General features: G+C 36.8%; 3 protein-coding genes across 8 annotated transcripts in view; 1 reads left to right on the top strand and 2 right to left on the bottom strand.

Moving 5' to 3' along the window:
- The first annotated feature begins 1,797 nt into the window (after nt 1-1,797).
- On the top strand, nt 1,798-3,881 carry LOC145805388 (uncharacterized). Its single transcript, XM_082900646.1, has 3 exons — nt 1,798-1,854; nt 2,239-2,394; nt 2,703-3,881. The coding sequence occupies exons 1-3, from the start codon at nt 1,798-1,800 to the stop codon at nt 3,879-3,881; spliced, it is 1,392 nt and encodes a 463-aa protein (XP_082756772.1).
- A 24,282-nt stretch (nt 3,882-28,163) lies between these two features.
- On the bottom strand, nt 28,164-51,048 carry LOC114313947 (ubiquitin C-terminal hydrolase 12). 6 transcript variants are annotated; one of them, XM_082922930.1, is made up of 22 exons: nt 50,703-51,048; nt 50,437-50,594; nt 41,772-41,977; nt 41,601-41,681; nt 41,375-41,494; nt 39,095-39,217; nt 34,219-34,296; nt 33,984-34,072; nt 33,776-33,884; nt 33,595-33,663; nt 33,339-33,449; nt 32,968-33,023; nt 32,647-32,819; nt 32,445-32,545; nt 32,293-32,364; nt 31,997-32,062; nt 31,287-31,352; nt 30,838-30,924; nt 30,532-30,648; nt 30,321-30,395; nt 30,093-30,179; nt 28,164-29,152 (listed from the first exon to the last, which is right to left on the bottom strand). In XM_082922930.1, the coding sequence occupies exons 1-22, from the start codon at nt 50,819-50,821 to the stop codon at nt 28,328-28,330; spliced, it is 2,988 nt and encodes a 995-aa protein (XP_082779056.1). In that variant the 5' UTR covers nt 50,822-51,048; the 3' UTR covers nt 28,164-28,327. The 6 variants fall into 6 exon arrangements, with proteins under 6 accessions (XP_082779056.1, XP_082779069.1, XP_028116202.2 ...); XM_082922943.1 differs by having other exon boundaries at nt 28,164-29,867; XM_028260401.2 differs by having other exon boundaries at nt 32,445-32,546; nt 32,660-32,819; nt 50,703-51,027.
- A 15,523-nt stretch (nt 51,049-66,571) lies between these two features.
- Nucleotides 66,572-72,089, bottom strand: part of LOC145823424 (MATH domain and coiled-coil domain-containing protein At3g58250-like) — a 7,153-nt gene continuing 1,635 nt past the window's right edge. The window contains exon 4 of the mRNA XM_082922960.1: nt 66,572-67,926. Within this exon, the coding sequence (XP_082779086.1) occupies nt 67,112-67,926 (815 nt within the window). The 3' untranslated portion in view covers nt 66,572-67,111. The remainder of the gene's footprint in view (nt 67,927-72,089) is intronic.

The following is a 72,089-nucleotide window of genomic DNA, read 5'->3' on the forward strand; positions in this document are numbered from 1 at the left end:
TGTGAAATTCCATGTGAAATTAAGTTTAATTAAGTGAATCCTATGATTATAAACGCATATCTGTCTAATAAGAGAAACATTTGTTACAATTATAATGTTTGGATCAGAAATTGGAAGCCTAAGAAGCTTAATTCTCTGAAATTGACTTTATATTTGAGATCAGCATAATTTTTAGACCATAGTATGCCTTTCTGTAAAATTTTGATTTGGAACGATTAAACTGATTAAGTTTTGTCTTTATTCAACCTTTATATATATGTATAGCTATAAGTGTCTCTTTAAACTTGGGACTTAGAAGCTTTCTCATCAAAATATCTCCTGAGAAAGAAGAGTAAAGAGAATAGGAACAAAGAGGGAAGATCTACAAAGAAGAGGATTGAGAAATTGAGAGGGTTTAGAGGAATTTAAGCCCAAAGTATGTGTAATTCATCTTAAATAGCCTCCTTCTTAAACATGTGTAAAAAATCCCCTTTCCTTTGTGAAGATTAGGGTTTGTGATTGAAATTTGGTGCGTGATAATCACTTAATTGGAAGATGTACTTGTTATTTGCTTGTTTTGAGAATTGGTTTGAGTTGTGTAATGAGGATTTATATTCTAACCTTTGATTTTTCATGTTGAACCTACATATTTGTATATATATATATTGTTTATAAGTTGTGTACAACCACAAACATAAGGGTATGGAATTGTTTGTGTTGTTGATCCATATTTTTGCAATAAACTACTCTATTTTGAGCCTTATAAATGCTTACCAAAGTTGGGTTGTGCTTGAATTTCGGACTGCCCAAAACAGGGGCCACGGCCACGCGTGCGGAGGTCATGGCCGCATGTGCGGAAAAGAGGAAAAAAATAGGAATTGCATTTTGCATTTTGCTGCTCGTGCGGGGAAGGAGTACCGCACGTGCGGCCCACCCTTCCGCACGTGCGGAGGGGGCTTCCGCACGTGCGGACCCGTGCCGAAAAATGTTGTCTGCTCCGTTTTCCCTGTTTGACCCTCTGATCTTATTAAATAATTATTTGATGCTCTTAAAATGTTTGTAAATTCGTTGAAGCAAAACGAATCAGAAAATGATTAAAAGGGAAAATGAACTAATTCTTGTACTGTGTATGTATGTAGGGTACATCCCGGAAGCAACTGCCACTCCACCACAGCACTGTGAGTAGTAGTACTGTAGTAGTACGCTTTACTTATCGCTAATAATTACTATTAGCACTCTGTTAATCGCAAATTACCTATGTTAACTTATATAAACGATTGAAAGAATGTGTGTACCTCTGTATGACTCTGAAACTCTATATGACTCTGAAACTAGTCTGCTCTGATGATATCTGGGCCTATGGCCAATTTGGGATAATCTGTGAGGCCTATGGCCAATCTGTGAAATCTGTTAGGCCTAAGGCCGTTCTGTATATCTCTGGGCTTGAAGCCGCTTTGAATAAAACCTAGGCCTGAGGCCGTTCTGAAAGTATTTACCGAATGAAATTAATCCTATGCCCTCTGCACCTATATGCGTTATAATTCAAGTTTATTAAATGATTTGTTTAAGTACTATTATTCACTAAGCTTGGCTCACTCCGTGTTATGTCTGTTTCTGTAGGCAATCAAACTGGAGGTCAGTCTTAACCCATGACGCTCGTTCTCTTTTGTCAACCTCAGTGTGTCCAGGCTCTTAGATGAAGCCCACTCATTTTTGTGGAGTCTTGCTAAGCTTTTGGCTTTGTACTCTAATTTTCTGCCTAAGGTTGAAATGTATATAACCCCTTTCTTCACTAACGTTTTTGTTGTACGCCCAATCATGGGGCTGGGTCTGTGTATGTATATGTACGTAACTGGTTCTCAGATGTATGTCACTGTATGTTTATCTACCCGATGCAATGTTTATGATCCTGGCATAGTAGTGATAGCTCAATGGATATTGTTTTATGTTATTAAATGCTTCCGTTCAGGCCCCATATGTTATGCATATTGAATTTAATGTCCGTGTCTGAAGTGGTCACGCTCAAACTTTTAGGGGCGGGTTTGGGGTGTGACAAGTGGTATCAGAGCATGAGTTGCTATCTCACACACCAATCCATTGAGCCTTAGGATGTCTAGAAAAGACTTAGGCATCATGCATAATATTTTGAATGCATATGGAAAGATTGATGGCAACGTTAAATGTAATCTGCTAATGCTAATGATTATGACCATGTCTATTGTATATTTCTTGTGTATGTTGTAATTTATTGTCATGTAGAATATGGTGAGAACAAGAACGGAAGATCCGGAAGATGCTACTTCTGCACGGTTGGACAGAATGGAAAGAATGATCATGGAAATGGTGGAGACTTTACGACAACAGCAACAGCAGCAACAACCACAACCGCCACCGCCACCGGTACCTCCGCCTATGGTACAAGATTTTCATGCTGAGGACCGAACTATCACACTCATGAGGGAATTTAAGATGATGAATCTGCCATCATTCAAAGGGGGATAGAGCCAATGAAAGCTGAAGCATGGGTGTTGGGGATAGAAAAGTTGTTTGAAGTTTTTCCTTGTACCGAAGCCCAAAAAGTGCAACTGGCTGCCTTCACTCTGGAAGACGAGGCACAGAGGTGGTGGATGCTTACGAGAACTGTACACCAGGGGTTAACATGGGACAGATTCTTGGAGCTGTTTTACGACAAGTATTTTCCTCAAAGTATGTGAGACAAGAAGGTGACTGAATTTGAGACTCTTAGGCAAGGAAACAAAACCGTCGCGAAATATGAAGCCCAATTTGCAGAACTAGCTCGGTTTGCACCTCATATGGTGGATACGGACTATAAGAAAGCACGGAAATTTGAGGGCGGACTACGGAATGCCATCCTTGACCGAGTCAACATGTTGAAGTTACCCATCTATGTTGATGTGTTGGAAAGAGCTGTTATAGCAGAGGGAAACCTTGCTGCTCAGAATCGGATTTCTGAATGGAAAGGAAAGAGGCAGAACATTCAATCATCAAAGGGGTCAACCACTCCACCTAGCAAGAAACAAAATTTGGGGACTTCTAGTACTTCCACTTTTACTCCAGACTCGACTCCTGTTTGTTCAAAATGTGGAAAGAAGCACTGTGGGACTTGTTATCGGTTGTCTAGAGCATGTTTTCGCTGTGGCAAAACGGGTCATTTGGTAAGGGATTGCCCTCAGAGGAATCAACAAAATGGCAATAGGGCTACTACAAGTTCAGCAGGGTCTACACCAGCTCCCAACACCAAATCAGCTGCTAAGCATGTTAACAATAAAGACACCACAAGACAAGGCAGGGTGTTTGCATTGGTTCTGGGAGATGTGCAAAATGCTGCAACAGTGGTGTCAGGTATATTTATCGTTCACGGTCATTCTGCTCATGTATTGTTTGATTCTGGCTCTACCCATTCCTTTGTGTCAAAACTATTTGCTCAAAATCTAGATAAATCTGAGGAAGTATTATCTTATATGCTATGTGTGTCCTCACCTTTGGGGGATTCTATGATCTGTACTTCTGTATATTTTGCTTGTGAACTCCTAATTGGGGATATCCGGGTATATGCCAACTTATTGCCTCTTGACACGACTCACTTCGATATTATTCTGGGTATGGATTGGCTGAGTGAATATGGTGCAACTATTGATTGTTTGACCAAGCAAATCAGTTTCCATCCTCCAGGACACTCAGAATCTACCTTTCAGGGATGTGGAGTGTCTTTTCCACCTTATTTGATTTCTGCAGCAAAGGCTTGTAAATTAATTCAGAAAGGGTGTCAGGGGTATTTATGCAGTGTTTTAGAAGGGCAAGTGATGAATGGGAGTACTGACATGATTCCAGTTGTCTGTGAATTTCCGGATGTTTTCCGGAAGAATTACCGGGGGAGTTAGTAGATCGTGAAATCGAGTTTACAATTGAAGTGGCGCCGGGAACTCAACCCATTTCTAAGACTCTGTATAGGATGTCACCAGCTAAAATGAAGGAATTAAAGATTCAGTTGCAAGATTTACTGGATAAGGGTTCATTCGCCCCGAGTGTCTCTCCATGGGGTGCACCAGTTCTGTTTGTGAAAAAGAAAGATTGAACACTTCGATTATATATAGATTATAGGGAACTTAATAAAGTGACAATCAAGAATAAGTACCCATTACCCAGGATCGATGATTTGTTTGACCAGTTATAAGGGGCACAAATCTTTTCAAAAATTGATTTACGGTATGGATACCACCAATTAAAGGTCAAAGCTGATGATGTTGAGAAGATAGCTTTTTGAACCCGATATGGTCATTACGAATTTCTGGTTATGCCCTTTGGAGTTACTAACGCACCAGCAGCGTTTATGGATTTGATAAATCGTGTCTTCACGCCCTATTTAGATGAGTTTGTGGTGGTGTTTATTGATGACATCCTCATTTACTCGAAAGATGTAGAAGCTCATGAGAATCATCTTCGTTTAATCCTTCAAACACTCCAAGAGAAGAAATTGTATGCAAAATTGAAGAAATGCGAATTATGGCTATATGAAGTAGCATTCCTAGGGCATGTGATAACGAAGGAAGGTGTGTCTGTGGATCCGCACAAGATTGAGGCAATTATAAATTGGCCGACTCCTACCAATGTAACTGAAGTACGTAGTTTCTTAGGATTAGCTGGCTATTACAAGAGGTTTGTTCAAGATTTCTCCAGAATCGTTGTACCCCTCACTCAATTGACTCAAAAAGGAGTTGTGTTTGAATGGTCAGAACAACGGGAATCTGCTTTCCGGGAATTAAAAATGAAGTTGACTACAGCTCCGGTTCTTGCCTTACCATCTGGTACCGAGGGATTTGTGATCTACAGCGATGCTTCCCATAAGGGATTAGGTTGTGTGCTTATGCAAAATGGAAGGGTTATCGCTTATGCTTCACGTCAGCTTAAACCCCATGAGAAGAACTACCCCACACACAACCTTGAGTTAGCCGCGGTAGTTTTTGCTTTGAAGATATGGCGACATTATTTGTATGGTACTGCTTGTGAAATCTATACCGATCATAAAAGTCTCAAATACCTTTTCACCCAAAAGGAGTTGAATATGTGACAGCGACGGTGGTTGGAACTTATTAAAGACTATGATTTGCAAATCCATTACCATCCTGGTAAAGCCAACACGGTTGCAGACGCACTTAGTCAGAAGAATATGGAAAATTTGGCAAATTTGGTTACGGGGCAAAAGGAGTTAGTGATTGAATTGGATAAAATAAAGGTAGACCTTGTGGTGCAGGGACAGGAAGCCATAGTAGCAGCAGTGATGGCCCAAGCTACATCAGAGGGAAGATGAAACCTTGAGAAAGATCTTTGATGGGTTAGAGACAAAACCGAAACCGGGATTCCATGTGGAGAATTCAGTGCTCAAATTTCAAGGCAGACTATGTGTTCCCAATGTATTAGAAGTTAAGCAGAAATTGATGGAAGAAGCTCATGCCTCGAGATTTTCATTACATCCTGGAAGTACTAAAATGTATCGGGATTTAAAACAAAATTTTTGGTGGCCAAGCATGAAAAAGGAAATTGCGGATTTCCTCTCCAGATGTTTGCAATGACAGCAAGTAAAGGTAGAGCATCAGAGACCGGTAGGGTTAGTGCAACCCCTTCCAATCCCAGAATGGAAGTGAGAACATCTGACTATGGATTTTGTCGTAGGGATACCACGGACTCCTCGGGGTATGAATTCTGTATGGGTCATTGTAGACCGATTAACCAAGTTTGCCCATTTCCTACCTGTGAAGACTTAGTATAATGCGGATAAACTTGCTATGATCTATGTGAACGAAATAGCAAGATTCCACGGTATTCCAGTTACAATAGTATTAGATAGAGATCCAAAGTTTGTATCTAGATTCTGGCAGAGTCTACAGGGAGCAATGGGTACAGAATTAAAGTTTAGCATGGCTTTCCACCCTCAGACAGACGGACAATCCGAGAGAACGATACAGACATTAGAAGATATGCTCCGAATGTGTATTTTGGACTTTCAGGAAAGTTGGGAAACTCATCTACCATTGGTAGAGTTCGTGTACAATAATAGTTACCATTCAAGTATTGGGATGACACCTTATGAGCTCTGTATGGGAGGCCATGTCGCTCCCCTGTGTGTTGGGCCGAAGTTGGAGACAGATCATTGCTAGGCCTCGAAATTGTTCAGTTGACAACTGAAAAGATTAAAACTATTCGGGAAAGATTAAAGACTGCTCAAAGTAGACAGAAGAGTTATGCAGATAACCGACGAAGGGATTTGGAATTTGAAGTAGGTAATCATGTTTTCGTGAAAGTAACTCCAATGAAAGGACATCCGAGGTTTGGGAAAAAGGGTAAGTTAACGCCCCGATATGTTGGTCCATTTCAAATTCTGGAGAAAGTAGGTTCGGTGGCTTACCGAGTTGTCCTTCCACCTAGTATGAGTCAAGTACATAATGTATTCCATATATCTATGCTTCGCTGGTATCTTCTGGATCCGTCCCATGTCATTGATTACCATCAAATCGTTCTAGATGATAAGTTGATGTATGAGGAAAGACCAATTCGGATTTTGGATTGGCAAGTGAAACAACTACGGAATCGAGAAATCCCTATGGTGAAAATTGAGTTGCAAGAACATTATGGGACCGAGGCTACTTGGGAAAGAGAAGAGGAAATGCAATACCAGTATTCGTATCTGTTCCTATCCTAAGGTAAAACAAGTTTGAGGGACCAAACTTATTTAAGGGGGGGAGAGTGTAATAACCCGACCCTCGTACATGTTTTCTGGTATACTTTCAGTCCCCTATTCTGTGCATTTATATGCTTATTGTGAAATTCCATGTAAAATTAAGTTTAATTAAGTGAATCCTATGATTATAGATACATATCTGTCTAATAAGAGAAATATCTGTTACAATTATAATGTTTGGATCAGAAATTGAAAGCCTTAGATGCTTAATTCTCTGAAATTGACTTTATATTTGAGATCAGCATAATTTTTAGACCATAGTATGCTTTTTTGTAAAATTTTGATTTGGAACGATTAAATTGATTAAGTTTTGTCTTTATTCAACCTTTATATATATGTATAGCTATATGTGTCTCTTTAAACTTGGGACTTAGAAGCTTTGTCATCAAAATATCTCCTGAAAAAGAAGAGTAAAGAGAATAGGAACAAAGAGGGAAGATCTACAAAGAAGAGGATTGAGAAATTGAGAGGGTTTAGAGGAATTTAAGCTCAAGGTATGTGTAATTCATCTTAAATAGCCTCCTTCTTAAACATGTGTAAAAAATCCCCTTTCCTTTGTGAAGATTAGGGTTTGTGATTGAAATTTGGTGGGTGATAATCACTTAATTGGAAGATGTACTTGTTATTTGCTTGTTTTGAGAATTGGTTTGAGTTGTATAATGAGGATTTACATTATAACCTTTGATTTTTCATGTTGAACCTACATATTTGTATATATATATATTGTTTATAAGTTGTGTACAACCACAAACATAAGGGTATGGAATTGTTTATGTGTTGTTGATCCATATTTTTGCAATAAACTACTCTATTTTGAGCCTTATAAATGCTTATTGTAGACCGCCCTGAGGGCTCCTGGCGCTCCGCGCTGCGAGGGCGTGAAATTCTGGTTTGCTCTCTAGCTACTACAGTTCGGACTCAATGTCACGGTTCTTAATCTGATCTCGCAAAGTGCAATGCAAGACTGATAAATCACCAAAGAGTCCAAATCCGGCAAATCGTTTTGGAAAACTGATTTTTATAAAGAAGTGCCAAACATGGACTGCTTTGCCAGATACAGAGTCGCCACCTAAATATTTTATTTTGAGAGAATTTAGGAAACCCTGACTCCTGCCTAAGGCCACGTGTCTATCATCACCAAAGTTGCCTCGGCTCGGGAACTTCGGTACGAGAGGGGAAGGTCATGCAATGAGCACCCCCGCTTGCCCGATCAAAGATTGGCCTGTACTAAGCATGATATTTTGTTTTTGAAAACACATGTGCTCTTATTCCGGTTAATAAACCTAGAATTACTATGTGATGCACACAACATACAAGTATAGACTAGATCGCTTAAGTTAGAACAAAACATTGCATATCCGTTTGTTTGAAAATAGTTTGAAGTTTGCTACTCGCAAGTAGGCTAAATCGAGGATCTTAATGAATTGTTTTAATTCAAGTAATCCAACCTTCACCCACAGGCATTCAGGCAGTTATATCAAATAAGCAGTTAGCCTCATGGCAAGCATGCTTTCATGGCAATCAATAACACACATGTAGTATGCTAAAGCGTAAATACTCACAGTGTACTCTGAGCCAAAACAAAGAACTAGTTAGAAATCATGCATGATCCTAGTTCATGTTAGGATGGCTAATACAACACATGCGGAAATGACTAAGATAGGCTCGGCTATTCTAAGATGTCATGTGAAATGCAACTTGATAACATGCTATTTGAACATGTATTCAAGTAAATGTATTGAAATACAATGCAATTAGTATGATGCGCCAAGCCCGGTGCATGCACTACAGATGAATGGATGCACGCATGCGAAGCATAAGTATGCTAATCGAAATATGTCCTAAAACTAACCATCGTAAGCGGTTAAGTAAAAGGGAGAAAGAAATTGAGGTTGGAAGACATGCATCACACACACACACGCTTATTACAACAGTAGGCCCTCTCGATGGAGGGACCAAATAAGAAGCTAACTAGCTAATCTAAGCTAATTAAACTAATTATTACACAACGAAACTAGCTAACTAACAAGCTAACTAATTAAGCTATTACAAAACAAATAAGCAGCTAAACGCATTAACTACTTAATTACAAAACCAAAGCATAAACTAGCTAAGTAAAGCAGTAAAGCAGGAGCTTCAGAGGGACAAGAATGCATGCATGCCCGGTCACCTCGTTCAGAAATCCAATGCGATGCCCCGATTTGCCTATGTTTGCAACTGTTCTCAGAACCTTGCACTAAGCTCTAGAAAGCTTCCAACTCACCTTAGAGACCTGTGGGAGGGCTGCCGACTTGTTGTTGAGGAAGGAGACCACCTGCCATTTTCTGTGCTGAAAAACCAGAAAAAGTGGTCAGCCAGCTAGTAATGCTGGTCGGCCGACCACTTTTTGTTGTTGGATTCCACTTTTCTGCAACATAGAGCAAGAAAGGGCATGACAATGTATTTGCAAGATATGTGTGCACAACCACCCTCCCTATCGTTTCATGAGCTCAAGGGAGTGTGGTTCTCGACCCTCGAGCCAACAATCACGCATCTCGATGCATGATGGCCGAGAAGCCAAATTGCACAATTCAATATAAAATGAATGCACACATAAACACATAAGGCCTAAAACTCTATCATGTATGATCAAGAGCGTCGGCGACCGAGAATTGAGGCACGTTTCATCACTGTAAGTACAAAACGTCCCTCGTTCCTCGTGTTTGAACTAACACCTATTCCAAACGCAATGCAACACACAACATGGCATGCACAATGCTATGTAACATGGAGTATGCAAAAATGCAATGCAACACAAGCATGCAAAAATGCAATATGACTTAAGCATGCAAACATGCAATGCAATATGAACAACCTAACAAGGCTAATGGCATGCACAATGCTAATGCATGCAACAACTAGCATACACAATGCAATGAATAACATAAGATTCTAAACACAATGTAATGCATGCATGCGCAATACAATGCAACAAGGGCAACTTATCAATGCTAGGGACATGCATATTCAATGTAAAACAAGATAAGCACGCAAACAACATGCAAGTAAACATGCTAAATGGACTTAAACCAAAAGGGGTAGACCTCAGTCATGCCTAAATCAATGGCCAACATGATGAAACTAAGGCATGAAGATCAAGACAAGCATGCACATGCATTGGCCTATTAACTAGGCCCAAGAGCACAACTCTCAAGAGTGCTCAAGAAGTGATAGACATGAAAGTGTAATAACACTATATGCTCGGAAATAAGGTATGAAATGATGCCAAATCACTCAATCAACACAAGCATGGCATGCTAGGGTTCTTAAGCATTAAAGCTAGTGAAGAGGACTACAAAGGAGACACGCAATACATGAAAAATATGCATGAACCAACCATGGACAGAGTTTAATTAGGTCTAAACAAAGACCAAAACATGCTGAGACAGAGGCTCAAAGACCTAGGCATGCAAGCATACAATCTAAGCCATAAACAAGGCAACAACGCTCAACACTCAAAGGCACTTAAAGAGTGAATGAAGTGGGAACATGGCAATGTTACATGCTCTGAAATGTCATGTTAAGTGGTGTCAAATCATGTACACAACACAAATGAAGCATGCTATGGTGCTCAAAGCTTGAAGCTAGAAAGAGCACTTGCACTACAACTATGCAAAACATGAAACATGTGACCAAGCCAACCCAAAATAGTCCTAGAACATCTTAAAATGAGTCTAAAACATGTATGGAAGGAAGCCAAAACAAGCTAGCATGAAGGGCATAAGGCATGGAATATCCAAGGTAAATAAGGTGGATTACACTACACCTATCAAGACTAAGCATGAGATGGCTTCGCCAACAAAAATCAGAGTTATATCATGGCAAAATAACCCCAAATAAACACTGAAATGATAGCTCGCAAGCTTAGGCATGAAGGCATACGCAATGCCTCATGTTATGGCATAAAGGGGCAAACCCTCCAACGCATTGAATAAGTGACAAATGCAAGTGCATGATCATGAAACATAGACTGAAATCACATTATGAATTATGCCAAATCATTCAAATAGCCCAAGTAATGCATGCTAGTGGACTTGATACACAAAGCTAACAAGCTAGAATGCACTATAGCTATACAAAGCAAGGTATGCATGACTAAAACAACCAAAATCAGAGCTAAAGCTTGTTAAAACATGGACAAAAGCTTCTTGAAGTTAAGCCAAAAGCATGCTAGAATGATATGTTAAAGCATGAGACACACTAGGCTAATTCATGGAATTGCACTACAAGTACATGGAGCATGCAAAGGCTAACCAAGCCAAACCCTAACAGAGGTATGACATGGCAAAACATCACTAAAAACATGCTGAAATGGACTCAAATCAAGCTAGAATGACATGCTACTTCATGAAACATACAAAGCTAGTTTATGATTTACACTACAAGTGCATTACGCATGCATGGAGTGACAAAACCAAGTAAAAATAGTGGTATGCCACAAAAAAATAACCCCAAATACATGCTAAGATATGGCCAACATAAACTTAACAAATATGCTCACACATGAGGCATTCGAGACAAGTATTGAAGACAAAAGGAGAGGGGATGACCCTCTCCCATTTAGGACCTCAAAACACCATCCTCACCACTGAAATTCCTTTGGATTTCAGTGGTGAGAAGGCCAAAATAAGGTGGTCCCAAAAGCTCACAAAGAAGGCACAAAAGCAAGGCCAAACAAGGCCTAAGAGGGGGTAAACAACCCCAAATACAAAAGTGACCTTAAACAAAGATCTTAAGCACCAAAATTCAAAACTTTTTGTAGTTAAGAGTTAAGCTTAAAACAGCATGCAAATAGGTTCAAAAGCTTAAGCAAGAATGGGGGTTTAAGAGGTTAGTTTCTCATCCTTAAAGACCAGCTTCAAAACCAAAACTCCAGCAGCTTTTTCCAACCAAAACCAGTCCAAAAGCTTAAAAAACAACCTCAAGGGACCTCAGCTCCAAGAGTATGGTGTTTGAGTGTGTGTTTGTGTGTTAAAGTGAGGTAAAACTACACTTTTGAGGCACAAAATGAAGAACAAAAGCAATATAGAGACAAAGCTATATGTATAACTCAAACCACAAATTTCTGAACCTAGAGGAGGAAGGAGGTGGTTCTCTCTTATAGAGAACCAAAAGCTCAAGCTTCTTGAAGAAGCTAAGGTTCAAGGCCATCCCTTCAAACACATGTATGGAGGATGGTTTCAGTGCCATCCAGCTGTGCCAGCTGGAGGAAAATATCTCCAAAAAGGTGACAAAAGAAGCCGACCACTTGAAGTGGTCGGCCAGCTACCATTTTAAGTGGTCTCCCAGAAACAAAACTAGTTGGCCATGGTGAGAGAGGGTCTAGAGCATGAAAACAATGCAAAGGTGTGGTGACCGACCAAAAAAGATGGCCCAAAGACCAAGGAGATCAGTTGTCAAACCAGAAAACTGGATGGCAGGAAGAAAAGTGGTCTCCGAGGGAAAATACTGGTCTCCCACCCTTGTACCACCTTCCAAATAAGGAAAACAAGGTTTGTACCAAAAACAAACTAAAACGGATGCAAGACGAGAGATCGAGAGGCAAAGTGCGCAGCCGAGAGACCCGAAAACTAGTCCACGAGCACCAAAAGTGGTCTAAAACCACAAAAGTGGTCTCCCAGACCACAGTGTCCCTCTAGGCAGAGGAAACAAAGTGTGGTTCAAAAATCACGCCAAACGGAGAATGTTAAACGGTCCCGAGACAAGGCGCGTGGCCGAAGGCTCCGAAAATCGGAAACTAGTCTCCAAACGGAAAAAGTGGTCTATGACCGCAAAAAGTGGTCTACAATCACAAAGAGATGGTCTACAAGACCTCTCCCTCCCTCCAGGGAAGAGAAAACAAGGTTCGGTCCGCAAACCGAGCCAAAACACAAAGAGTTCAAAGACCCGGAGGCAAGGCTTTCAGTCGAAACTCCGAAAACTCGAAACGAGCACAACATGCATAATCATCGAGTGCTCAATCGATGACGTCTGAGTCTTAAGCTCAGTCAAAAATGGGTTTTCTAGACTTACCAAAGTTGGGTTGTGCTTGAATTTCGGACTGCCCAAAACAGGGGCCACGGCCGCACGTGCGGAAGCACCACCGCACTGCAGAGGTCATGGCCGCACGTGCGAAAAAGAGGAAAAAAATAGAAATTGCATTCTACATTTTGCCGCTCGTGCAGGGAAGGAGTACCGCACGTGCGACCCACCCTTCCGCACGTGCAGAGGGGGCTGCCGCACCTGCGGCCCGTGCCGGAAAATGTTGTCTGCTCTGTTTTCCCTGTTTGACCCTCTGATATTATTAAAATAATTATTTGATGCTCTTAAAATGTTTGTAAATTTGTTGAAGCAAAATGAATCAGAAAATGATTAAAAGGGAAAATGAACTAATTCTTGAACTGTGTGTGTATGTAGGGCACATCCCGGAAGCAACTGCTACTCCACCACAGCACTGTGAGTAGTAGTACTGTAGTAGTACGCTTTATTTATCGCTAATAATTACAATTAGCACTTTGTTAACCGCAAAGTACCTGTGTTAACTTATATGAACGATTGAAAGAATGTGTGTACCTCTGTATGACTTTGAAACTCTGTATGACTCTAAAACTAGTCTGCTCTAATGATATCTGGCCCTATGGCCAATCTGGGAAATCTGTGAGGCCTATGGCCAATCTGTGAAATCTGTTAGGCCTAAGGCCATTCTGTATATCTCTGGGCTTGAAGCCGCTCTGAATAAAACCTAGGCCTCAGGCCGTTCTGAAAATATTTACCGAATGAAATTAATCCTATGCCCTCTGCACCTATATGCGTTATAATTCAAGTTTATTTAATGATTTGTTTAAGTACTATTATTCACTAAGCTTGGCTCACTCCGTGTTATGTTTGTTTCTGTAGACAATCAAACTGGAGGTCAGTCTTAACCCATGACGCTCGTTCTCTTTTGTCAACCTCAGTGTGTCCAGGCACTTAGAAAAAGCCCACTCTTTTTTGTGGAGTCTTGCTAAGCTTTTGGCTTTGTACTCTAATTGTCTGCCTAAGGTTGAAATGTACATAACCCCTTTCTTCACTAACATTTTTGTTATACGCCCAATCACGGGGCTGGGTCTGTGTATGTATATGTACGTAACTGGTTCTTAGATGTATGTCACTGTATGTTTATCTACCTGATGCAATGTTTATGATCCTGGCATAGTAGTGATAGCTCAATGGATATTATTTTATGCTATTAAATGCTTTCATTCAAGCCCCATATGTTATGCATATTGAATTCAATGTCCGTGTCTGAAGTGATCACGCTCAAACTTTTAGGGGCGGGTTTGGGGTGTGACAAGTGGTATCAGAGCACGAGTTGCTATCTCACACACCAATCCATTGAGCCTTAGGATGTCTAGAAAAGACTTAGGCATCATGCATAATATTCTGAACGCATATGGAAAGATTGATGACAACGTTAAATGTAATCTGCTAATGCTAATGATTATGACCATGTCTATTGTATATTTCTTGTGTATGTTGTAATTGATTGTCATGTAGAATATGGTAAGAACAAGAATGGAATATCCGGAAGATGCTACTTCTGCACGGTTGGACAGAATGGAAAGAATGATCATGGAAATGGTGGAGACTTTACGACAACAGCAACAGCAGCAACAACCACAACCGCCACCGCCACCGCCACCGCCACCGGTACCTCCGCCTATGGTACAAGATTTTCATGCTGAGGACCGAACTATCACACTCATGAGGGAATTTAAGATGATGAATCTGCCATCATTCAAAGGGGGATAGAGCCAATGAAAGCTGAAGCGTGGGTGTTGGGGATAGAAAAGTTGTTTGAAGTTTTTCCTTGTACCGAAGCCCAAAAAGTGCAACTGGCTGCCTTCACTCTGGAAGACGAGGCACGGAGGTGGTGGATGCTTACGAGAACTGTACACCAGGGGTTAACATGGGACAGATTCTTGGAGCTGTTTTACGACAAGTATTTTCCTCAAAGTAGGCGAGACAAGAAGGTGACTGAATTTGAGACTCTTAGGTAAGGAAACAAAACCGTCGCGAAATATGAAGCCCAATTTGCAGAACTAGCTCGGTTTGCACCTCATATGGTGGATACGGACTATAAGAAAGCACGGAAATTTGAGGGCGGACTACGGAATGCCATCCTTGACCGAGTCAACATGTTGAAGTTACCCACCTATGTTGATGTGTTGGAAAGAGCTGTTATAGCAGAGGGAAACCTTGCTGCTCAGAATCGGATTTCTGAATGGAAAGGAAAGAGGCAGAACATTCAATCATCAAAGGGGTCAACCACTCCACCTAGCAAGAAACAAAATTCGGGGACTTCTAGTACTTCCACTCTTACTCCAAACTCGACTCCTGTTTGTTCAGAATGCGGAAAGAAGCACCATGGGACTTGTTATCGGTTGTTTGGAGCATGTTTTCGCTGTGGCAAAACGGGTCATTTGGTAAGGGATTTCCCTCAGAGGAATCAACAAAATGGCAATAGGGCTACTACAAGTTCAGCAGGGTCTACACCAGCTCCCAACACCAAATCAGCTGCTAAGCATGTTAACAATAAAGACACCGCAAGACAAGGCAGGGTGTTTGCATTGGTTCCGGGAGATGTGAAAAATGCTGCAACAGTGGTGTCAGGTATATTTATCGTTCACGGTCATTTTGCTCATGTATTGTTTGATTCTGGCTCTACCCATTCCTTTGTGTCAAAACTATTTGCTCAAAATCTAGATAAATCTGAGGTAGTATTATCTTATATGCTATGTGTGTCCTCACCTTTAGGGGATTCTATGATCTGTACTTCTGTATATTTTGCTTGTGAACTCCTAATTGGGGATATCCGGGTATATGCCAACTTATTGCCTCTTGACATGACTCACTTCGATATTATTCTGGGTATGGACTAGCTGAGTGAATATGGTGCAACTATTGACTGTTTGACTAAGCAAATCAGTTTCCATCCTCCGGGACACTCAGAATCTACCTTTCAGGGTTGTGGGGTGACTTCTCCACCTTATTTGATTTCTGCAGCAAAGGCTTGTAAATTAATTCAGAAAGGGTGTCAGGGGTATTTATGCAGTGTTTTGGAAGGGCAAGTGATGAATGGGAGTACTGACATGATTCCAGTTGTCTGTGAATTTCTGGATGTTTTTACGGAAGAATTACCTGGGGAGTTAGTCGACCGTGAAATCGAGTTTACAATTGAAGTGGCGCCAGGAACTCAACCCATTTTGAAGACTCCGTATAGGATGTCACCAGCTGAAATGAAGGAATTAAAGGTTCAGTTGCAAGATTTACTGGATAAGGGGTTCATTCGCCCGAGTGTCTCTCCATGGGGTGCACCAGTTCTGTTTGTGAAAAAGAAAGACGGAACACTTCGATTATGTATAGATTATAGGGAACTTAATAAAGTGACAATCAAGAATAAGTACCCATTACCCAGGATCGATGATTTGTTTGACCAGTTACAAGGGGCACAAATCTTTTTGTAAATTGATTTACGGTATGGATACCACTAATTAAAGGTCAAAGCTGATGATGTTGAGAAGACAGCTTTTTGAACCCGATATGGTCATTACGAATTTCTGGTTATGCCCTTTGGAGTTACTAACGCACCAGCAACGTTTATGGATTTGACACTTTTTTGGGTAAAAAATCAAAAAATAAAATCAGTATAAATATTTCACCTCATATTTTAACCCACTCTGAGTGTTTTCTTTACCCTATTCGCTCCGTCCAGCTTTTTTTTCAGCCATGAAAAATTCAGACCGACTTGCTCAAAGTCCTCGATCGAAATGGTAGCCCGGTGCAGTGCGTGCTCATTCATGTTAGAGACCCTAATGGTTGACATTGATTCAATGAATGAGGCGAACGATTCAAGTAGAATTGTTTGCAGTTTGGAACCCATAATGGAGAATTTGGTGAAAGTATCGTTGTGAAGGTTGTGGATCCTTTCATGTACCAAGAATGCCTCTGAAGAAACCCTGTATGACAAAAATTGGACTTTGCTATCAAGCGCTGCATCGTTGAAGAGAATATTGTGTCGTTTGATATTGTTTGAGGCTTGGACAGTCGAAGCATGAACACCGGCTCGAATAATTGCAAAAGTGTCACCCACTGGGGTTACCTAGCTTAAGCCGCTTGATTTGCTTCCTTATTAACAAGATGAGCGACATCTTGCCGAATTGGTTCGAGGGGGCTAACTTCTCCTTCAGAAATGGCAGTAATGTCTACTTCTACATTTCCTAAGTTATTGCCCTGGGATGGATTTTGAGATGACTCCTCATTCCTTCGTTGAGTTTCTTGCTTTTTAAGTTCAACATGACCAATCTCCTTTTTTAAGTCATGTGGCTGGCCGGTTAAATCAGCTTCAAATACAGTAGTATCATTCACCAAAAAACCTTTACTGGGATCATGGAGTTCACTATGTGGCATGAAAGAAGTAAAATCCTAATCACTTCTCGGCTATTGAACTCGTGTTGTGTTTCTGTAGAATGAAAAGCATCGCAATTAGCGCTAGACCAATAATTCTAATACATGACGTCAAGGGCCATAGGTTGGTAGGAATTGATATACCTAACCAAGCTTAGTGAGTCACGAAATATAAATAGGAATAAAATGAGAAACGAAATCAAACACACAAAAATATAAAGATTTATGTGGTTCACCCCAGATTAGGGGGCTACTTCCACAATCATTGTGGCTTCATTATGATCTGAAAGCATTACAATACAAGACACAGAAGTTTAGGTGCCGTTTAGCAACGTTTACATTTTATAGAAAACATTAAATTGTTTGTTTATTTTGAGTAAAAATGACAAAAACAAAAATCACGTTTGGTAATTTTGTTTTGAAAACAAGTGAAATGAGGTGGCTACTACAGGTGGTTGTTGGCCACGAAAGGTAGTCGCGGAGATGGTTTCCACCGGTGAGAGGCGGTTAGCAGTGGTCGGAGGTGGTTGCTGAGGAGATGTAGTGACTGAAACTGATTGTCAATGGTTGGAAATAGTGGCTAGTTGGCTGCCAAAGATAGTAGTTGAAAGTAATTTTCAAGAAAATGTGGTGGCCGGAGGTGGTTACCATCGGTTGGAGGTGGTTGGTGGAGGAGGCTATTGGTGATGGTAGTCAGTAGTGATGATGAGCAATGAGTGGTAATCGAAAAGAGTGGAAAAAAGAAGAAATGAAAAATAAAAATAAATTATATAAAAAAAAGAAAGAGAAACTGACTTTTTTGTGTTCATAAACTGTTTATAACTTTTTAAAAACCAAAACCAAACGAGTTTTTGTTTACAGTTTTCAAAAATTTTATAGATATAAATATAAACATTACCAAACAGGCCTAATATAAAAGTTTGCATGAAATCTCATCAGTTTAACACCCTCAATGTGCTATGCATGATCAATTAAAGTTGCATTCTAAACAACTTTTCATGTATTTTGTTCAATCAATAACTTATGTTTCCAACAGCACCCTTAAGGGAATGGCAAGAGCAACGATCTTGTGATTGTAATACAGTGAATTATGTTTAAAAGAACATACTTTAAACTTTCAAGTTTCCAAAGGCACATAAATAAATATGGACTTAAACATCCCAATGCCAAATATATAGTGTCTCCTCACCAAATTTGCCCCAGTCCAAGACCCATTCCCAGAGAGAGAGAGAGAGAGAGAGATGTCATCTAGTGAAAACAATGCAGTTGCATCATTGACAAAATTATATTTCATTGAACTAACTAATACACTCCAAAAACAAATATACAATGCCCCTCCCCTCCCATCCTAAAATAGTTTCCCATACCCAACTTCTCCAATAAAAAAAATAAAAAAAATAGGGCAATTCAATGCACAAGGCCCCACAAAAGTAGAGACCACAATTCAAAACATCATTTGAAAGTCAATTTCTCTTCAGTATAAACCATACTGGCCCAAATTGTAGTCAAAAAATTAAGCATAAAGCTACTAAAGCAATGGCTTTAAGTCCCAATCATAAAGAAGGGCCATATTTTATACACAGTCTTGTTTTGTTAGTCCATGGTCCAAAATGTTAGTCCCATCCTATCAAGTAAAAAAGTGTGTAATTTTTCAAAATTATCCCTTGTAAGTGAACTATAAATATATTTTAAAATGAGAGTAAAAAGTTTTTGTTAGAATTAGAGTTTTTAAATTTGATTTAAGTGCAATAATTTTATGTTACCTTAGAAGTTACAAGTCTAAAAGGGCCTCACAAAATGGGAAACAGAGGGAGTACATTATTAGCCAAGGCATGGGACCAAAAAATGTAATAAACCCTAGAAGATATATATAAACTTAAAAACATTTAAGTTGCATCTGTTTGGTAATTGAGAGAGAAAATAAAATAAATAATTATGTAAGTTATGAGTAAAAAAGAAAAGAAAAGAAAAAATTGATTGTGATTTTCTCTCTCAATAAGCGAGAGAAGAAAAAAAAAATTAATTTCTCTCCTATCTTATTTGATTAAATTTTTATCGATTGATTGAGTTATATAAAATAAAATTACCAAATTAACATTTTATAATAGTTCGTCTTTTTATTTTTTCTATATCCAAAAGGATATTTTTGTTTTGATAACTCAAAATATAAACACTTTATTGACTTTTTTGGGTAACATCACCTCTTTATGTGCACATTTTTTCATAGGAAAATGATTGGTGGCCCTAAAAAATTTGCCCCTAATGCCCCTAATTTCCATTTTTGGAAACTGTTTTCTTTTTTTCTTTCTTTTTTCCTTTTTTTTTTTTTTTTTTTTTACCAAAAGTGGAATTTCGGGGCATTCGAGCCCCGAAATTTAGGGCCCTCAAGCAGCGCTGTTTTTCATAATAAACAGAAAAATCATCCTATTGTGTATGTGCACCCCTACCATATGTAACTTTAAATTAGCATATCAAAAAATATCATAATCAAGTCACAAACGTTTACAACATCAACCACAAAATTATGGACATTTTGTTATGTCAATTTGTGATGAGATTACGCATTTTATAATTAATGTTACAACATTTTGTGACAAAGTTAGGATGATATAGAGACCAAACAAGTGATATCTCCAAATCCAAACAGGCTGGTATAGATATTGTTACCCAAAAGACAACCTAAGAGGGGAGGTCAATTAGGTTTTTACAATTAAAATTAATAATACCCTAATAAAAATTATGACTAACACAATAGATAAATATAATTAATGAAATAAAAATAATTAAAACAAGTATGTTAACAACTATGTCAGTTAATGATATTAGCACAGTAAAAATGTGAAATATAGTGATGGCAATTTAAAATAAAATAAAGAGATAAGGGAGAGAGAGGCAAACAAATTTATAGTGGTTCGGCTTCAACTCGGCCTGCGTCCACTCCTCAAGCTTCACTTGAGATTTTCCACTATCTTCTAGTTTCATAGGGGTGCTAGCAACCTCTTTACAAATGGAGCAATCCTCCACGGATTTTACGCAGACTTCACAAGTCCAAACCCTTACAAATCTTAGGTGATTCACAATCACTCTCAAGATTTCAAGAACACAGTGTTTGCAACACTTTTACAAGATGAAATGGTATTTTTGCTTTCAAAGAAAGTTTACAATAAATATCTCTCAAAGATAGATATATAAAATAAAGTTTTGATTTTTCTGTAAATCTCACACAGGAAAAATGGGCTTAAAGCTATAAGGCTCAGTGTATGATTTCTGGGAATAAATGTGAGTGATTATAGATCAAAGAATATTTTTAGATTTTTTGTAACTTGTTTACATTAGAGGCTTTGGTATATATAATGAAAATTATAGCCGTTTATAGTCGTTGTATTCATTTGAATTTATAGCCGTTCATAGTCGTTGTAGTCATTTGAATTTATAGCCGTTGTACTTCCATCATTACCAATTTGAATATCTTCCACTCCATCATTACAAATTTGAATATCTTCCACTTGAACCTTTTGAACCTTTTGGCCTTTTGAACCTTTATAGCTGTTTATAGCCGTTGTACTTCCATCATTACTAATTTGAATATCTTCCACTTGAACCTTTTGGCTTGCTGCTGTGCTAGGCTGTTTGAACCTTTGTTTTGAGCTGTTTAAATTCCTGATTTAATTAAATATTAAATACATTCTAACAACACTTAGGATAAAGGTTTAGGTGAGAAATAATAGGACAAAATAAATTTTGATTCTATTTTTCTTTTTTAAATAAATTAAAATATAATTAAATAAATCATCAAAATAAATTTTGGATTCTATTTTTCTCTTTCAAATAAATTAAAACATAATTAAATAAATCATCAAAATAAATAAGTCTAACAATCTTTCCATTTTTTATGATGGCACACAATGATGTTTTGATTTGATTTGGGTGTAACAAGGGCTCCCCTCAAGTCAGGCTCCCTAAATTCATTTCTAAATACATAGGTTAGCACATGTGTAATAAATAAGCTTTAATTAGAGACATGATATGAGACTAAGATATCAAACTATAAATGCATAATTATCAGATTAGTTTTCAAATAATACTATAATACATAACATCATAACAAAATAATACCATAATACATAACATCATATAATTTCTCCCCCTGTGACATTATCAAAACGAAATCATGGGTCTGAATCTAGAGGAGGAGGAGGAGAAAATGACAGTGATAAATGGCATCAAAAATATATATATATATAGCAAATATATATATATATATATATATCGATCAACGGTCAATCAACATATATATATATATATATATATTACATATACAACTCTCTCGCGTTGCTCTCGTTTTTTGCAAAACGCGGTTGCCACGCGGCCTCGCTTTTGCTTCATTGGCCGACAAAAGCAACTCTCCTCGATTGCCGCTCGTCTCGGCTATCTCGCCCTCCTTGTCTTCTTCTCTTCAGCCTTCTTCTAAATCACACACTCTTCCATTTTCTTCTTCACAATTCTCTTATATCTCTTCTTCACCACTCTCGTCTGTTTCTTCTTCCTCATCGAGAGACAAAAAAAAACTGAACGGAGGAGGCCAAACCTCAGTCTGTTCTTTTTTATTTCTCTACAACTCATTTCGTTTACAACTCTCACCTCTAAACCATGGCTTCCTTATCCCATCCCCTCACTCTATTTTCGGACCTGAACGATCCCATATGCTCTGTTGGACCGAGTGCCTCGGCTCCTACTCTTCCCAACCTTCCTATGATGTCGATTGAGCAAATAATGGCAGCTCAATCAGACATTGAAGCCAATCATTTCACACTAACGTCCTGTATGGAGACGGTGACTGCAGTCACAAAATTAGTGCATCGACTGCAGAACAGAACGAGTGAGCTCCAATAGGTCAACGCCCAACTCTCTCTGCTCCAGCGCATGTTAAAGGATGCGTGAGCAGAAATAGGTGCACTAAAGGCCAAAAATAAAGAGCTTAAACGGAAGACCACCTCCATGCCCCGATTTGGAGCAACGTCGTTCTTGGCCTTTGATAGTCAGCGGGGAGTCGTCACTCTGGACGAAAGCACGAGGGCAAGGGCGTCAAGGGTCGCTCAAGGTGATAAAAAGAAGAAGAAAATGGTGGAAGAGGCGAGTAAGTGCGGTCGACATATGGCTGGAAAAAAATGAAGGGTGGTTTTTTTTTTTTTTTTTTTGAAATATGTTTAGTTTGATCGGTGTATGGCAGTAAAAAAAATGAAGGATGTTTTTTTTATGTCAATAATTGTATTTTGATTTGTTTTTGTTTTTATGTTTAAGTACTAAAAAATGAAATTAAAAAGTAGAAAAAAATAAAAAAATTAAGCCCAAACAAAAAATAATAATGAAAAAAATAAAAATAAAAGAAATGAAGCCTAATAGCAAAAAAATAAAAATAAAGTAAAATAAAATAAAATAATAATAGCAGAAATTAAACTTAATGAGATGTTGGTGTTGCTGGAATGGTAATGCAAATAAAATACCATGAGGGTTTAAAAAAAATCAATTAATGCAAAGTTAATTTTACCTCAAGATGCAGAACCCAAAAAAAAATTACACAGTTTAAAACTAATCAAGTTTAAATTTTTCCCCTTGTTTCATCTGGCAAAATCAATAGGAGATATGAACAATGAAAGCTCATAACTGAAATGTTCTCCTCAATAATATCAAATAGGATGCCAAATGTTACCAATAAGGATGCCAAAATGATACCAACATGCAATTTACCAAGGATACCAATATGCAATTTAGAAGATTTAACAATCATAGCTCAAGTATTATGTAGAATACCAAATATTGCTCATAATAGGTTAAACGCAATATAATCTCATGGAGCTAATGTAAATCCAAAAAATGAAACATGTTCAAGGTATGGCAATTCATATGCCAAGAAAAATCATGAATTTCAATATATAGCACACATTTTAAGTATAGGCATGATTTTTAGGCAAGAGCATCATCAAAGAGTATACATTGCAAATTATATGAAGCATAATCAATCTTTTTTATATCAAAGTAATAACAACATTAGCTCAAAAGAAATAAGATAGAATTTTTACCTCAAAAGCTTAAGAGAGTATATGAGACATACGTTAGGTTCAAGAAATGAAAGCTTTTCAATCTTCAATTTTCTTTCATGAGGAGTTCATCTCAAAAGGGTTTAACAAGTGTGTTAGCAAAATGATTTCTCCCCCTAAGTTGGTGCTACCCTTTTTTAATGTGATTTGTGTAAATATAGCATTCATAGAACAAACACTATTACTCAATAAAAACACAATACAAATCACTTCTTATCACAAACTCAAAAAGTAAAAAATAATTCAATGATCAAACAAGAGTTTGGAATGCTATTTTTCAGAATTTTCAAGTTGTAGCACATACCATAATATGCATAAGAAAATAGTGTTATGCCCTTTGTTTTATTAAAAAATGATACAACAATCTATTTTAATCACATAACATTATCAAGAGGCATTTTTATCAATTCAATCCACATACTCAAGTGTGATAAAACATTTTACTTAATGTGGAACACAACATGAATGTTATAAACAATTAATTCAACAATTTATCAATCAAACGCATTTCATGAGATGTATGCCAATAAAATCCATATGCAATAGTTGTAAAGGTCTAGTTGTGGAAATATGAGATTTTGATTTAAATGATGTTTTAGTTTGTTTTCCTTGTTGACAAGCACTACAAAGATGATCTTTTTCAAATTTAATTTTTGGAAGTCCAATGACCAAATCCTTTCTCAAAAGTTTAGCAATTAAATCCATATGAGCATGACCAAGTCTTCTATGCCATAACCAACTATTTTCATTATTAACATAAAAACATTTAACATCACTAGCATAGAGATCATTAAGATGAAAAACATAAACATTATCATGACCATTACCAACGAATAAAACTTTATGATCATTTGTGATTTCAATTGTGCAATGTGATTTATCAAAAATAACTCGATTACCTTTATCACATAATTGGCTAATACTAAGTAGGTTATGCTCCATCAACAAGTAAAACATTTTCAATAGAAGGGTTAGGAGAAATACTGATGCTACCAATACCAATGATTTTTCCTTTCTTGTTGTCTCCAAAAATAACAAGGCCTCCATCTTTGGATGACAGTGTAGTAAAGAAGGATTTATCTCCGATCATGTGTCTGGAACATCCACTATTAAGGTACCACTTCCCTTCTTTAGCTTTGGACTTAAGGCAAACCTACAAGATGACAATCAAGTGTTGGTTTTTGGTACCCATAGTTTTTTGGGTCCTTCTTGGTTAGTTTTGTTAGATTCCTTAATAATCCAAATCTTTTTAATTCCCTTGTTCATATTCTTTTTGAATGGACAATAAGATATATAATGGTCTTTCTTTCTACAATAATAACAAGTAATATGAAGGTGTGTCATAAGAGGTGCCTTTTTAAAAATTGTATTAAAATTCTTTTGTTTCTTAATAGGGTCATATCCAATACCCGCTTTATCAAAAACACATCTTTGATTTCCAAGAAGCATGTTGAGATTATCTCTACATTTTACAAAATTTTCAAGTGTTTTTGTTAAATCATCAATATTGTTTTTTAAAGTAGTTTTCTCATTAGAGATAGTATCAAAATCATTTTTCAAAATAATTTTTTCTTTCTTTAATTCTTCTACATTAATAGATAAAGATGCAACAGATTTCTTCAACACATTATTTTTGGCACAAACTTTTCTAAAGTCATTTGATAGTTCATGGAATGCACTTTCAAGTTCTTCATAAAGAGTAGTTATCTCATCTTGAGTAGAGTCTTCATCTTCAAGAGCCATGAGACATAAGTTGGCTACTTCATTTTCAATTTCATCACTTGAGCTTTCATCTTCACTTTCTCCCCAAGCTGCTACCATGGCCTTTTTGTTTTTTTTTTTTATGTAGTTTTTTTCCGTGATTCTTCAATTTTGGACAATCCATCTTCATATGTCTAGGATTTTTGCACTCATAGCAAATAATAGGCTCTTTCTTGTTATCTTTGTCGTACTCGTTCTTGAAAGGTTTTCTTCCTCCATAATTGTTTTTCTTGAAGTGCTTTTTGAGATTTCTACTAAACATGGCATAGCCTTCATCCTCACTGGAGTTTTCATGTTCTTCTTCATTTGATGAGGCTTTGAATGCAATTCCACTTTTCTTTTTCTTTTCAACATCCTCATGTCCTTTCATGGTGATCTCATGAGTCATAAGGGAACCCATAAGCTCATCCAATCCAAGTGTGGAGAGGACTTTGGCTTCTATAATTGTGGTGGCCTTTGCTTCCCAATTCTTTGGTAAACACCTAAGAATTTTTCTTACCAACTCACTGTTAGTATAAGTTTTGCCAAGAGATTTCAAAGAGTTTACAATTTCAGTAAATCTAATAAACATATTTGACATAGATTCATCAGAGTTTATTTTAAACAATTCATAACTATGAACAAGCATATGAATACGAGATTCCTTTACTTGGTTTGTACCTTCATAAGTTACTTCAAGTTTGTCCCAAATTTCTTTTGCCGAATCACAACTTGAAATTCTATTATACTTCTTAGAGTCTAATCCACAAACAATGGTGAGTTTGGCTTTAGCATTGGCTTGCAATAATTTATGATCCTTCTCACCACATTCATCTTCAGTTTTAGGTACACTAATATTGTCTACTAATTTGGTAAGAATTTTTGGACCTTTGGTGACAATAATTCACATAGCATAATCAGAGGCTTGTAGGTATAGAGTCATCTTATCTTTCCAATTACTATAATTGTTTCTGACAAATAATGGTGGCCTATTGGTGGCTTGTCCTTCAATAGTGCTAGTGCTAGTGCTAGTGCTAGTGCTAGTGCTAGCTGAGGTTGCCATGGATCTAAACTCTTAGATGGTTAAATCTAAAGCAAGAGTCTAAGCTTTGATACCAATTGTTACCCAAAAAATAACCTAAAAGGGGAGGTGAATTAGGTTTTTACAATTAAAATTAATAATACCCTAATAAAAATTTTGACTAGCACAATAGATAAATATAATTAATGAAATAAAAATAATTAAAACAAGTGTCTTAACAACTATGTCAGTTAATGATTTTAACACAGTAAAAATGTGAAATACAGCTATGACAATTTAAAATAAAGTAAAGAGATAAGGGAGAGAGAGACAAACAAATTTAGAGTGGTTCGGTTTCAACTCGGCCTACGTCCACTCCTCAAACTTCACTTGAAATTTTTCACTATCTTCTAACTTCACAGGGGTTCTAGCAACCTCTTCATAAATTGAGCAATCCTCCACGGATTTTACACAGACTTCACAAGTCCAAACCCTTGCAAATCTTAGGTGATTCACAATCACTCTCAAGATTTCAAGAAAACGGTGTTTGCAACACTTTTACAAGATAAAATGGTATTTTTGCTTTTAAAGAAAACTAACAATAAATATCTCTCAAATATAGATATATAAAATGAAGTTTTGATTTTTCTGTAAATCTCACACAGGAAAGATGGGCTTAAAGCTATAAGGCTCAGTGTATGATTTCTGAGAATAGATGTGAGTGATTATGATCAAAGAATATTTTCAGGTTTTTTGTAACTTGTTTACACTAGAGGTTTTGGTATATATAATGAAAATTATAGCCGTTGTATTCATTTGAATTTATAGTCGTTTATAGCCGTTGTAGTCATTCGAATTTATAGCCATTGTACTTCCATCATTATTAATTTGAATATCTTCCACTCCATCATTACAAATTTGAATATCTTCCACTTGAACCTTTTGAACCTTTTGGCCTTTTAAACCTTTATAGCCGTTTATAACCGTTGTACTTCCATCATTACTAATTTGAATATCTTTCACTTGAACCTTTTGGCCCTTTTGGCTTACTACTGTGCTAAGCTGTTTGAACTTTTGTTTTGGGCTGTTTGAACTCCTGATTTAATCAAATATTAAATACATTCTAACAACATTTAGGATAAAGGTTTAGGTGAGAAATAATAGGACAAAATAAATTTTGATTCTATTTTTCTTTTTCAAATAAATTAAAATATAATTAAATAAATCATCAAAATAAATTTTGGATTCTATTTTTCTCTTTCAAATAAATTAAAATATAATTAAATAAATTATCAAAATAAATAAGTCTAACAGATATTAGATACCATATACCATAAAAATGCATACATTTCTTTACAGTAGTGTGGTTATGAATTTGATCCCTCACTGCCATTGCCCACCATCCTGTGTGTTCACCACTCTTGTCGCTCCCCATCCCGCCACCCCTTCTTTGGAACTCAAGAGTAATAAACAATACAAATAGTTTGGACTCGACTCGTGTTCGAATCATTAAAACTTTATTCAAGCTCAGTTCATTAAATAAACAAGTCAAATTTGAACACATTGTCAAACTCGTTAAAATTTTCAAACCAAACTTGAATAGTTAATTACTCATTTGGTTTGTTAAAACTATATAAAAATACTAAACTACTCGAGTTTAGCTCGACAAAACTCGTTTGAGATCAGTTCGAAAGTTTAATGTACCAAGTTTGAACAAATTTTAAAATTCATTAAAATTTTCGAACCAAACTTAAACAGTTAACTATTCGACTCGTTTATGACCCTCAGCTATCACAAACCGATCCCCCCCACACCCACCTACAGCGAAACATGCTTTGTGCAAGTGTTTGTTAGTGGTTCAAGTGACAAGTGTAACAATTCAAACAATTTGTATTCTCATCCCATGCCCAAGTTGCACTTGGGCCAAGCACAGATTGCAGTTGCACCTGTCCACAAATTACACTTGTAGCGCATGGGACACTAGCAACAAGCAAGTTTCGCAGCAGCGGGGATTGGGATATCGACCAAACCTGCTCAAATCTATCAATTTGCCCTTACTCCTAGACAGTTCTACAATAAACAAAATGACTCCAGCAGTACACAATTTTTAAGGCAAAAAATAAAGCTTAAAATTTTAAATACAACCAGACCAAAAGTCATGTGCAATACACAACTAAAAATATTTACAATCCAGGACCATAGAACACAGTACTATGCAAAATAATATAGAGGACTTCTTAGTAGAATGCAAATATTTATGCTAATGTTCTATACAACATCCTTGAGTACAGAATCATCAACTCCTAGTGATTTGGGCAAGTCCCTGGACGCAACCTCCACATCTGCCTTAGCCTTGACAAGCGATTCTTCAAGTTCACAAACCTTAGCTCGAGCCACTTTTAGAGCGCTTTCACACAAATCAACAACGGTAAGTGACTCCGTGTGTTTGTTCACCCTCTTTGCTTCGTCCAGCCTCTGCTTCAGCCATGACAAGTCCAACCCAACTTGCTCAAAGTCCTCGATTGAAATTGCAGCCAAGCGTAGTGCTTCCTCGTCATGGACCGTAGTGTTTGACGTCGACTCAATGAACGAAGCAAACGATTCAAGTAGCATTGTTTGCAAAATGTGACCTTTCATCGAGAATTTGGTGAAAGTGTCATTGTGAAGGTCACGGATTCTTTCGAGTAACAGTGATGCCTCCGAAGAAACCTCGCACGACAAAAATCTGACTTTGCCAATATTGCATCCTCTAGCATTGTCTGAGGCTTGGCCACTTGAAGCATGTCCACCAGCTTGAGTAATGGTAGAAGCGGCACCAACTGGGGTTGCTTCGCTCGAGCCCTGAGTGCCCAAAATAGGTTCGGCGGTCTGCTGAGAAGGAGAGGTCCCGGAGAAGCTTGTGTAAAGAGTGGATTCAGAATGGACTCGCTCTGCTTCCTTATCGACAGAAGGAGCCTCTGTCAAAACAAGACCTTGCCAAACTGACTCAACAGAGCTAACTTCTTCTCCAGAAATGGCGGTAGTGCCAACTTCAACATTTCCTGAGTAATTGTCCTGGGATGGATGCTGAGACTCCTCTCGACAACCACTCTCCTTTGAATCATGTGACAGAAAGGCAATATCAGTTTCAACTATAATAGTATCATCCAGCAAATAACCTCTATTGGGATCACACAGTTCACCAAGAGGTATGAAATACGGGGATCTAAAGCTAACAAAATTGACTTATTTTTGTATTTTCTAAACTTCAATAAATAAATAAATAAATAAAGTAAGAACAATATGGTACAAAGATTAAAAACTGAAACAAATACAAAATGGAATAACAAGTGGAATTATTTTTTTTTTTTTTTGGTGGTATTTACGCCGTTCAAATAGTGCGGAGACATAAGTATTTGGATAATAAAAGAAATATAATTTTTTATATATAATTATTTATAAAAAACGTCACATATGTTTGCTTTTGAATTCACAATATAGTATTAAGTTGTAATTGTAGAGAAGACATAGATGTGAAAATCATTTAGTCAAACTCCTAATATTTTAGTGAATTAGGCAAACAATCTTTAATCATTGGTCAAATATTTTATTCCCAGAAAATGACTGAATGCATAAACCCAAATGTATAGGGGTTGGACTTCTTTAATGTTGGGATCTCAAATGAGAGAATTTGAGGGATATGGGTTGGGCTTCCTTGCAAAGCTGCAATATGCCATTGAAGGGTTGCTCAATTCAGCCCATGCACTGGTGGAGGTTATAGCATTTCCTAATTGTAGATTCTCACTGTCTTCTCATATGTATGTCGATTCTGCACAATTGAGACAGTCACTACAAGTTCTAATTGCCTTAAAACAAGGTGTGAACTAATACGTTATTAGAAATGTCAAGGTAGAAAGTTGTAAAAAAATGCCAACTCCATACCCATGTTGCACAAAGCCAAATTAATAACATCTCTCCTGGTTTTGGACCACATACTGCCTTAAACCTGTAGATATGCTATTTTAAAATAAGTAATTTCAAAGTGTTTATATACCTGATTGGCCACATATGACCTTTTAGGAGTATTGTCAGAGTGTTCCAACCCGAGGTGCTGTTCCCAAGCACTACAAACATCCCTTCTCTATAAAGACAAAATCTCAAAATTAGAAGAGAAGACAAATTAACCACCTCAACTAAGTGTGTGTGCATGTGTGTGAGCATGCATATGTGCATGTGTGTGCGTTGAGAGAGAGAGAGAGAGAGACAGGGAATTCATGTGCACCTGAAAACGACTAGAAACGACGTCTGAGTCCTGAAGGTACTTGGGGCGACCCAAAGATAAAAATGCGAACTTCCACTGAGAAGATGGGGAAAACATTAATTTCAGAAAGATCACAATAACGATTAACCTAGCACAAGTTCTGTCAGAGAATGCTGCATTGTAATGTAGAAAGACAAGGCTATGAGCCATGTAAAATAGTTAATAATTATACCTTTGAAAACTCCTCATCCGGAACCTGCAATTTCTTCTGTATGTGTTCTTTGACTTCAGTCAACGTCTCACCCTCATGGATGACAAGGCAAAAAGGTTCCCCAAAGTTCTGGACCCGCTGTTTAAAATAAAAAGGGAGAAGAAAGATGAAGAAAAATAATACCATTGTATAACTGAATCTTAAGTCTACTTATTAGGACCTATACGTAAGCAACCTACGATAAATTACATTTTCAAACCCCCAACTAGTAATAATGCATGGAATAATGACAATATAGCTTTTCAACTCTCCATACAAACAACTTACCACTTGGTTCTGAGCGGTATCTTTCATAAAATGATAAACATGAATGAGACGGTCATGAGGACCAAGGTTTTTCTCCTCCTCCGGAATCTGTTAATAAGGACAAATTAGTCAAGAACCTTTACAAAAACACTTGCCATTTGACAAAATGTGAATCCACCCGAACAAACAATATAAGAAACTTTTTGCTATATCAGTCAGGGCAATACAGCCAAAGCGGCTTGTTGAGCAGCCGATATAATAAATTGTCAAAAGGTACGTTAATGAGAAGAAAATGAAATGGAATTTGTCTAAAAAATGCATTTTCTTTTTGCTTAATTACCCATAATTTCATTTCCCATTCATTTTAAACAAAAAAATTCTTTGGAAAATAAATAAATAAATATATATATATATATATAAAGAAAATTAATGCCAACATATAAATTAGCCTTAAAAAAATTAAATTTTACCTCCTCTGCACGTAATATCCTATATTGATCATTAATATTCTCTATCTTCTCATTACGAGGAAAAATCTGCCCAAAAAAAAAAAAAACAAAACAAAACAAAACAAAAAATGGTGGCAGAATAAGCTAACAAGACACGGGAAAGGTCTCAGATAATGCAAGAATCAATGCTGGGCACAAATCATTGCTTGTCCTCGGTAGATTCTATAATGGTGTTTTGTGGCCTAGTAGAAAATTCCAAATGCATATCATAAATCACTATGTACAAAGAACTTTAGTAACAATCACTTTTCAAAGTAAATTCAGCACCTTTATGAATTAGAAATCACAACTCGACAACATTCTGAGATGATCCATAGAAAACAAATGTAAGACAAAAGTGGAGTAGCAACCATCATCAACCAAGAAACCGTAAGGAGTTTCAGGAAGTGATTTAAGAATTAAAAATTGATTCTGAAAAGATTCTAGTTATTCTAAAATGCATAGCAAATTGCACTCTACGTTTTAAAAAAGATTAATTCATCCACTAATAAAAAATAAAAAAAATTCATGCAATGGAGGTCACAGAAAAAGAAACAAAGAAAAAAAAAAAATTGCATGTAGAAAGGAACAACATCAACCACTGACCATCCAGCAAGATGTTCCATTTCAATGACCTCTTACCAAGTTTACTTCAGAAAGTAACAACACTACCTTGAAACATTATCTAATACCTTGCAGATACTGTGATAGAATACTTCAAGCAACCTAAGTTCTGAATTTGGATGAGACAACTCAACCTGTTACAGAACAAGGCACCAGGGTGAGTGGATTCCTTGTCAAAAGCACAATAAGAATATGAACTGCGACCAAAATTAAAAGATTCTCAAACAAATTTATGTAATTGTAAATATAAGAAAAAGTATACTTTTGCACAGAGGTCAGAAAAATATTATCGTGATCCAATCAATAGAGGCACATCTATGCAAAAATATGCAAAACATGTTCCACCAGAAATAGAAGGTTTTACCTTTGTCTTAAGGTCATTAATAACATCTCCAACAGTGCTTTGTTTGGGCAATCTTATAGAATGAATTTCTACCTGAAAATAGGTTAACCAGGATTGAATGGGAGAAAAAATTCAACACAAGAAAGAAATGACTGCTACAATTTGATACTCACTTCATCCTTTGTAGCATGATGGAAAGTAACTTTTAGAGTTTTCAGGCCTTGCAGTTTTGGTAGAGGAATGTCCAATACCTCATAGTAAAGAATATCAGAAGTCTGTCCAGAAAGGGGAAAAATCAGCCATCAGAACACCGTGGTTATTCTAATTGGAAGAAGTAAAACAAAAAGTCTTAGGTGTAGATCAGGGCGACACTAATATGTCGAACAACCGGATTGTAGTGGACCAGCATGTCTGATAGATGTTCCACTCCTCGATACTTAATTGGCCGGGGTGTATTATGAGATGTAAGCCTTATTTTAGATGGATCATCCAAGCCGAGATGGCGAGCTACTCTTTCAACAACATCATCATAATTGTGAAGCTTTGACCTAAAAATTTACAAGGGTAACAAAATTCATTTCTCTGATAAAAATCCACATAAAAAAAATATATGACAAATGTATAACAAATAAGAAACCAAAATTTTAATTAAATACATTTATCATCAATAAGATTTTAGGAATATGAAGAACTTACAACTCAAGACAGAACTCATCCTCCTTAGGTTTCTCCAAAGAACGGAAGCGAACAACCTATGAATCATCAGATCACGTGAAAAGCCAATACTAAGGAAGCAAGCTAGAATAGAATGCCATGTCAAAAAAAAAAACATCTAATCAGATCAACTTCAAACACCCATGGAATGGATTGTCCTCCATTACCTATCGCTTAGTCGGGGAGGACAGAGAAAAATGGAAAATAAAAATAAAAATTTACTCCTCTTTTCATTATAAGTTCTTAGGAAAAAAATCTTTCTTTATGGCATTCATTGATCATAAATTACACATCATGTCACATAAAAGTTCTAAAAGCTATCGAAGTCACATTGAAAAAGGTTCATGGAATACCTGACGGTTATGCACATATTCCAAAAATGCAGGAACGTCAGGACAACGGCATTGTTCACCACTTTCAACTCGACAGGATTTCTGAAAGCAAATGATGTCACCATCTTCAAGCTGCAGAAGAAGAAGAAATAGGTGGATAATTTCTTTCAATCAGTCATGGTTAACACATAACCGCCAAAGAAAGCAGAACAACTAGAAAAAGGATATACACGACAACATACAAGCAGAAACATCTTGCAATTTATCATGTTCATACCTGACTACCACGAAAAGTGAGGTTCTTGTCGATGTGTTCACACATGACAATAGGTTCAAATTTTATTTCCTGGACATTAAAGAGGATGACTAAGATGACTGCCAGAACTAAATTCCAAACTATGATGCCAGGTGAGGAAGAAGAAAATTGTAGGTTGCTTATTAAAAACAACACAACTGACCTCAAAGAGTTCAATTTCTTCATCAGGAGAAAATCCAGCCAACTCATTTAGCTTTGTCAATATTTCCGCTGGCTTTCCATTGGCCTTAACAAACAGCCTCCCAACATAGCTGACAACATAGAAAAACAGCCTGAGTAACCAACCATAAGAGGGGAAAGGTCGTAGTAACTATATGCAACTCCAACACAAGGAAAAGAATGTCAAGTACCGGAGCTCCTCTTTCAAAGGATCATATTGTTTGAAAAAAAGAAGCATCTCCACTTTACTCTTCAAAGTTGGAGGAATCGGCTTCAAATCCTGCATGGTTGTGTGCATCAAATTCACAAAACAGAGCTCCATGTTTATATCAGAAAACTAATATCAGTACACCCAAACAATGTTCATGAATATCAACTGGAGCAACCAGATGGATGAAAAGTTGAATTTAAATTAAAAGACATTACCTGTCCAAGTTCCACCTCCAAAAACAATTTTAGCTCTGCATTACTTGCCTTATTGGATACCTCTCTCAATTGTCCAACCTACAAATGCATTGAAAGAATACCAAAAACCACACCAGTTTGGTCAGGCTACATAATTATTTACATGGTGAAAGCTGTGAGAATATATTGTGAGTCTTACAAATTAAACTTAGAGTCCTATTAGAAGCATGATTGTATTAGAGTCATGATAGTATTGTATTTGTATTTCCTTTTTGGTTTAGGAGTTAGGGCTATATATATTCTAAGGTCTGATTGTAATTGATACACATTGAATATATGAGATACAGAAAGCTATTTAGAAATCTTACATGGTATCAGAGCCTTGTTTGAAACCCTAAGTCCACGCCTGTTGTTCGAAGTTGTCGCCGATTATTCGAAGTCGTCTCTGTTCTTTGGTCTTCTTCACAGTCGCGACTTAGAGTTCGTGGGTCTCTCTGGTTCGTGGGTCGCATCTTCAGTCATCATCAGCAACTCGAGATCAGCTTCAGCCCGTGCTTCGTCGCGGCTCAGTTCTGGTCCTTCTAGTTCACAAACTCAGTCCCTCTGGTTCGCGAACGTCATCATCGTGCTTCTGATTCAGGTCGCGACCGTCTTCCGCCATTGTCCACAGCCATCGCGACTCACCTCGCGATCGTCTTCAGCCATCGCGACTCCGTCCTGTCTTTTGAATCTTCTCTTGTTCGTGATCTGTCGTTGGACTCGTGAAGTTGAGTCGCTGCCATTGCTAGACTCGCGAGGTTGGGTCAGAGCGACATCAAGCTGCCTTCTCTCTCTGTTTCAACTGGTGTTTGTCTCTCTGTTTCAACTGGTCCAGTTCTCTCTCTCTCTCACTGTTATTTGATCATCTGGTGGTATAAATATGTACCTCTCATATAAACTCTATTTTATTAAAATAAAATAAAATAAAATAAATGGACTCTTCTTTGGCCACTCAGTTATCTGTTATTGCATTTTAACCCTACAAAATTTTGAGTACACTTGAACTCCTTAGTTTTCTAGTTATTATGATGTCTCTGGCTTCGGATGAATGTGCCTACTGCCATCAAAGAGGTCATTGGAAGTATCATTGTCCCAAGAAGGGATGTTTGTCTGCTTTGTCTGTGTTTGCCTCGTCTTCTCAGCAATTGTCGATTAAGTTTTGCGCTCCTCCTCTGAGTACCGTTCAGCCTCCCACTGATTCTACTGTATCTGCTTCGGCTCCTAATCCTGACTTAGCTTCCTTGACTGCTCAGATTAGTTAGTTTCAACATACATTGTGTACCTCCCAGCCATCTATGTCTGCCTCCATTGTTTTCCCTCTTCATTCAGGTTTGCTTGGGTCTTCTTCAGGTATTTCTTCGTCTGTCTGGCTTTTTGACTCGGGTGCCTCTCATCATATGACTCCCCATCTCTCCTTACTTCAAAATTGCACTCCTCCTCCTTTTTCTATTACTGTCAATGCTGCTAATGGGTCTGGTATATCTGTTAGGTCTGTCCTACCGTCTACTATGCCTGCTGTCTCTATTTCATCTGTTTTTTATGTCCTCAATTATCTATCAGTCAACTTGACGCCTCTGGTTTTGATGTTATCTTTTCCTCTTCTATCTGTTCTGTGCAGGATTGGATGTCTAAACAGCAGATTGGGACTGGTCGTAGAGTTGGGGACCTCTATGTGGTAGAGAGCTTGCATCTACCTTTGACAACCTCTTCCACTGCCTTTTCCTCTTTTCAGTTAGATATTATCTGTCCAGTCCTTTCTACTTGTGGCATTCTAGATTAGGGCATTTGTCTGCTGACCGCTTACGGTCTTTGGCTCAATCAGGTATCTTAGGAAAAGTTTCTCCTAGTGAACTTACTGAATGTCAGGGGTGTAAACTCGCCAAGATGACAACCTTACCTTTTCGTAAAAGAACTTCTATATCTGATATACCATTTTTTTTAGTTCATACTGATGTTTGGGGCCCTTCTCCTGTTCTCACCAAAGGGTGTTCTGCATACTACGTGTCATTTGTTGATGACTGCACCCGTTACACTTGAGTTTATCTTATAACTCATAAGTTCGATTTCTATCAGATATACCGTACCTTTCAGTCTATGATTACTACACAGTTTGGGTCTACTATTAAAGTGTTACGGTCTGACTTGGATGGGAAATATTTTAAAACTGAGTTTTGTGAGTATTTGGCCAATTTGGGTACCATTCACCAAACTTCCTGTACAGATACACCAGCCCAAAATGGTCGCGCTGAGCGTGAACACCGTCATCTCCTTGAGACAGCTAGGTCTCTTCTTCTCTTTGCCTCAATTCCGGCTCCATTCTAGGGGGAGGCAGTTCTTACTACTGTTTTTCTTCTCAATCGCATGCCTACTCCGATTCTTTCTGGTCGGTCTCCTTATGAGGCTTTGTTCTCCCAACTTCCTAACTACTCCCTCCTTCGTGTGTTTGGGTCTGCCTGTTTTGTCCTTCTTTCCCGCAAAGATAGGACCAAACTTAGTGCCCGGTCTGTCCTCTGTGTCTTTTTGGATTATAGTCCTACTCAGAAAGGCAATCGGTGTTACAACCCTGTTTCCTGTCGTCTTTATGTCTCCCGTCATGTTTCCTTTCTCAAACGTCTGCTTTACTTTCAACTTCCTCCTGTCACTGCTCCAGTTTCCAAAGAGGATTTGGTTCACATTGACCTATTTCCTTCTGAGGTACCGTTTAATGAGTACATCTCCACAGTTCCTTATGAGCTTGTTTCATCTTCTCCTCCTGCTTCACCTCTGGCTACTCCTCCTCCTTCAGTTTGTTCTCCTCCACCAGTTGTCTCTACCCCTATTGTTGATCCTCCTGCTACTGCCGACTCTAATCCTGCTGCACACCGATATCCTACTCGAGCGCGTCATCCTCCAAACAGGTTAGGTTGGTCTAATACATGTTTTTCTGCTTCCTATCGTACTTTTTTGTTTGCTATTCACTCTTTTTCAGAACCTCAATCTTACAAAGAGGCATGTTAGGACCCTCATTGGGTTCACGCTATGGAAGATGAGTTATCTGCTTTACAAAAAACTAGTACTTGGGAGCTGGTTCCTTTGCCTGCTGGTAAGAACTTGGTTGGTTGCAAATGGGTCTACAAAGTCAAGACTCATCCTGATGGGTCTCTTAAGCACTACAAAGCTAGTCTGGTTGCCAAAGGTTTCTCTCAGGAGTATGGTATTGATTATGAGGAAACATTTACTCCTGTTGCCAAGATGACTACTGTCCGTACTTTAATCTCTATCGCTGCTATTTGTTCTTGGCCTCTTTATCAGATGGATGTTAAGAATGCTGTTTTTAATGGTCATCTCACTGAGAAAGTTTACATGCGTCCTCCTTCTGGTCTTCCCCATTCCTCTGGCCAAGTTTGTCGTCTTCGGCGTGCTCTGTATGGTCTGAAGCTGTCTCCTCGTGCTTGGTATGATCGCTTTCAGACTGCTGTTACCGAGCTTGAGTTTCATTGTTCTACTTCCGACACTGCTTTATTTCTGAGACATACATCAGCTGGTTTTGTTGCTCTCTTACTCTATGTGGATGATATGATCATCACTGGCTCTGACTCTTCTGATATCTCTGAGGTCAAACAGCATCTCTTCTGCACCTTCGAAATGAAAGATCTGGGTCCATTACGGTATTTTCTTGGTATTGAGGTTGCTTCTTCTCCAAAGGGTTATTTTCTGTCTCAGGCTAAGTATGCTAATGAAGTCATTCACCGTGCTGGTCTTACCGATACTAAGATTTCTGATACACCTATTGAGCTTAATGTGAGGCTTAATTCTACTGATGGTGTCCCTCTGGATGATCCTACTTTATATCGCGAGCTTGTGGGTTGTTTAGTTTATCTGACGGTCACTCGCCCTGATCTTGCTTATGCTGTTCATGTGGTTAGTCAGTTCGTTTCTGCTCCTCGCTCTACCCATTGGGCTGCTTTGGTTCGCATTCTTCGCTATCTCAGGGGTACCATATTTCAAGGCTTACTATTGTCCTCTACTTCCTCTTTGGACCTGGTGGCCTTTGTTGACTCTGATTGGACTGGTGATGTTACTGATCACAAGTCTACGTCTGGTTTCTGTATGTTTCTTGGTGATTCCCTGATCTCTTGGAAAAGTAAGAAACAATCAGTCGTTGCCCGCTTTACTGCCAAAGCTGAGTATCGTGCTATGGCTCATGTCACTGCTGAGATTGTTTGGCTTCGTTGTCTTTTGTCTGATTTGGGTGTCTCTTAGTCTTCTCCGACCTTTCTCTATTGTGACAACCTCAGTTCTGTTCAGATTACCCACAATACTGTCTTCCATGAGCGGACAAAACACATTGATGAGATTGATTGTTACTTTGTTCGCCAACATCTGCAGTCTGCCTCTATCTCGCTTCCTTTCATCCCTTCAGCTTTGCAACTTGCGGACTTCTTCACCAAGACTCACACTATTGCTCGGTTTCAGTTTCTTCTTAGCAAACTCTCCGTATTTTCTGCTAAAACACCTTGAGTTTGAACAGGGGTGTGAGAATATATTGTGAATATTTTGTGAGTCTTACAAATTAAACTTAGAGTCCTATTAATTGTATTAGAGTCATGATAGTATTGTATTTGTATTTCCTTTTTAGTTTAGGAGTTAGGGCTATATATATTCTATGGTCTGATTGTAATTGATACACATTGAATATATGAGATACAGAAAGCTATTCAGAAATCTTACAAAAGCAGCGAAGGTGGATCGAAGTGTGATACATGTCATTGCTAAATAAGGACACCGTGCCATATGGAGCTGTTGTAACTCCAAAAAAACAATGCACACAGATGGAAAACTATAACACAAGCAAAGATGCAGAGTCAAAGGTAATTACAGATTGAGTTTCCTCTTGTGGTGTCAACGGTTGATGTGGACGGTATGTGTGATTTTGGCGCTTTGCCCACAGCCAAAAACGTTGAAATTGCACTGGTATACCAAACTCTTTGGCAACTTCCTCCTGGATATGAATTTATAGGCTTATATTAGAATGCAATTAGAGAAGCAGCCTTGTATATACTAGACATAAAAGATACAACAAATCATCCTTTGTTAGTGTTCTTTTTATTTTAATAAAAGCATCATTCATTACTCACAGATAGAAGCAATGAAAAAATAAGGGTAGAGTTATAATTCAAGCCAAAAATGTTGGCTTGTTCATGGATAAAACCAGACTCGCTTTACTTATAGATTCATTATTACCGGACTATTTTATCATAAAACTCATAGGATAGATTGTCAGATTTTCTGCTCCAAAAGTTTTAGAAAAGGACCAAATGCCTATGAAAAGTAAGAAAGAACTCAATTCAACTCAACAAAGCCTTCTCCCCGTTATTTGGGATCAACTAAATAATTCCTGTTTCAATTCTTTTTTGAAAAAGAACATGGAAAATAAAAAGTTCATACAAGGAATGGGAAACTATATTGAAAATATTAAAAGATAAGCAATATGTGTACAGGAAAAGAGCAAGGAAGAAAGAAAAGAAAGCTGATGCAATGCTACTTTAGCTAATCTAAGAGTAGAAATAAGAACGAAGCAAAAATTGATGGCAAGAGAGACACATAAAGTCACCATTCTGCATTATTATGAATCAACCTGAGATGGGTAGAAAGAAGTAAATAGAACCTCAAATTAACCCAAAAAATGTAGAACTGCTGGGAACTGGAGAAGTGCTTCCAACATGTCGTGTGGTCAAAGAATATAAATAAAGAGGTACAATAAAACAAGACATCTGTGGGACCAGCCATGCTTAATAGGTAGTCAAAAACAATGTAGATAAAATGAGCAGAGCCAAGCTTGGAACTCTGCAATTGATGAGTGGCAGTGGAAGTTAAAATAAGAAACAAAAGCACTAATGAAAATAAGTAAATGACCAATCAAGAAAAAAACAAAAAGTTAATGCTTAGTGAGAAGCTCAAACACTAAAGCTCAAAATACCAATTTCACCTTCAATAAAGCAAAGCTTCCTTCTCTGCAGTGAAAAAAAATATTTATACCTTTATATTTAATTTTGATGTATTTATTTATTATTTTAAAATATTTAAATTATTTACTAAATATAAAAATTTAAAATTTGAAATGCTTAAGTTTCAACACTTTAAGGCTTATGCCTCACCACATGAGGGGTAAAACATCTTATGTTACGCATTTGCCTTTAAAAACTTTGATCACAACAGCTAGGGAGATTAGAGACGATATGGTTCATAAAATTAAGGAGGGATGGCTTAAGTAGAGGAGCACGTCTAGAGTACTATGCGATAAACAGTACCCACTAGACTAAAAAGAAAGTTCTATAGAACGACCATTAGACCAGAGATGTTGTATAGGACGGAATGTTGGGCATCTAAGAAATAACATATAGATAAGATGAGCGTTATTGATATGAGAATGCTAAGGTAGATATGTGGCAAGACTAGAAAAGAGAGTTAGGAATGAGTATATTTGTAAATGGGTGGTAGTAGTACAGATAGAAGATAAGTTGGGAGAGAACAAATTGAGATGATTTAGTCATATACAACGGAAACCAACAGAGGCAGTAGTGAAGAGATGCGATACAATGACAGTAGATGGAAGTGTTAAAAGAAGGGGCAGACCTAGATTTACAAGGGCTAGTATAGTAAATAGAGATAGGAATCTCCTTAATTTTACTAACCAAATGACCGTTAATAGAATCGAATGGAGAAGAAGGATTCATGTAGCCGATCCCATGTGATGGGACTTAAGGCTTGGTTTGGTTTGGTTTATATTGAATGTGTCCCCAGTGTGTTGTGTCTCCATTTTTTTGAAAATTTGCGTGTCTGCATGTCAGTGTCATGTGCGTGTCGTGTCCCGTGTCCGCGTCCGTGCCACATAAATTCACGTAATTAACACATTATTTTAAACTCTTATCCAATATAAGAAGGCAAACTTACAAAATTAAATTAATTGCATTTTGTTTTTCATAAAGGAAAGAAAGATGGAACAAATCCTACCAACAAACAAAATCTTTTCATTTATTTTTTCAGATACAAACCTTCAAATTTGTAAATTACAAAATCCGCATATATCAAGAGAAAGATACATGATCATAATCAAAACCTAACCAAATTCAAATGACAACAAAGTGATAGATAACACCTTGAAAAGGTTGAAAGGCATTTGTTTTTGAATACGAAAACTTTGAACTTTGTCATGATCCACAAGATCAAAATATATATCCCTTCCAATCTGTTCAAGAAGGTCCTCATCACGAGCAACCTGAGGCAGCAAATAACTGATTTAGAGAACAATGATCCACAAAGAATAGATGCATATATTTTCAATAAGTAACAACTTTAGGGAGGGGACTTTAAAAAGTTGTAACCTTTATGATAGTATAAAGATGTGCTTTTGCTTTTTCCTTTCTCTTTTGTTCCTTTTCTTCTTGTTCTTTCTTCAACCTTATCTAGAATTTGATGTCCACAGAGCTTAGTATAATTTGTTTGACAGAACAATATCATAACTCAAGTTGACAAGAACAACTCAAATAACTTACCCTAAGGTGTTCTGCTATGTCCTTCTCGTCCGCATTACATATTATTTTCTCCGTTTTTAAGTCATGTGACTGGCCGGTAAAATCAGCTTCAACTACAATAGTATCATTCACCAAAAAACCTTTACTGGGATCATGGAGTTCACTAAGTGGCATGAAAGAAGTAAAACCCCAATCACTTTCTCGGCTATTGAACTCGTGTTGTGTTTCTGTAGAATGAAAAGCATCACAATTAGCGCTAGACCAATAATTCTAATACATGACGTCAAAGGCCATAGGTTGTTAGGAATTGATATACCTAACCAAGCTTGGTGAGACACGAAATACAAATAGGAATAAAACGAGAAACGAAATCAAACACACAAGAACATAAAGATTTCGTGGTTCACCCTAGATTAGGGCTACTTCCACAATCATTGTGGTTTCACTATGATCTGAAAAGCGTTACAATAAAAGACACAGAAGTTTAGGTGCCTGTTTAGCAACATTTAGAAACATTGGTGTGTTTGGTAACGTTTACGTTTTCAGTTTATATTTACAAAAATTTTATAAATTGGTTTTTGTTTATTTTTAGAAAAACATAAACTACAAACGCGTTTGGTAATTGACAAAATATTTAAAAAAAATTTAAAATATAAAAAAGAGTAAGAAATGGCAAGTGGCGGTGGAAGACGGTGGTGGAAAGTGGTGACGGTGGGTGGGTAGCGGGTGGTGGTGGGTGGTGGCGGTGGTGGGTGAGTGGGTGACGGTGGCGGGTGGTGGTGGTGGTGGCGGTGGTGGCGGTGGCGGCGGATGGGTGGCGGTGGTGGGTGGGTGACAATAGCGGGTGGTGGTGGCAGGTGGGTGGGTGGGTGGGTGGGTCACGGTGACGGGTGGTGGGTGGTTGGTGGTGGTGGAAGGTGCGTGGCGGGTGGGTGGTGGGTGGTGGTGGCGGGTGGGTGGCAGGTGGCTGGTGGTGGATGGTGGTGGCAGGTAGGTGGCGGGCAGTGGTGGCGGCAGGCGGTGGATGGTAGTGGCGGGCGATGGGTGGTGGCGGGTGGATGGCAAGCGGGTGGTGAGTGGTTGGTAGGTGGTGGTGGGGGCGGGTGGGTGGGTGGGTGGTGGCGGCGGAAGACGGTGGTGGAAAATGGTGGCGGGTGGTGGCTAGTGTTGGGTGGTAAAAAAAAAGAACTCAAAACTCAAAACTCAAAACACAAAACGGAAATACATTTTTTGAGTTTACATTTTTTGGCCAAATTTATAAACTGAGACCACTGATTTATAAATAAAAAATTTACCAAACAAGTTTTTATTTGAGTTTTTTAAATTTTTGTAAATATAAACAGAAAACTGAAAACGTAAGTGTTACCAAACGGGTAAATTGTTTAGGTTTATTTTGAGTAAAAAAAAAAAACAAAAATCACATTTGGTAATTTTGTTTTGCAAACAAGTGAAATGAGGTGGCTACAGGAGGTGGTTGTCGGCCGTGGAAGGTAGTGGCCGGAGGTGGTTGCTGACGGGACATAGTGACTGAAATTGATTGTCAATAGTTGGAGATGGTGGCCAATTGGCTGCCTAAGGTGGTAGTTGAAAGTAGTTTTCAAGAAAAGGTGGTGGCCGAACATGGTTACCGTCAGTTGGAGGTGATTGGTGGAGGAGGTTACTAGTGATGGTAGCTGATAGTGATGATGAGCAATGAGTGATAATTGGAAAGAGTGGGAAAAAGAAGAAATGAAAAATAAAAATAAATTATAAATAAATAATATATACTTAGAAAATATGAGGAAGAAGAACTCCGAAAATATGAGGAAGAAGGAATATATTTCTGTTATATTCAAAACTTCTTATCTTACAAGACCAAATGACACTCCTTATATAGGAGATATTACAAACATCATTATAACCCATTATATGCCACTTACATATTATATATTACCACTATCTACCACTATCATATTATATATATGCCACTATCTTCCACCAACACCACTATCATATTCTATACATGCCACTATCTTCCACCAACACCACTATCATATTATATACATGCCACTATCTTATTATATACATTAACACAAATTTCCAGCACTCCCCCTCAAGCTGGTTTGAAGATATCTTCCATAGCCAGCTTGTTAGTCAGTTTATCAAATTGCTTCTTGTGTAGTCCCTTCGTTAGCACATCAGCTAATTGTTCACCTGTTGGAAGGTAGGTCATACAGATTATGCCAGCATTGATTTTCTCCTTGATGAAATGTTTATCCACTTCTATATGTTTTGTGCGATCATGTAGAACTGGATTATGAGCTATAGATATAGCTGTTTTGTTGTCACAATAGACCTTCATAGGTGTCGGGTGAGAAAGCTTTAATTCTTCAAGAATTCTTTTAATCCACATTACTTCACAGATTCCATGGGCAACAGCTCTGAACTCTGCTTCTGCACTACTTCTAGCTAACACATTCTGTTTTTTGCTCTGCCATGTAACTACGTTCCCACCTACAAAGGAGCAGTATCCGGATGTTGATCTCCTGTCTGTAACACTTCCTGCCCAGTCTGCATCTATGTATACTTCAACTTGAAGATGTCCATGTTTCTTGAACAGTAAGCCTCTCCCTGGAGTTCCTTTCAAATATCTTAAGATCTTATAAACGGCCTCAAAGTGCTCTGCCCCTGGTGAGTGCATGAACTGACTTACCATGCTGACTGCAAAGGCAATATCAGGCTGCGTATGAGACAAGTAAATCAATTTCCCTACAAGTCGCTGATATTGTTCCCTCTCTTTGACTTCTTCAGCCTTAGCAGCTTGTAACTTCAAGCTAGGCTCGATCGGAGTCTCCACCATCTTACAACCAAGCATACCTGTTTTTCCAAGGAGATCAAGAACATATTTTCTCTGATTAACGAATATACCTTCCTTGGATCTTGCAAATTCCATTCCGAGGAAATACTTGAGGGCTCCCAGATCCTTAATGTGAAATTCTTTTGCGAGTTTCTCTTTGAGGGCTGCTAACTCTGCTTCATCATTACCAGTTAAAATGATGTCATCAACATAAACAATCAAAATTGCAATTTTACTGTTTTTTGAATGTTTATAAAATATTGTGTGATCTGCTTGACTCTGCGAGAAGCCACAATTGATAACTGCCTTCCCAAAGCGTTCAAACCACGCTCTTGGTGATTGTTTGAGTCCGTATAATGACTTGTTCAATCTGCATACTCTGTCGCTTCCAAGTCTCTGCTCAAATCCCGGCGGTAGGCTCATGAACACCTCCTCTTCAAGATCACCATTGAGAAATGCATTTTTAATGTCAAGTTGATGTAGAGGCCAATCTGAATTTACTGCAAGAGATAATAGTACTCTGATGGAATTTATTTTAGCAACAGGAGCAAACGTCTCCTGATAGTCGATCCCATAAGTTTGAGTGAAGCCTTTAGCCACCAGTCTCGCCTTGTATCTCTCAACGCTTCCATCTGCGTTACATTTTATCGTAAACACCCATTTACACCCAACTGTTTTCTTGTCTTTGGGTAGATCAACTATCTCCCAAGTACCACTTCTCCTTAAAGCATTCATCTCCTCCATGACTGCTAATTTCCAATTCGGATCATCCAATGCTTCCTGTATATTCCTTGGAACAAACAAGTGTGAAATCCTAGATGTGAAAGCTCTATGGTTTTTAGACAGTCTTTGATAGGAGAGGTAATTTGCAATAGGATGTTTAATGCAATTTCGGACACCTTTCCTAATTGCTATAGGAACATCAAGGTCGGAAATAGAAGGAATAGGATTACCTAAAATTTCGATGCCAGAACTCGGGTGGACATTCGGGTCATTAGGATGGACATTCGGGTCATTATTCCTCAGATGAAATCGCTTCCTAGTATAAACCTGAAGCTCAGGATTTAGATCATTTTGTAGTACTTCTCCCCCTAAACAAGAATCTTCTTGACTAGGCACCATAGAACTTGGTTCTCCTAAGTGATCATTATCAGACAGATGTGGTTTTTGTGTAGGATAAATGACATTGGGGAGCGGGATAGAAATATCCCAAAAACGGTCTTCTACTCCACTTGTCTCCCCCTGAAGAGAAGTGTTGGGGAAATAGGATTTTGTTTCCACAAATGACACATCCATACTCACATGAAATTTCTTGGTTTGAGGATCGAAACACTTATACCCCTTTTTGTTTGAGGAATAACCCAAAAAAACACATTTTATAGCACGGGGGTCAAGTTTTGAACGAAATTAACTGGGAACATGAACATAGGCAGTACATCCAAAAACTTTGGCGGGTAAATCAGAAAACAACCTCGTGTCAGGAAAAAAAGTTTTGAGACAATCAAAAGGAGTTTTGTATGTTAACACCTTTGTAGGCATCCTGTTTATCAAATAAGAGGCTGTTAAAATTGCTTCACCCCATAAATATTTAGGAACATGCATGTAAAACATTAGAGCACGTGCTACTTCAAGTAGATGTTTATTTTTTCGTTATGCAATGCCATTTTGTTGAGGGGTATCCCGACATGTAGATTGATGAAAAATCCCCTTTTTTTCCAAAAACTCACCCAACTGCTCATTGAAATATTCGGTTCCATTATCAGAATGTAAAATACCAATTTTGGTTTGAAATTGGTTTTCAATCATATTGTAAAAATTTGTGAATAAATTTTTCACGTCAGATTTTTTATTCATCAAATAAATCCAACATAAGCGGGTATGGTCATCAATAAATGTAACAAACCATCTTTTACCAGAAAGAGTAGTGATTTTAGAAGGGCCCCAAACATCACTATGAATCAAATAAAAAGGTTTGGAAGCCTGGTAAGGTTTTGGCAAATAAGTAGAGCGATGAAATTTTGCAAAAATGCAACTTTCACAATGAAAAGAAGAACAATCAATCCCTTTAAATAATTCTGGAAATAAATGTTTCAGATAAAGAAAACTAGGATGTCCTAGCCTATAGTGCCATAGCATTATTTTTTCTCGAACAGAGATTGAACTAGTACTATTAAAGCTCTGAGCTTTTTTATTACTAACAGGTACTTCATCAAAGTAGTAAAGACCTTCAAGCATCCTAGCACGCCCAATCATCATCCCCGAATTCTGGTCCTGAAATTCACAATGGGATTCAAAAAATGTAACACGACAATTAGAATCCTCAGATAGTTTACTGACAGACAAAAGGTTACAGGCTAAGTTGGGGACGTGAAGAACAGCATTAAGATTAATTTTCTCAGTTAGTTTAATAAATCATTTTCCTGCAATAGGTGAAAAACTACCATCGGCTATTCTGATTTTGTCATGACCAAAACAAGGGAAATAGGTACTAAATAAATGAGAAAAACTAGTCATGTGATCGGAGGCACCGGAATCTATGATCCACAGAGAGAAGTTTAGGCAAGAGAAGGCTTTAGGATTTCTACCTGTTTGTGCCAACAAAACACTAGGAGTACCGGATGAGGAGTTGGATTTTATCAGCTTTAAGAGTTGATCAATCTGCTCTTTGTTGAAGGGACCTGAATCGGCTTCATTAGCGGTAGGAAAGCCACGATTCTTCTCTCCTTGTTTGCTGCTTTTCCAGTTGACAGGTTTGCCATGGATCTTCCAACACGTTTCACGTGTAAGGCGAGGCTTGTTGCAAAAATCACACCAGACCCGTGACTTATCATCAAACCTGCGCTGGTAATTTGCAGCCTTGTTGGCCGCAACATTGCTAATTAAAGCAGAAATTTCAATTGATTCACCAGTACATTTTTTCTTAAGCATGACGCTCATTCGGCTCTCTTCCCTTCTGACTTCGGCAAATACTTCGCCAATGGATGGGAGAGGAGGTCTGCCAATAATTCTTCCTCGCACTTCATCGAACTCAATGTTAAGGCCGGCAAGAAACTTGTAAATACGGCTGTCTTCCACAGTTTTCTTGTGGTGGTTGCAGTCGTCAACCGATTTCCATTCGTATGTGTTGAAGATGTCAAGATCCTGCCACAACCTTTTCAACGAATTGAAATATTTGATGACAGAATCATCTCCTTGACGAATCTCTCCCAACTGCAAAGTTAATTCGAAAACTTGAGATTAATTTCCTAGGTCAGAATACATCTGACTAACATTATCCCACAATTCTTGTGCAGTAGTATAGCACATGTAATTAGAGCTTATATCCTCCTCTATGGAATTGACCAACCATGTCATAACCATGGAGTTTTCAGCGTCCCAACTGTCGAATAGCGGATCATTAACAGCAGGAGCCTTCTTGTCACCAGTGATGTAACCGATCTTTCCTTGCCCACGGATATACATCCGGACAGATTGTGACCAGCGGAGAAAATTATCACTATTTAGGCGGATGGTGGTGATTTGGACAGAGTGAGAGTTGGACGTTTTCACCGGAATGGCAGCGGCAGGGGTTGAAGTGGTTTCGGACGTGACTTCCGACATGGCTATGACGGTTTTAGGGCTGCTGTGTTTTTTGTTGCTCTGATACCAACTTAGAAAATATGAGGAAGAAGAACTCCGAAAATATGAGGAAGAAGGAATATATTTCTGTTATATTCAAAACTTCTTATCTTACAAGACCAAATGACACTCCTTATATAGGAGATATTACAAACATCATTATAACCCATTATATGCCACTTACATATTATATATTACCACTATCTACCACTATCATATTATATATATGCCACTATCTTCTACCAACACCACTATCATATTCTATACATGCCACTATCTTCCACCAACACCACTATCATATTATATACATGCCACTATCTTCCACCAACACCACTATCATATTATATACATGCCACTATCTTATTATATACATTAACACAAATTTCCAGCATATATATATATATATATGTATATAAAAGAGAAACCGACTTGTTTGTGTTCATAAACTGTTTACAACTTTTGGAAATCAAAAACCGAGACCAAATGAGTTTTTGTTTATAGTTTTCAAAAATTTTATAAATAGAAATAGAAATTATATAGAAAACTGTAAATATAAACATTACCACACAGGCCTTAATATACAAGCTAGCACAAATTTCATCAGTTTAAGACCCTCAATCTGCTATGCATGATCAATTAAAGTTGCATTCTAAACAACTTTTCAAGCATTTTGTTCAATTGACAACTTATGTTTCCAATGGCACCCTTAAGGGAATGGCAAGGGCAACTATCTTGTGATTGTAATGCACTGAATCATGTTTAAAAGAACATACTTTGAACTTTCAAGTTTCCAAAGCCACATAAATATGAACTTAAACGTCCCAATGCCATATATATAGCATCTCCTCAGCAAATTTGCCCCAAGTCCAAGATCAATTCCCATAGAGAGAGAGAGAGAGAGAGAGAAATGTCATCTAGTGACAACAATGCAATTGCATCATTGACAAAAATATATTTCATTGAACTAACTAATACACTCCAAAAAATATATATAAAATGCCCCTCCCCTCCCATCCTAAAATAGTTTCCCATACCCAACTTCTCCAATGAAAAAAAGAAAAAAAGTAAAAATGGGGCAAGTCAATGCACGAGGCTCCACAAAAGTAGGGACCACAATTCAATGCATCATTGAAAGTCAATTTCTCCAGTATATACCATACTAGTCCAAATTGTAGACAAAAAATTAAACATAAAGCTACTAAAGCAATGGCTTTAAGCCCCAGTCGCAAAGAAGGGCCATATTTTATACAGCTTCCAGTTTCATTTTGTTAGTCCATGGTCCAAAATGTTAGTCCTATCCTATCAAGTAAAAAACTGTGTAATTTTTCAAAATTATCCCTTGTAAGTGAACTATAAATATATTTTAAAATGAGAACAAAAAGTTATTGTTAGAATTACTGTTTTTAAATTTGATTTAAGTGCAATAATCTAAGGGAGTATATTATTAGCTAAGGCATGGGACCAAAAGGTGTAATAAACCCTAGAAGATATATATAAACTTAAAACATTTAAGTTGCATATGTTTGATAATTAGAAGAGAAAATAAAATAAATGATTATGTAAGTTATGAGTAAAAAAGAAAAGAAAAGAAAAAATTGATTGTGATTTATCTCCCTCAATAAGCGAGAAAAGAAAAAAGGAAAGAAAAAAAAATAATTTTAATTTCTCTCCTATCTTATTTGGTTAAGTTTTTATGGATTGATTGAGCTATATAAAAGAAAATTACCAAATTAACATTTTATAATAGTTAGTCTTTTTATTTCTTCTGTATCCAAAAGGATATTTTTGTTCTGGCAACCCAACAAATAAACAATTTATTTGGTTATTTGGGTCACATGACCTCTCTACTTCTCTGCACATTTTTTTCATAATAAACAAAATGATCCTCCTATTGTGCGTATTCACCTGACCACAAAATGGATAACTTTGCCACAAAATTTAATAAGATCAACCACAAAATGCGGAATGTTGCCATAAATTAGTGTATCAAAAAAACTCGCAATCAAGCCACAAACGTTTACAAAATCAACGACAAAATTGTGGATATTTTGTTACGCCAATTTGTAGCGAGGTTAGGCATGCATTTTATGGTTGATGGTACAAAATTTTGTGACAGAGTTAGGGTGATATAGAGACCAAACAAGTGATATCTCCAAATCCAAACAGGCTGTTAATCAGAATAATTAATATTGTATAGATATTAGATACCATATATACCATAAAAAAGCAGACCTTTCTTTACAGTATTCTGGTTATGAATTTGATCGAGCAGGGCTAAGCTGAACTGGGCGTGTCTAGTCCACCCAGATGGTAACACTGTCGAATCCGGAACATCTAGATACATGGACAAATGATTCGTGTTGTTCCCCTTTGGGAATAGAAGCACCCGCCTGAATATATACATTCAACAAACAAATAGAGAATCATTAAATTAAGATTGATCAGTAAAAATTAGGGTAAGATATGTAAGAAGAAGTCAAGTGAGAGATCAAAGTAACCATTTGTATGATCCAATATAGAATGTTCTAGAGTAGAGCTTGTTAGTACACAAGCTCGAAATTTTTTCAATTTTCCAAGTAAATCGCTGCTGATCATGGATTGACGACGGAGAAGTCATTGCATTAGCAGTTTCTGCTGGTGGAGGTGTCAGCAGGAGAGATATAGTTGGAAGTTAATGGCGTCCCTATCGCAAAACACACACACAGACACAGAGACTCTGATGGGTAAAGAAGCAATAGCTTAAGAACTAAGAAAGTGCTGCTTTTGTGTTTTCTGAAAAACTAAAAAAGAAAGTGCTGCTTTTTATGAAAAGAAAATGAAAAAGAAACTGCTGCTTTTTAAAATACAAAAATGCTACATCTCGTCAATTTATTTAGGCTAAGTTTTACATGTGGTTAAAAAATTAAAAAATTATTTAAAAAGTTAAAAAGTTATTATTATTCATCAAAAGTTAAAAAGTACGGTTACATAATTTTCAATCTTAATTTTTTCCTATACATTAATTTATACAATTTTTTAATATATATTTTTTCATAAAAAGTCAAAAAATTAACCCAAACAATCATATTTTTTTCTCAATTTTTTAGTCTAAAAAGTCAAAAAATACACTTATTTAGGACATTCCAAACAATCTCTTAGAATGAGTATATATGTACGGTTGATTAAGACCTCGTATGCATGTAATAATTTTAATTTATAAGTCAAAAAAATAGTTAAAAATATTAAAAAAATTTAAAAATTTATAACTTATATTAAAAAGTTAAAAATTAACTCTTTTTATAATTTTTTTTATACATTTTTTCATAAAAAGTTAAAAAATTATTCTAAACATATTAAATTTTTTTTTTAATAAAGTGCAAAGTTTGGGAGGTTGTACGATGTAATTTGGATGATTTTAGAGTAAAATTATAAATTAAATAGCTAATTGACGAATAATTAAATTGCGGTTTAGGGGGTTTGGACAGAATTGACAAATTAAAAAATATTTTTAATCAATTATTAAGTATTTGTATAATATATAACACTGATCTATAATAATATTTTTTTATATATATAACACAAATTAATTTTACATAATATTTTTTATATGTATAACTACTAATTTGTAACAAATTTTACATGTTAAATCTCTTTCGTACTCATTTTTACTTTAATATTTCATTAGAAATTGAAAAATATATATGTATTAACTATACAAAAGCAGAACAATTTTGAAGATGGATTATAAATCTTAAAATTTAATCTGTGATTAAAAGATAGGACGATATGGATTAGTGGGGATTATACCATATTTTGCACAACTCTAGCAGAGTTTATGAGTGAAATGAATATGACCCATTGCTTCTTATTTCTGAATAAATTCTGGGTTTGTAATCTTACTATTTAAAATAATGACAAATTATTGTATAATTCCAACATTTTGTTACTTGTGTCATTTTAGTCCTTATAATTTTAATAAATTTAATTTTAGATTTTACATTAATTTAATCCAATTCACAAAATCATTAAGATTTTTTTATGAAAAATGATCACTGACATTAATTAAGCTTATAGTTTTGCTTATTAAAATATCATGCATGTGGCTTAGGTGTGCATATGTTATATAAAAAATAAAATAAAATTATAAATTTACTCTTAAAATTTATTTAAAATGCAATTTGTCTCTTGTAATTTTGAAAATTACATTCTTCCTCTCAAAGTTTATAATTTCATAACAAATGATCCATTTTATCAATAAATTATCGAGTCAATTGGTAACAGTTTTTAATAATGTTAGAAATTTATTTCAATTAATAATTCAAATAATTTTGCCATTAGAAATTTTATTTTTAGAGTTAATTATATTAAATAAAAAATTCTGATAAGGGGATATTTATAATTTTTCAAATCACATGAAGCAATCAATACTTTAAGTAAATCTCAAGAGGTGTATTTGTAATTTATCTAAAAAAAACTAACTATTAAAACTAATTAAATTAATTTGAGATAAAGTTAAAAATTTAAAATCAAAATCAAATCAAATTAATATTATAAAGATTAAAATGAACATAAGAGCAAAGAGGAAATTAGGGTTGTAATTTGCCCAATAAAAATACAGTTTTGCTGCAGACCTCGAATCAGATCTACCGCGAATGGCTCGAGCCCCAAAACGGAATCCGGATCCTCGGTCGCCATTTCCTGCGGCAGTCCCTGCGGCCCTCGCCAAACGACGTCATTTTTAATTTAATTTTTTTTTTTCTTTCAAAATTTGGGTTTCCCTTTCATCTTTCTCTATCGTCTCATCTATTTGTTTAGCCCTAACATAACGGATTCTGCTCTTTGTCCATTGATGATAATGGCTTTCCTGTCCATCAACTGAGAACCCAGATACATGAATTTCACTCTCAATTTCATACAAGGCAAAGTAGAACATGAATTTCACTCTCAATTTCTCTCCCTAGTTTGATTCTTGGCTTAGATATATAGCAAAAAGTATCATATAAATCACTCTCTTTTTCTGGGTGGAGGGAAATTTGAAGCAGAACATGAACACAGAGAGAGAAAGAGAGAGAGAGAGAGAGAGAGAGAGGGCTTGTGGTACATTTCTAAATGTATACATACATCTCAGATTTTTGAACAACAATACAAACATGAGGTTAAAAAAATTAGATCAATACAAAATAAAACTTGAACATGAGGTTAAAAAAAAAAAAAAATCTGAGGTTCAAAAATTATACAAACACTTGAACATTAGATCCAAAAAAAAAAAAAATTAATAAAAAAAAAATTAGATGAACATGAAATGTACAGAATATGTAATAAAAAAAATTAGATCAATAACAGTTGAACATGAGGTTCAAAAAAAAAAAAAAATCTGAGGTTCAAAAATTATACAAACACTTGAACATTAGATCCAAAAAAAAAATTAATAAAAAAAAAAATTAGATCAATACAGAATATGTATTGAACATGAAATGTACAGAATATGTATTGAATATGTAATAAAAAATTAGATCAATAACACTTGAACATGAGGTTCAAAAAATATAAATAAAATCTGAGGTTCAAAAATTATACAAACACTTGAACATTAGATTAAAAAAAAAAATAATAAAAAAAAAATTAGATCAATACAGAATATGTATTGAACATGAAATGTACAGAATATGTATTGAATATGTAATAAAAAATTAGATCAATAACACTTGAACATGAGGTTCAAAAAAAAAAAAAAACTTAGGTTCAAAAATCGGAGATGTATATGTATATATTATCTTACATACAGATCCAAGAAAAAAACCCAAAAAACTACTTCGAATTAAGGAGATGGTTGCTGGGTTGGTAGTTTTATTGAGAGAAAGGAGGAGGAAGAAGAAGAACAGGAGGGGAAGGTGGGTTGTGGCGATGGCGAGGAGATGGTGGTGCCATGGGTGAAGGGAAGCCAAAGGTTGTTGCTTGCGGTGGTGCCTTCTTTCTTCTTCTCCCTCTTCTCTTTTCTTCTTCTTCTTCTCCCTTCTTTCTTCCCCTCTCTCTGTTGCTGATGATAAGAAAGAAAGAAAGAAAGAAAGGGCAAAAGAAGGGAGAGAAAAAAAAAAAAAAACACTCCAAAACGACGTCGTTTTGGAGGGTGACAGGATGAGCCCAGGAAAATGGCACCGAGGATCCAAATTCGTGCTTTTTGCATCAGCTCTCATTTTTCAAAACGTACCGTCTCTCTATCTCTCTCTTTTTCTCTATCTATCTCTATCTGTTGGCCTTTTCAAACCCTAGACTCCTCTCTCTCTCTCTCTCTCTCTCGATCAGAGCGATCCACACCAGATCCGATCCAGAACCATGGTGATAGTGACGCACTTCTCTTCACTCACAACACATCGTAGAGGCTTTCCAGCGTCTTCATATCGATTTATACCGGAGTTGTGTTAATGAATATCTGCGATCTCTGATTTGTGAGGTCGGTGAGGGTGAAGACCTTGGAGTGAGACTCATCGGAGTTTCATACTCGGCCTCTTCGCCTGAACATTATTCGAACACATCAACCCAAGTTTCACCACCACCACAACCTTAATTTCATCAAACACTCCTCACAATCTTGGATCTACCACCTCCAAAATCGACCCCTTTCCAACTCTCTCACACCCAATCCACCAAAATCAACTCCTCTAGCAAAACTTTCGATTCAATCGGTTTTCTTCTAAACACAACCTCAAGCAATAAAGCCCCAAAAGCGAACACGTCGGAGCTTGTAGTCGACTTTCCAGTCCAAGTCAACTCCGGAGCTAAATAACTCACTGTTCCCACCACTCTGGTCGGCCATTGAGTTCGGAGTCTAACAATACATTATAGGCTTTATGTCTCAATAAATCACAGTTTGTTCCCAACTACTATCTTCCCTGCTAGATCTGAACACACACACACACACACATATATATATATATATATATATATATATTAGGGTTTTGAGATTTGAATATATATATATATATATTAGGGTTTTTTTTTTTTTGGAACGGATAAGAGATAAGAATCCTCTTTCTCCTCCTCTCTTTTCATTTGTTATTTATTTTTGGTTGTTAATTGTTGTTGTTGTGGTTGATGATGAATGTTGTTGATAATGAATGTTGTTGATAAGATCTGTAATAGTATTGAACCGATTTGTAATGGCTTAAAAGATAGGGGAGAGAAAAAAGGATTTCAATAGATAGCAGATTCTTGAACAGATAGTTTTAACAGATAAGAAAAAAAATTGGACGAATAATTTTTTTGAACAATGGATATGATCAATGCAAAATGAGAATTTAGACAGATGAATTAAAAATAAGAATTTGAACAGGAGAGAAAAATAGAGTGGTAAAAATTCAATAGATCATGTGGTAAATTTCAACAGGTAGCAATTAAAAGAAAATTTTGAACAGATAGTCAAAAGATTTGAACAGATAAATATAAATTTAAATAGATAGCAAACGAAAGTTAACAAATAAAAGAAGTTAACAGATAAATTAAGGAATAAAATTGAAAGCAAAATGTCCATCAAAACAAATAAAAGGATTTCTCACTAAATTATTTCACAAAGGTAAACCTTTTGCCAACAAAAAATATCTATTAGACTTAATGCCTTACTCTTCTTAACTTGAATTTTTTAACATTTATTCCTCAAATTAATTTGAGATAAAGTCAAAAATTTAAGATCAAAATCAAGTCATATTGATATTATAAAGATTAAAATGAACATAAGAGTTAAATGGGGAACTAGGGTTGTAATTTGTTGCTCTTCACCAATCATCATATATATTTCTTTTCATGTTTGAAAAATTATTGGTTGATTCAAAGGTGCCATGTGGCGGTACTCCTCACAAATCACAATTTACCATATCTTTTATGTTCCTCAATTACCGAACACAAAATCGTGAATTCTATCTCTTTTACCAATCACAACACCAGTGGGGCTCCACCTGGCGATGTCCCAGGACTGACCAATAACTTTTCCTCATATTCTCCAATTATCTAATACAAAAATCATAAGTCTCCTAATCTCTACCAATTACAACATTCTTAGAGCACCACGTGCTCTTAACCACCCAATAATTACTCCGTTACAAGAGGTTTAAAAGGTTTGGCTGTAGATTCTTACAGTTTTTTTTTTTTTTTTGTTTTTTTGCTTTGGGTCAATGCTTTATATATATAAACATATATATAGGGATCAATGCTGGTTTAAGATAAAAGAATATTGTTCTAGTAATTGTGTTGGATTTTTTCTTCTTCTTCCTATTATGGTTTTCCTGTAATATTTTCATTTCATATTGTATAATAAGTTATCTTCTTCTTAAATTATTTATTTTACTCAAAAAATAAGAACTTAAAAATTATATATGCTTATTTTTAATTTTTAATTTTTTTTTCACAAATTAAAAGTAGTGATTTTTTGATTGGTGGTTTTTAATTATTTTTTTTTTTGAAACAATGATACGTTATTGTTGAATTCGTGTTTTCGCAACCAATTGATAAAAAAAACATTAGGTCTATCTAATTGTAAAATTTAGGATGAATTATACTTTCTTATTGCATGTTTTTTACATTGTTTCCTAAAAAAATCTTTTATTTTAATCTCAAGAGGCATTTAATGAAGAGAGAGTTCAGATATGTATTAGATTTCTCATTTGAAATGGTCTAACTAAATAGAGGGAAAGTTCCTTTTGCAAAATCCTACCCAGTCAGCCACCCATCACACCACTGCCACCCATTGTTGCCAAACACTACAAATCCCTCACCGCCATTGCCCACCATCCTGTGTCTTCGCCACTCTTGTAACTCCCCACCCCACCACCCCTTCTTTGGAACTCTAGCCATCACAACCTAATCCCACCCACCTACAGCGAAACATACTTTGTGCAAGTGTAATTTGTTAGCGGCATAAGTGACGAGTGTAACAACCCAAACAATTTGTACTCTCACCCCATGCCAAGCACAGATTGCAGTTGCACCCGTCCACAAATTACACTTGTACCGAGGGCATGAGACACTTGCAACAAGCAAGTTTCGCAGCAGCAGGGATTGGGATGTTGACCAAACCTGCCCAAATTGTTAAAATCCACCTACTACACACCTACCACTACCACCTACCACACACACTCACCTACCTCACCTACTCTCCACCTACTCCTCACCTACTCCCAAATCCTCTCATATATAATAGGAATCCTTGTAATATAACAAACATCAATCAATAATACATACATTTTAACATGGTATCAGAGCAGGGTTAAGAACCTGTTCATTCTGCTTCACCGGCGGGCGGCAGCCTCGCCTTGGCCGCCCGCCGGACCACTACACATACCCTGACTCCGCTGTAACTTCATCTTTCACTAGCCTCTTCATCTAAGTCATAGTCTGAAACTGTTACAGCCATGATAAATGGTAAGGTCATGGGTCCGTCCTCCTCGGCGACTCCACCTCCATGGTCATCGGCCTTCCTCCTCTGTTGATCTGCACATCCTCAGTCGCCACCATCGCTCCAACATGATGATGTATGGCACCGACGATACACATCCAGATCCAAATCTAGATCTATCGAATCTATCATCTCTCTCTTCAGAAAAGATGGCGACCTCACTGCGAGCTCCGATGGCTACTTCAGTTCCTTCTTCGTCTTCATCACGGTCCTTGAAACGTCGTTCATTTCAGACCCTATGTGCCATAAATAGCAGAAACGGAGCTAAAATTCCGATGCCTCCAGTGAACCCTAAGGACCCATTTCTCATGAAGCTCGCCTCCGTCGCCGCAACGTCGCCGGAGAAGCTCCTGAACCGAGCTTCCAACTCTGATAATCTTCCTTACTTGCACCTCTTTGAATCTCCCACGCTCATGGCTACTCCTGCCCGGTCCCACTGGTTCTCCGATCTGCTTCCTTTTAGCTCAAGTCCGACAAAGAGGTAGGAAGCGCACCATGATTGGGTGAGCTTCTTCATCAATCATGTTCACGTTATGACACAAACAGATGGGCTGACTCGAGCTCTCTCTCTCTCGGCTGGTTTTGTTTTTGAGTGTTGAAAATGTAAAGAAATACACATGCAGCACCTCCTCTCTCTCTCGGCTGAACCACATGGGGGGCACTCACTCTTCTCTCTCTAACATTCCACTCAAGAGACCCACACTACACTGCTACACCATTCACACACACGGCATACATCCCTCTCTCTTCAGTTTTGGAAGAATAAATAAATAAACAAGAGACCCACACACTCACACATGCACCTCTGGGTTTTTTAATATAAACAAGAGACCCACACACTCACACATGCACCTCTGGTTTTTTAATCTTTCAACCTTTTCCTTTTTTTATTTTTTATTCTTCAACTCACGTGGCATGTCTCTTCCTGATTTTTATTTTCTTTTATCATCATCACATTACACTCATCATTTCTCCCACATTTCTTTTAAACTTTTCTTCTGCCAACTTGTTCCCCATTGATTTTATAATTTCATTTATTTTATCACATATCTATTTTTTAAAAAAAAAAAAAAAACACAAATCATAAACCAAAACACACCACACATCGTTTTATTCATGACAGGGAATTAACCCCCATCACATTTCTACACAAAAAAAAAAAAAAAAAAAAACAAACAACAACAAAAGCTTTGTTTTCTTTTCTGCAGCGGCCACACATCGACCTCACTTCTTCTCTACTCTGCCGCCGGTCTTTTCTTTTTGCCTCCGTCCTGGGCGGCCCTTGACGGTGCTGCCTCCGTGTTTCCCACTCCACTGGGCACGATCACTCCACCCTGCTCCTCCACTGCAGCATATGGCGGCCCTCCAAATCGGAACATCACGGTGGCCTTCCGCTTCAGCTCCTTATTTTCCGCCTTTAGCACACTTATCTCTGCTCGCGCATCCTTATACATGCGTTGGAGCAGAGCCAGCTGGGAGTTTAACTGCTGCACCTCATTTGCCCTACTCTGCAGCCGGTTCGACAAGTTTGTAACCGCAGTCATGGTTTCCACACATGACTTCAATGTATACTAATTGGCCTCCACATCCGTTTGCACTGCCATTCTTTGTTCCACCGACCACATCGGAAAGTTCAACGGAGCAAACTCCGGGGCGCTTGGTTGAGGTTCCAGTGCCACCGCACCAGTTATCTCTCTTGTTGACTCGTTGAGGTCGGGAAAGAGAGTGAGCAGACCACGGGAAGACGAAGCCATTTTTTCTGGGTTACAGAGTGTTTACCGGGTATTTCAGAATGCAAATGTTCAGAGGTTTCCAACTGGTTTCTTATGCTTCCCAGCCTCAGCCTTCGCTTTGGTTTATAAAGACCAAGACGAAGCGGCAGACACGCGCATCATGCGCCGCTCGGCGCTCGCCGACAACTTGGCACGCCTTTTGATGGCTCGTCTTTTGATGGAGTGGGCGCGCCTTTTGAGGGCGCGTCTTTTGAGGGCTCGCTATATCTATCTACATGTCTATCTTTTGGGCAGCCTATATACACCATCATACAATATCTCCTACAACGGTCCGACATGACCCCATAAACTGTCCCGACATTGATTCCGGTTAGCTTTTCCAGTGTCCTCTACACCGTTATGACACCACCATCCAGTGTCCTCTACACTGTTATGACATGACCATCCAGTATCTTCACCAACGGTCTGACACGACCATACAGTGTCTCCTATCCTCTTTTATTTTTATGTATTTTCTTATTTTGTTACTCTTTCCAAACTCAAGTTGGTTAGTTCCTATCCCCCTTGAGTTTGCGGGGGACTGTTAAAATCCACCTACTACACACCTACCACTACCACCTACCACACACACTCACCTACCTCACCTACTCTCCACCTACTCCTCACCTACTCCCAAATCCTCTCCTATATAATAGGAATCCTTGTAATATAACAAACATCAATCAATAATACATACATTTTAACACAAATCCATCAATTTGCCCGTACTCCTGGGTAGCTCATGGGTAAGAGGCAGTTCTACAATAAACAAAATGACTCCAGCAGTACACAATTTTGAAGGCAAAAAATAAAGCTTAAAATTTAAAAAACAACCAGACCCAATAGACGTGTGCAATACACACACCTAAAAATATTAACAATCTAAGACCATAGAACACAGTACTATGCAAAATAATATAATAGAGGACTTCTTAGCAAAATGAAAATATTTATGCTAGTGTTCTATACAACATCCTTGAGTACAGAATCATCAACTCCAAGTGATTTGGGCAAGTCCCTGGACCCAACCTCCACTTCTGCCTTAGCCTTGACAAGCGATTCTTCGAGTTCACAAACCTTAGCTCGAGCCACTTTTAGAGCGCTTTCACACAAATCAACAAAGGTAAGTGACTCCGTGTGTTTGTTCACCCTCTTTGATTCGTCCAGCCTGTGCTTCAGCCATGATAAGTCCAACCCAACTTGCTCAAAGTCCTCGATTGAAATTGCAGCCAAGTGTAGTGCTTCCTCATCATGGACCTTACTGTTTGACATCGACTCAATGAACGAAGCAAACGACTCAAGTAGCGTTGTTTGCAGAATGTGACCTTTCATCGAGAATTTGGTGAAAGTGTCCTTGTGAAGGCCGTGGATCCTTTCGAGTAACAGTGATGCCTCGGAAGAAACCCAGTATGATAAAAATCTGACTTTGCCAATATTGCATCCTCTAGCATTGTCTGAGGCTTGGCCAGAAGCATGACCACCAGCTTGAGTAATGGTAGAAGTGGCACCAACTGGGGTTGCTTCGCTTGAGCCCTGGGTGCCCGAAATAGGTTGAGCGGCCTGTTGAGGAGGAGAGGTCCCGGAGAAGCTGGTGTAAAGAGCGGATTCAGAATGGACTCGGTCTGCTTCCTTATCGACAGAAGGAGCCTCTGTCAAAACAAGACCTTGCCAAACTGACTCAACAGAGCTAACTTCTTCTCCAGAAATGGCAGTAGTGTCAACTTCTACATTTCCTGAGTCACTGTCCTGGGATGGATGCTGAGACTCCTCTTGACAACCACTCTCCTTTGAATCACGCGACGGAACATCAATATCAGTTTCAACTATAATAGTATCATCCAACAAATAACCTCTACCAGGATCAAACAGTTCCCCAAGAGGTATGAAATAAGTGTAACCCCAATCACTTTTATGTCGATTGAACTCGTGTTGTGTGTCTGTAGAATGACAAGCATCACAGATTAACTAACACCAAGCGAGTAATGCTGCTATGAAAGTCAAAGGGCTGCAGGCCATGGAATAGGATTCTCTACTACAATGCTTTCTTGCAATAGTCTGGCAATGATCAAGATTATTGCAAGAATGATTGTCTTTTGAATTTAAACCATCTACTTAAATCACAATTGATTACATTTTAGATTTTAATCACGTAAACTAGTATTGTGAGATTATTGCAAAAAGAATTACATAGAGAATCCCAATCCACACCTAGTAGGCTGGTGGACCTCCATACCTAAGCACTTGCCTGAGTGTTAAATCCATAAAGAAACAAAGAAGTATAAGATACAAGTTTGCACAATATGTCATATGTTCGACATTATCACTCTCAAATCTGCTATGCATCATCAAACCATAATCCCCCCACCCCTCTGTTGGCAGCATTGCTGGCCACCCCCACCCATTTTCCAGTGTCATCAATCCTCCCCCTCCCCCATGGCTGTGGTGGGGGTTTGCGGCAATGGGGGTCACAGAGGTGTGGGGGTTTGCAGTGGTGGAGTTTCTGGTGGCAATGGCCAGAGTTGTTGGGATGGTGGTGGCGAGTTATGATTACGGTTAGGGTTAGGGTGAGACTTAAAAAGATTTGAATTGAAGGTTGAAAAAGGTGGGGATAGGTTGTGGGACCACACACTTAATTATCTTATTACACACTTAGGTCAAGTTTGGTATCTTCCAAAAAATTTAAAAAGTCAAAAAGTCACTATCCTATTTAAGTCACATCATCTTATTTAAGTCATATCATCTCTCTAACACATCACTTCAAACCCAACCCAAATCCAACCCATATTTCATAAAAAGTCAAAAAGTGCACTTATTTAGTCTTCCCAAACTTGGCCTTAATGAAATATTATTTTAATTACAATTATATCCTAAATTAAAATGACTATAATGAACATCTATTAGCACCCATAATATTATATAAAAATATTCTTTGTATACATTTTTAAAAAATAAAAAAAAAAACTCAATGTACACATTTTGAGTAAAAAAAATTAAACTTTAATTTTTCAATTATTGTCACTTTACTTGTCACATATTCTATATTCCTCTATTGTTTGTAAGTCAATACTCTCATAACAACTCTCATATTGTTTTAATCTCTAGATTTATACTCTATTAGTGATGAAAATATTAGTTTTTTCGTATAGAACTTTTTTTTTTTTTTTTTCCTTTTGTGATTTTTAGTCGGACAACCAGTGCCGAATTATTTGATTATATTCAGACATCAATTGTCAAAAGTTTTTTTATTTTTTTTCAGAACAAATTTGTTGAAATAATCACTTTTATTCGGAAGTTAAGTTTCAAATAAAATGTATAATTTCGAAAAACCAGTGCTGAAATCTCCGAAAAAAATAAAAAATAAAAAAGTGTGGAAATGAGGGTTGAGTGGTGTGTACAATAATTATGAGCGACGGGTATAATTATAACTTTTAGTGTGTGGATTGAGAAAATTAATTAATAATCAAATTAATAAGTATCTATGCTGAGAGAAAATATGCATTGAGATAATTAAGTATGCGAAAATAAAATTTCTCAAAAGTTGTGTATGTAGTAAACTATTTTGGCATCCTCTAAAAAAGTCAAAAAATTTAAAAGTCACTATTCTATTTAAGTCACATTATCTTATTTAAGTCACATCACCTCTTTACCACATCACTTCAAATCCCACTTATATTTCATAAAAAATTAAAAAGTACACTTATTTAAATTATTCCAAACCACTCCTAAATTTCAAGTAGTGCTATTATTAGACTCACTTTTTAAAACTAATAAAGTGACGGTCTATTAAAATACATCAACCATTATTTCTTCGATGAAAAATGTTTCGTAACTCAAATTTTGTGGCTCAAAAGTGGCTCAAATGGCCAAAACGGTCGTTTTGGCCATTTTTATGTTGTTCTGTACTCAAAACGAAATCGTTTTGACCATTTGAACCATTTTTAAGTCACAAAATTTAAGTTACGTAGCATTGTCGTATCAAAAATTTCGAAGTAGAGTTTCCTAGTTTTCAATCTCGAGAAGTTTTCGATCCTCCATGTGAAGCGCGTTGATGGCCAATCCGGTGGAGGAGGCGTAGAGAGAGACATGGGGCGGCTGTGATGTGAGTGGTGGTTGGTCCTATTGCTATTTGCCGGCGGAAATTGTTGGCTAGAGAGAGCACTGTGGAGCACTGTTATGCTTCTATGTGAATAAAAAAAATAATAAAAAATTAGTAATCATTATTATATATTCTTATCTATGGATTAAAATTAGATAGATTTCTCTGATCATTATTATATATTCTTATCTATGGATTAAAATTAGATAGATTTCTCTGATCATTATTATATATTCTTATCTATCGATTAAAATTAGATAGATTTCTCTTATATAAGATGACAATTGAAACCCGGTTCGACGGAGACTCACCTCTCAATTTTGATTAGAATAATTATTTTTCAAAAAATATCCCTGTAGAGATAAGAATAGTATTTAAAATCAAATTTTCGATCAATTTTGAACCGGAACAGTGATTGATTTCCTAAGCCCGTCCTCACCCCAACTCTGCCCCGCAATTCCCTTGACATTTCGCCGCATGTATATACATATGTGTTTAGGTTATATGAATATTATATTTGATTATATTAATATTATATCTCACTTATTCAAAAAAAATATTATATCTATCTATATCTGTAAGTTATATTAATATTATATCTATCATTCTAATATATACCAGCGCTCTCTCTCGCTCTCATTCTCATTCTCTCTCACTCTCGTTTCAGATTCTCTAAATTTGAAACTGTCTCCTCTCTCTTATCTCTTCACTCTCCCTCGTCCGCCGATCGCCCTCCTCTCCCTCCTCCGCCGATTGAGTCACTACAACTCCACCACTGTTTGTGGCAGTCCGACAATGACACCATTACCACTGTTTGAGCACTTTTCCTCTCTCTCTCTCGATCGATTTGTTATATATATATATATATGTTAGATCTTAATTTATTTTTATTTTTTTTGAGCTCATCAGATCTGTTAATGGTATATATGTTAGATCTGATTTTTTTTTTTTTTTAAGATTTGTTAATGGTGATGAACAGATCTGTTAGATCTGATTTTTTTTTTATTTACATTTGAACAAATCTGTTGTATCTAATTTATTTACATTTTTTTTATTTACATTTGAGCAAATCTGTTAATGGTGATGAACAGATCTCTCTCCCTCTACGTTGTTGTTGTTGATGATGAACAAATTTGTTATATCTAATTTTTTTTTTGGCCGGGGATTTTTCGGGGTCGGGGAAACCCGATCCCCGTTAGGGGGCGGGGATGGGGGCGGATATAGGTTTCCCGTTGGAGATCAGGGCCGGGGTCGGAGGGATTTTCACCATTGGGGATCGGGGATGGGGAGGGTGATCCCCGGCCCCGCCCCGTTGCCATTCCTACTCTGATACTAGGAGAATAATTTATTTTAATAAGCCATATTAAATTTATTTTTAAAAATATTGGGCTCGTTTGGTTTGATTTTCTGAAAAAATTTTGGGAAATTTTCTCTACAAATAAGTTTTCAAAAATAATCAAACCAAACAAATTTTTCCAAAATAATTTCTCAAAACTTGTAAACCAAACAAGTTTTCCAAACAAATCTCTCTCTCACACATATCAAATCAATCACTTTTTCCAAAACTCTATCTCAAAATAATTTTCCAAAACATCTTTTAAAAAAAACTAAACCAAACATGTTTTCGTACTTTTTATCTCTAAAACACATCTCCCAAACACAAACCAAACATACCCATTGTGTCGAACACAGTAAATACTCACATTGTCAAAGGAGAAACGAGCAATGGCCTTGATTGGAAGTTGCTATTTGTTTTTTTAAGCTTATTTTGAAAAGATAATTAAAAGTTGATTTTTTATTTTTTTTTATTTTTCTAAAAAAATCGTATAAAAAATGTGAGAGAATGTGATTTAAAATGGGTTAAAAGTTGACTTTTGACTTTTAATTTGATTCTTAAAAGAGGACTTAATTATTTCAACTTGATTAAAAAAGTTTTGTTTGAAAAGTTAATTGCTTTTTATTTTTTTTAGTTAGATTTGATAATTGTAAAAAAAAAATGAAATGATTATAAATTGAATATAATATTTTGTTTTACTGACTATTTTAACGTATTTTATCTTTTAATGAGTTATTTTAATCCAACTCTTTTCCCAAACACCCTCAATAACTGATGTTGAAATAAGAAATATCAACAAATTAAAGTACAATTAAAACCAATTTTATCAATGGGATTGTAATCTTTATTCGAGTATGATCCATTTTCATATCGCTCATGATATATATCATAACTCAAACATTCATTTCAAGTGCATATTTCATTTTTGCACACTAGGATTATGAAAATTCACAAGAAGCGACTGGACATATTGTATGTGTCAATTACTATTTAGCTAATAAGCCTGTGAATATACAATTAAAATAAGTTCTTGCTAATAATTAAAAAGGGGTTTGAGACTTTTTTTATAAAAAAAAAAAATAAAAATTAAATAATAATATTTTTAAACAAATTGAACCAATCAAAGGCGAGATGGTTGAATTTAATCAAAGTGAAAATTTTAAATACAAGATTCTCCACCATTACAAGACAAAAATATCATAAAAAATTTTTCACCGTTAAATTATACATACAATAAAACACGACATATTAATCAAAGGATGAAAAAATTTTATGAAGTATTTCATGATATTTTTTTCATAATCCTTAATATTATTCATTTTCAAAGAGTAATATTAGGAATCATGAAAAAAATATTATGAAAATAATCATGAAAGATTTTTTACCGTTAGATTACACATACAATAAAAAACAATATACTAATCAAAAGATAAAAAATCTTCATGAAGTATTAGTATTTCATAATATTTTTTTTATGATTCCTAATATTATTTATTCTCAAAAAATAAGAAAAATTATATATATCCCTAATAATGCACCACACACTAAAAACCATATATCCTAAGGCAAAAGTAGACAAGCATAAAGATTAATATTTAGGGACAGTTTGAGATGATCTAAATAAGTGCACTTTTTAATTTTTTGTAAAATATGAGTTGGATATGAATTGAGTTTGAAATGATGTGGTAGAAAAGTGATGTGACTTAAATAAAATGATGTGATTTAAATAAAATAATGACTTTTTAATTTTTTTAAGAATACCCAAACAAGGTCTAGCAGACTATTTATAAAATTGTCATAAAGTTAACATAGAGTACAAACCTGCAAAACCTTTAATTTTGACACTATCTTACGAATTATTAATATAATATGAAAATATTTTCAAATTTCTCAGGTGTCACTGTCCCATGACGCCACCCTCTGGTGGATCCACCCTTGCAAGAAAGGATCGTTTTGTTCCATTTGCTACCATTAGATCCACATGACTTAGTCCTTCTGCAACAACCAGAGTGGTAATAGCAATAACAATCTCCTACAAGAAACCTGTACTGCACATCAAAATGCCCATTGACAACACCAAAGTCTTCACACAATAGTATACCCCTCTAAGAAAGTATAATCAGATCAGAAGTTGTATCAAGCACTGTACTATCCTAAGGCTATGTTTGGATTTCACACAATACACCCTCCAAGCAAGAAAACAAAATAAGGCCACAACTATTGCCCAAATATAAACAGACATTGTACCAAGCATTATACTATCCTTAGACTGTTTGGATTTAAGATTTGAAAAATGACAAAAGACCCTCGAAAAAAGAATCGTTTACTCCAAGTGATTTGGGCAAGTCTCTCACTGAAACCTCCGCTTCTGCCTTAGCTTTGGCGAGCCCTTCTTTGAGCTCACGAAGCTTAGCTCGAGTATGTTCAATAGTTTTTTCATAGGAATCAATAGAGGCAAGCAACTCCGAGTGTTTGTTCACCATCTTTGCTTGGTCCAGCCTCTGCTTCAGCCAGGACAAGTCCAGCCCGACATGCTCAAAGTCCTTGACAGCCACACGCAGTGCTTCCTCATTCACCTCACAGATTGTAGTGGTTGACATCGACTCAATGAATGAAGCAAATGATTCAAGAAACAGTGTTTGTACAAGGACACTAGTCATGGAGAATTTGGCAAACGTGCCCTTGTAACGGTTGTGAATCCTTTTGAGTACCAAGGATGCCTCGGGAGAGACCCAGTATGACAAAAATCTGATTTTGCCGGGAGGAACATTGTCTACCACATTTTTTGAGTAATTCTCCGGTGATGGAGGCTGAGATGACTCCTTGTGGCCATCCTGCTCAGCTTTGCGGTTTTTAAGTCCCACTGAACCATTCTTCTTTTTCGAGTCTTGTGAGCTGCGGACGGAAACATCAGCTTCAACTATAACAGTGTCATTTACCAAGTAATCACCAACCCTACAGACAGCAACATCAGCTTCAACTACAATAGTATCGTTCACCAGATAACCTCTAGCAGGGTCATATAGTTCACTAAGAGGCATGAAAGAAGTGAAACCCCAATCACTTTCTCGTGCATTGAACTGGTGCTTTGTGTCTGTAGGATGAAAAGCATCAAAATTAGCACCAAACTAGTATACTACATGAAGTCAGAGGCTAAAACTACTAATTTATAAAACAACAAAGACGTATAACATAAGAGTTTGCACAAAATTTCGACTGTTTAACACCATCGCCCTCTATCTCCTAACCACCTTGTTAACCACTACAAAACTTTCTTGGCCCAATATTCTGAGGCCGAGGTACAAACCAACCCAGGTTCCAACAGCATTGGGCTAGGCCACTAGGGTTTACTCATTAGTTGTTGGGTGGTTTTGCAGCCCAACACTACACTCCCCCATTATCGTTTACATCCACAGGTGGCCCAACCTCCATATCTGAAGGTTTCAATGGGCCTTAAAATTTTGAGCAGACGCTAAAGTGGGCCTCCTCTTGACTTAGGTACAACCCTCTCTCACCATTTGCCCAAAGATCTTTACCAACCAAGCTCTGACCCCTCTAACCTATGCCCATTTTACAACTCAACAGCAAGTCTGGCCCAGCTTCAGAATTCTTCAATGGGCACATGACCCAATCCCTTCCCTACTTTTCAGCCTAACTGCACCCCACTCATGATTTACGAAGCCACGCAATCCCTATATGTTAAACCACAGACCAATCTACCACCACACACCATCCGCCGAAAACCTCCACATTTCATCTCCACCCCCATCTTCGGCGACACTTGACTTTTCAACATTCGTGCATCCTTCACCTTGTACATCCCACTGAAGTCTCAAATCAACCCACTCTAACCCAGCTACATCTATAGCACCAATCCCACACCAATAAACATCACCAACAATCTAATAGAAATGCATATGATCTTAATGATTGATATTTAGAGGAAAAGGAAAAATGTATCCCTAATTAGTATCAAATGTGTTAAGGATGCAACAACATGATGTGCTATCCAGCAAATCATTATCCAGTGGAATGGAGATCTTGGTTGTTATCTTGGATTGCTTTGGGGTTAAAAAAGAGAGTGATTGAAAGAGACTATTCTTTAGGTGTATTAATGTATTTAATTTATACGATTTTCTATACAAAGCCTGAAAGCTGATTTGTCTGCTTAACATTTTTCTCTTTTGTCCATACCATGTGACCTTTAATGACACCAACTTCAGAGAAATCTGCCACTAATTATCTTAGATTGGTTTATGTAAAATTTTTTTAGAATATGTAATCAAAAAATGAAAATATCATAACTAAAAACTAAAATAAAACCAGAAGACTTTAATAATGAAATTGAACGTTTATAAAGATGGGGGGGAACTTACCTTAAACTGAAAAAAATAAACAGACTTATCGAGATTGGGATTGAGAGAACATGATTGCAACTAAAAATAGGTAATTGAAAAGTAAAAGGAAAAAACATAAATAATGTAATAAAATAGTGAAGAGGACAAAAAATAAGTTCTCACATGAGAAAAGCAATCAAGAAAAACATATGAATACTTTATTTTGGCATCCCAATGAACTAGTACACAAAGATCATCCATACATGCTCTATTTGATTTAACAATGAGAAGACACAGTCAAATATAAAGAACTCGATACAATCCAAAGCTTTGTTTACCACCATGTGATTCTCTTCCATTGTAAAAAGGAAACTTCAAGTATATTAATTGTATACTTTAGGAGAATCAAAAAGATAATTAGCTTGAAAAATGAGAGTTTAAAAATAAAGAGAAGAAAATATGATCGAAAGCTTGGCGGTCAGATCAAAGTTTTTAAATAGTGAAGAAAACCCATAAAACAAAAGCCAAAGGTCCATCAATTTTTTGCTAAGTTCTTTATAGGTATTCAATAAGCTAAAGAGCACAGATATACAGATAAATCGATATATGAATAAGCATTGTACCCCTTAGATGCAAAAAAACATGATAATAAACGCAGACAGAGGGAGAGATTTAGTCCAAAAGTTATTGTATATGTACGTAAGAAGCATGGAAATGCTACATGACACAACACGCGACACATGTCCTCAACGTGTCACATCCTCCCACGTGCCTGACGCATGTCAAACAATGGTATGTGACTTCCAAAGAGGTGTCTGTGCTTCATAGATATGCAACAATGGAAATGATACAGTAATGTAATTCCTCACATGCTTCTCAGTTTTCTGGTTGATATATATTACAAATTGGTCCTATTGGGATGAATATTTTAACATAGTAGTACAAAACTTTAGAAATAAATTGGTACTATAATATTTTAGTTTCGTCATTGTCTGTTATATGCTATATTTTAAGGGGGAAATTGTAATAGATTATATTTTACCAATAGAAATACGAACAAGCTGGAGGAGAAAAATACCTACTACAAAGCAATACTATATTTCACTTAGGGCTGGTTTGGGGTGTCTTAAAAAAGTGCACTTTTTGTCTTTTTGGACTAAAAAAGTTGAAAAAAAAATATGGAGGTTTGGGTTAACTTTTTAACTTTTTATGGAAAAATGTGTATTAAAAAATTGTATAAAAAAAGTGTGTAAGAGAAGATTAGAGAGAAGTGGGCCCAGCCGTACAACCTGCGTGTGTGAATTGGAGTAGGAAATTATTGGCTAATTTTTGGGCATTGTACTAGACGGTTTTGTTTGGCCCGTGGGGGTCATAACGGGTCCCATTTTAATAATCTGAACCGTTGAATGTGTGTAATGCGTCGAACACTATGTACCTATAAAAAATCACGTTAATCGGATATCGATAGCTATCTGATCAGATTTATTTATTTTTCAATCATAAATTATAACACCATCCATTAGTTGTACATAACTGACTTGATCATATAGTTATCGATATCTGATCAATGTGATTTTTTGCAAATATATAGTACCTGACGATTTCTACACATTGAACGGTTCAGATTGCCAAAATGGGACCCGTAATAGCCCCATGAAACGAACAACAGCGTGTGTAAAAAGCACACCCAATCATTTCTTGTTTTCCCCACTGCCACACAGCAGCTGCACGGGTCATCAATTCCGTGTGTACTTTTGTTGAAAAAAATTGATTTTTTAATTTTTTTTTTGATGAATAGTGATATCTTTTTGGATTTTGGAATAACTTTTTGGCTTTTTGACTTATACAGTAGATGCCAAACAAGCCCTTATTTTCTTCAATGCCAACCGTTGCAATAGGAAACCAATATCCATAGTTGTATCCAATTTACATTTTTCACGTATCAATAATTTGTACTTTTGCAATTGTTACTGAGTGAAAAGTATGACATTTTATTTCTTCGAGCCAACCTTGTAATACCTAAGCATTTCCAGACCACTACAGTATGACTTAATTCACAAGGGCATCAAAGCATACTAATTCCATAGACTCCAATCCACTGGTAATGTAACTTTCTCATGGGAACCATTCCACAAATTCTGACAGTTTGCTTGGGCCTGTTAAATTCATGCAATAGAAAACGTTTTCATGATAAGAAGTAAATTTAACATATTAAAGTCAAGTATTTTATATTTTTCTTCCATACCATATGTGTACATACATACGATACATGCATACATGCATAAAAAGATACATACAAATATATATAAAGCTCTAACAACTCCTTATCCCGTTCTTGACCTAGAAAATACACATTCAAATGCCTTACAGAGTTGGAAAGGCAATCGCTTTGATTATCAGTTGCTCCCACCCCTCAGCAACTAGTTCAGCCCTCACCAATGTGAGTGACTAAACACCACAAACACATAAAAGATATATGGCGCACACACATACATTTATAAAAGTCCCTTCAACTTCATACTGTTTTTTTTTTTTTTGATTGGTATTGGATTGTCCGGATCAAAGCTTGACTAATTCCCAAGGGTGCATAGGCCCTTAGCAAGGAGTTTCAAGCAAGTGTACCACAATTAATATAAGGGTTTTCCCCCAGTCCGATGGCCCCAAGGAATTGTTAGCACTTAAAAGGTTTTGATCCTGAACCTTGGAGAGTGCACACTCCCAAGACCCAAGGTCTAGCCACCAAGCCAACCGTATGGGGTTCCCTTCAACATCGTACTTAAAACCAAATTGCTCTTCCAAGATAGGAATCTACTAAAGAAAAATCTAATTGGAAAGATAATTAACAACAAACAATAGTTATAATATAGAAGCCAAATCACTAGCCACACTTACATGGTAACAAAGTAAAAAAAGAAAGAAA

The sequence above is a fragment of the Camellia sinensis genome, chromosome 1 (genome assembly GCF_055761805.1).
Source record: "Camellia sinensis isolate YWXY chromosome 1, ASM5576180v1, whole genome shotgun sequence".
NCBI lineage: Eukaryota > Viridiplantae > Streptophyta > Magnoliopsida > Ericales > Theaceae > Camellia > Camellia sinensis.

What these genes read in the sequence shown, in the direction of transcription:
- LOC114313947 (XM_082922930.1), bottom strand. Translation starts at nt 50,821, where the DNA reads ATGACTTCTCCGTCGTCAATCCATGATCAGCAGCGATTTACTTGGAAA. An exon ending in ATCTTTATACTATCATAAAG is followed by an intron (nt 41,495 to 41,600) that starts GTTACAACTTTT and finishes TTGCTGCCTCAG; the next exon opens with GTTGCTCGTGATGAGGACCT. An exon ending in TTAATGACCTTAAGACAAAG is followed by an intron (nt 32,063 to 32,292) that starts GTAAAACCTTCT and finishes GTTCTGTAACAG; the next exon opens with GTTGAGTTGTCTCATCCAAA.
- LOC145805388 (XM_082900646.1), top strand. Translation starts at nt 1,798, where the DNA reads ATGGGGCTGGGTCTGTGTATGTATATGTACGTAACTGGTTCTCAGATG. An exon ending in GTTCTCAGATGTATGTCACT is followed by an intron (nt 1,855 to 2,238) that starts GTATGTTTATCT and finishes ATTGTCATGTAG; the next exon opens with AATATGGTGAGAACAAGAAC. An exon ending in CACCGGTACCTCCGCCTATG is followed by an intron (nt 2,395 to 2,702) that starts GTACAAGATTTT and finishes TGAGACAAGAAG; the next exon opens with GTGACTGAATTTGAGACTCT.